At 34.1% G+C, this 66,081-nt stretch overlaps 2 protein-coding genes and 1 pseudogene across 2 annotated transcripts; all 3 read right to left on the reverse strand.

The window, feature by feature from the left end:
- Positions 1-6,243: 6,243 nt before the first annotated feature.
- LOC107930072 (F-box protein PP2-A12) lies at positions 6,244-8,523 on the reverse strand. The gene is made up of 3 exons (XM_016861638.2): positions 7,912-8,523; positions 7,517-7,635; positions 6,244-6,767 (listed from the first exon to the last, which is right to left on the reverse strand). The coding sequence occupies exons 1-3, from the start codon at positions 8,227-8,229 to the stop codon at positions 6,320-6,322; spliced, it is 885 nt and encodes a 294-aa protein (XP_016717127.1). The 5' UTR covers positions 8,230-8,523; the 3' UTR covers positions 6,244-6,319.
- Positions 8,524-39,182: 30,659 nt separating this feature from the next.
- LOC107930011 (uncharacterized) lies at positions 39,183-40,456 on the reverse strand. Its single transcript, XM_016861564.1, has 3 exons — positions 39,763-40,456; positions 39,517-39,681; positions 39,183-39,217 (listed from the first exon to the last, which is right to left on the reverse strand). The coding sequence occupies exons 1-3, from the start codon at positions 40,454-40,456 to the stop codon at positions 39,183-39,185; spliced, it is 894 nt and encodes a 297-aa protein (XP_016717053.1).
- Positions 40,457-42,723: 2,267 nt separating this feature from the next.
- On the reverse strand, positions 42,724-51,457 carry LOC107930012 (scarecrow-like protein 28; annotated as a pseudogene).
- Between the last annotated feature and the right edge of the window lie 14,624 nt (positions 51,458-66,081).

The following is a 66,081-nucleotide window of genomic DNA, read 5'->3' on the forward strand; positions in this document are numbered from 1 at the left end:
GTTGGATAGTGTGATAGATCTTCGACGAACTTCCAACCCGATGAGCTTCTGATAATCTGTAAAGTAAGGGATAAACAACTACGTAAACAATGAATGCTTAGTAAGCTCGTACAAACTTTAAACATAATATTCCAATTCAATAGTAAACTTTATATGATAAATATAAAGCTATACTAATGCCTCAAGATTTATCAACTACATAACCACTAACTCATAAATGAGTAAGTCTATCAACATCATATATATTAATTCCTAACATAATAAGATTTTATAAAACATTTTACACCATCATTAACATTTTCATAAAACTATGAATAACTTCCTTTACTTACTTTCCATTCCATTTACTAAACATAAACTTAAATAACAACATGAATTAACTAATTAATATATTTATTCATAACATAGGTAAGTTCAACCATAACATACGTAATTTCTCATATATAAGTACATTATTCAATTCATCAATCCCTTTTTCATCATATCACATTTCAATTATGAACTTACTGTTTTATTTGTATAATACCAGACATAATCATATACATCAATCATAATCTCAAGCTTGATATAGCCTAATCACCATCACCAATACACAAGTTAGTGCATTTATGTATATAACTCATTTGGGGTCAATCACATGATAAACCATTTTATAAGAATTTACACCTTTTGAATCTTACCACCTTTTCATGAACATAAGCATATTTCTATTTAACCAATTATCATGTCAATGTGTATCATTAATATTCAACATGATATAATGCAACCAAAAGCTTAGCACAAACCTAAGCATTATCCACAATCTCAACTAATGAATTCATTTATGTTTAGGTCAATATTCAATAAATAACAAAACTTTCAAATTCATTAAACAAATTACATTACCGAGATTTTCCATACAAATAACGAATTACGGGTAAGAGTACATCGTCAGCAGAAGCTCATAAGAGCTGGTCCTCCTGAACACGCCAACAGAAGCTTATAAGAGCTTAACAGAAGCTCGTAAGAGCTAAACATAAGCTCATAAGAGCTGATTCACCCGAATCACGCCAAACAGAAAGTAAAGCGCGAGAGTTCTCAAAAATGCTAAACCTCGGTTTACTTGGGTAAAATACTGATATCTCCCTCTAGTACCATCTCCACTCCAAACCCCTGTCATACACCAAATCACGAATGTACTCAAATCTCACGTTCAATCTAAACTGAGTATTAAATTGGATAATATATTTCCAACAATAATTCAATTCCAATAATAGAACATATATATAATACCAATCATCAATTTATAAAAATGTTACATTTTAACCGTACAAACTTACCTGGCTAAATTGCAGAAATGTCAAAGTATAGGGGCATTTTGGTTATTTTCTATTCTCCTCGATTTTTCGCTCGACCTTTATCTAAATTAATAATTTCATTCAATTTATTAATTCAAACAATAAAACAATTTATTTAATGAAATTTAGTATTTTTTACATTTTTACAAAATTCCCCTAACATTTTACTTTTATTCAATTTAGTCTCTTAGCTTAAAACATGCAAATTAACCATTTTTAATGCAAACCCATGCTAGCCGAATATTCAAGGAATTAATTACAGCCCATTTTTGCCATAATTTCACAAAAAACCCTTGTATTTTTACTATTTCAATAATTTAGTCCTTAATCAAAAAATTCATCGAAATTACTTAACAAAATACTTTTAAATATCAACCAAAATACCAAATTCATCATTTAATAACTAAAATAATATAGATTCATCAATAGCAACATTCACAATCTTTAACAATTTCAAAATCGAAGGTACGGGATAGCTGGACCTAGTTGCAAAAATCTCAAAAACATAAAAATTATTGAAAACGTGGCTAAATTGAACTTACATGCAAGAGTATAAAGTAGTCCAACCTCCAGGTTAAGCTCCCATAGTGTTTCGGCAATGAAAAATAGAAAGATGAAGAGAAAATGCCTTTTTCTTCTTTTAATTTTGTTTTAATTTCAACAAATTTACAATTATGTCATTATCATTAAATTTTCTTTCATTTTTAACTCTAATTGTCGTCCCACTCATTATTTATGGCTTAATTATCACTTAATACCTTTCTCATTTATTAATTAAACCATCTAATCACCTAAATGTATTAATTAACAAGTTTTACACCTTTTTCAATTTGGTCCTTTTCTCTTAATTAACTAACTAAACATTAATATTTCTTAACCAAATTTTAATACAACTATAATGACTCTATAAATATTCTAAAAATAATATTTACGAGTTGACACGATAAAATTTGTGGTCCCGAAACCACTATTTTCGTCACCACTGAAAACCGAACTGTTACAATTTTTTATAGAAGGGTTTAATTGATTTTCTTTTTGAAAGTTAAAGGGCTTATTTATTCCTTTTAAAAAAATTTCTAAGCTTTAGCTAAGTCTTGAGATACAAAACTCCAAGTCTTAAAACTTAACAAGTTAACCAAACTTTGCTTCAAGGGACCAAAGTCTCCAGGTTTACTATGAAGATCTTGAGACATTCAGCCACGTCTGAAAACTTAAGCTTGATAGTCTTGAGAGAAGCAAAGTTAGTAACCAAAGTTTTGCTCCACGAGAACAAGATATAATTGTTTAAGAAGTAAATATAATTGGACTTGACATTTACTTTCTGTTTTTCAAAATAAATATTAACTTAATCATAAAAGAATTATGAAAAAATATATTTAATTTTCTTATTCAATGGATTCATAATGACTAATTAATTTAATTTCATTTTCAAGTTTCAATTATTTAATTATAATTGATTAAATAATAATTAAAAAAATTTAAATTAATTCTCAAGTGATTTCTATACTTAGCAAGAAAACACATTCATTTGTGAATGTGATCCATTTCTCTAACTTCATCATTCCCATTCATTTTTGTTCATTTGGTTTTACATACTATTCATTTTTTGTTTCAATGAGTTAGCTGAGGGAACAATTTGACATATATAATTAGGACTCAAATAATTTATTAATAAGTTCTAACTTTTCGCCTATTAATTATAAACTTATTTAGTCACGAAATCATTCCACTATGGTATCGTGGCTGAGCTCTCTCTAATTACATACCATTAGGAAAGATACTTGATAAGTGTTCATCCAATGACCTTGTCATGAGTGTATTACTCTCATAGGATATCCTTAATCTATTTGAGATAAATTTGCTCTCTCAATATGATCTTAGTTTATCTCATGGTAACCATTACATCTTTCTTCATGAAAAGTCAATTACTATCAGATAGTAATCAAGTCATTTATCACAAAGGCAAATGAACCATGGTCATGTTTACTTTTCATCTATCATGTAATGTAGATTAGAGGATATCATTTATCCATTAGTTAGGTTATGAATTCCACTATTATGAATGATGCTACAAACTACAAAAATCGTATATCCAACACACCAGCTTTCGGTTCTTTACTTACATCAAAGTATATGAGTCACACATATTCATCATCCACTCAGGATTAAAGTATGACACACTATAAACGCCACAAGTGAATGAATCCGTAAATGGATCTATGATATATTCTACTTGATTTTTGTCCTATATACTGTCAGTCTAGTAAGTCACATTTATGTATCTATCTTCTACGAGTCATCCGCTCCAATGTTTAAGACAACGCATCTCCCTAATTGGACTTGGTAGGTGACATATTAACCTTTGAATTGATTTGTTCATTTTCGATTAGACTAATGACATGTTTAGGTTTACCTACTAATACAAGTTGTCTTTTTGTATTACGATCCAACACACAATATCGTTTATTATTAGTTAAACATTAGATAACTAGTAAGCTAATATTTGATTTCATTTTACTTTGCATGCAGAAAACGTTGAGGACAATATACAAAGACTATTAATGTAATCAATGGATGTTTTATTAAACCAATTTATTCAAAAAATACAAGTATACAAAACGAATATACTACATATAGGGCACTAAATCCAACACAAACCACTATAAATACTTGTGTCTAATTTTCTTGAGCTTTTTTTTTCTTAAAGTTTTAAACACTGATTCACCCCTCCCCCTTCTTGGTGTATATTGAAGATAACAAAAATGAACACTTTCATAAAACATTCAACTTAATTTCACTATTTGCATATTTGATATTCAATAAGAGAATCTCATTGTTTTGCAATCACATACCAAAACACTAGCTATGAAAACATTATGCACGGACCTTAAACCCTAGTTTCAAGATTAATTAGTCCAATGGTTATTAACATGTCATCACATTTTTTTTTTATAAATCTATGAGTTTGTCAACCCTCCCCGCCTCATCTTCTTTTTTGCACATAATTCTTTGACGGGTTAAAATTACAAATCAATAAGAGACTCATTCACGTTTTTCCCACTTTGTTAATTGGTAATTGCAACTCTCTTTTCTATTCGTTCTTTCCTTTCTTCTCTTAAGTTTTCAACAATCACTTTCAACCAAGGTGCATCCTCGGTCTTTTCAAAATTATATACTTTCCTTGTTTATAATTATATACCCTTATCCTCTTTAATTATTCTTGAGTCAGCCCATCACTATGTGCTCCATTAATTTTGAGATCATTATATCTATTTTCATTTTTTAATGGTTCATGACTTCATTGGTTGCATTGGCCCTCAAAGAATTTGGGCCATGTAAATTAAAGGATTCTTCAATGACTTATCATAGTCCAATGTTGGTGTTCTAATCAACCTTCCAGGCCTTTCTGGACTTCTTTCTTTGATCAATAGAGCCTATTGATTTAGCATCTAATGGCATTGGAGTTATGGATTGGTTAGAATGATTTTTTAGACAAAAACAATCAATTGGTGTCAGTTTATCTTTGCATTCTAAAACTCTAATCACAAACAGAAAGCCACCACAAATGAGTATCAAAACCTCCTCGATACAACTTAAATGATTAGTTGGAATCCTCAGTCATTTTACTATAATTGTAACTTTCCACGAGTGATTCTTTCACCAATACTATCTCTCCTATGGATCAACAATGTTTTGAAAATTTGACATATTCGAAGTGTGAAGAGGGAGTCTCATCACCCTTACCCAAGTAAGACTTGAATTTCATATAGTAGAAGTATGTCCGTGATTCCACCTCTTCAAACCTGCTCATGTTCAAACTCTTCTTCGCGTAAGAGACATTTTTTTCATCCCATCCGTTCGAAACTTAAGAAGTAATCGCTTGCTTGAGGTTCACGATGCCTTCCATCCACTCGGGAAAATTTTGTCTTCTAATGCTAGAAAATCCGACAAAATTGGATTAACAATCCTCGTTTTGTTTTCATAAAACATCTAACACTTTATCATATCTTTGGAAAACATATATGCCATTCAAAACTTTTAATTAACTGTTATATCTTAATTTTTTTATTTAAATCAAATATTAGTTGTTTTCTTTATTTTTATTATCATTAATATTGAAGTCCTTTTTAAAGTAAAGTTCCTTAATTAATTATTAAAATATTTTTTATTTGAATATTTCTAAATTTAATGTCAACTAATTTTTCTATTTTAAAGTAAAATTCTTATTTTATTTTTTTGTTAAATTTAATATTGGAAATTTTTTTGAACCACATATATGTCCTTAATAACTTCTAAAATTAATTATTTGATTCTATTTTTTAATTAAAATAAAATATTAATTATTTTAATTACCATTAACATTAAAGTCTCCTTAATTGATTATTAAAATAAAAATCCTTATTAATAATAATTAATACATATATATTATTTTTTAACATTAATCTCATTATAGGTTTTTATCATATCTACTCTTTTTTATATAATACTTGAGCATTGAAACTACCCATAGCCTCTCCCTAACTCTTAAATAAGAGAATAAAACACGCTAAAACACATTCGAACCCACGTTCTCCTACACTGACAACAAAACTAATACCAATTAAAGTAATACTCAATCAATGCTACATTGTGAACTTCAAAACTAAAAATAAAAATCTAAGGTATATATGTCGTTCATTTCCGAGTTGGTGCTTGCTTTTAAATGCGGAATATAGATTAGACGAGGGTTTTTTTTTTTAATACAATTTTTATTATTACCAACTCTTAAATCGGAGCTTATTAAATATTAATTATTTTAAATTGATTTTTTTAAACAAAATCTATACAAATGTGTCATCTCAAAGTTAAAAGGGGATAATTAAACAAATGCAAACATAATTTATGCACAAAATTGACTCATTTTGAGTATCTAAACCCCTGAGAAGTTGATTACATTCTCATTCCATATGCGTAAACCGCTCTACAAAAACCTTAACTTGTAACTACATGGGTTTAGCACATTTTAAATATCCTCTCTGCTTTAACCTTTCTCTAAATTTACTTGGGTATATAACCACCGAGTCTAAACAAAGACCACCCTTTGTATGTGTGCAGTCAATTTGAGTCATCGATATCTTAATCCTAGTCGATGAATTCGAGTTCTCGACGTTGAAGTCCCCCACATGGTAGTGAAACCATTCCCCCGGATCACTCACTGTACACTGAGATGTGGCGTACTGACCGTCCGATGTCCATAGCTGAAACCTTACGGGTTTTATATCCCAACCATGGACATGCTCGGAGTTGCAGATCCGGCGACCGAACCTCCTCGCGGCACGACCTAGCTGCAGTCTGAAAAATACGCTATATGTCCCTGGAGGAAACGGAAATTCCACCTCTCCATCAACTTCAAACCACCAGATTTGCTGAAGATATGCAATGGAACCGAACCTAAATCACAACGAAATGGTAATTGATATCGATATCCATTTCCCACTAAGTTAAAAGCTTGATCATATCGAATATAGAAGAGGATATATGTATGAACATCAACCAGCAACATTAAACTTGGTCTTATATTCAGCCATAATACAGAAACTTGCAAGTTATTATATTGACATCCTTTTCTTTAATTTTGTACACTAACCAAATCAGGCTGTTTCTGACTGCGTGTGATGAGCTATATTGGGCCACTGTACAAAAGTCATATACTTGAGTTAATTTCTTACAGTTTCCAATCAGTTATATGTAACGCATGTTTCAAAACTTGGGTTAGAATTGTAACTGGTGTTGTGCAAGAAACCTGTGGGTTTATATTAAAAAGTGTTTGTCCCCACGAATTAATATAAAAAGATTTAAATGTCAAACACAGTTGCTTGATCAAACCATAATAACCAGGGAAGAAGTCAAAAGCGGTGAGCACAAAGATATTTTGCTTTTAACATGCAAGGATCCAAGGAGACCAAGTTGCAATTTAGACGATTATTGCAACACATAGCATCAAAATAATACATCAAAAATGGAGATATTTGACAACAAAATAGCCCAAAACAAAAACATACTTTGGATAAATTCGGCCTAGATATGCCCCCAAAACTCTTGATTTTGATCAGCCAATCTAAAAAAGAATTGATGATAAGAAACTACTAATCCTCCCATTCTCCTTAACATAGAAGATAAAGGATTTGTTTGTATCTTACCTAGATTCTTCAGTAGGAATATGATTCCAATATCTTCGATCATCAATCCCTGTTATCTGTAAACCCTTTGAAGATATCGACATACAAACACCGCCTGTGCTCTTATCCAGCCATATTTTCTGCAAAAGGTGCCCAAATCCTCATTCCATCAATATTAAACTAGCTTTTTTACCAAGATTTGCTATTTCCAAATGATTATTGTCTTAATACAACGTTTAAAAGAAATTAAAACTGGAAATCAATCCCCCAAAAAAACAGAGTGGAAAAGTAGAGGAGTGAAATTTCGGGTCTTTATAAGAAAACTTCATCAAAAAACAAATACCCAGAAAGTTTCAAGACCCAAATTTCAAATCCCAGATTTTTTTCTCATTATCAAAACAAAAAAAAAATCATACCTTGGTGCCACCATCAAAGGTATTAACTCTACAGAGTCTCGTATAAATGTCTCTTTTACCCAACTTCTCAGGCACAAAGCTCAAAACTTCACCGACAAGGGTTTCATAATTCGGTGGCAATTTCGATTCCCAAACGAAATCAGCCCAAGAAGCGGCCCTAAACGCTCTGTTCAACTTTGCCAACTTGCATATTTGTGGAGGATCCAAATACCCAATAATCGATGCCACACAGCTCTCTGGTAAATCCCCCAAACTGGGTGACGATGAAGATGAAAAACCATCTTGGTCGGTGAAGGAAAGAGAGAAACTGGCACCCATCAAGAGAAAAGAAAAAGAAAACCCAGGGCACTGAAAAAAAAACAGACTTCCAAGGCAGAGAGTATTGATGATAAATCACAAAAGAAGAAAGGCGAGAGAAGCAGAGAAAGAGAGAGGTGGCAAACAGAGAACAAGCTGGTATTTAAAACAAGGACGCGTACTCGTTTTTAAAGATTTTTCTTCTTCTTTTTTTTTTGGTTACTGTTTTGTCTGGTTGTTTACTGAGAAAAAAAAACCCTCAATTTGGAGGGTAAAAGATGGAAGAAAGAAAAGTTAAAGAACATGTAACAAAGTTAAACAAGAGTTAAGTAGCTTTTGTGTTTGGAATAAGAAAAGTATTGCGAGTGTTTCCATGGTTTCGGACTCTGTAAATCCTGAGGTGAACATAATGGATAACAATTATTTAGAAGATTTTCTTACACTAAACAATGGGAATTTGGGGTTTAACGAGTTGTTGAGGCAGTTCATGTTGATTGATTGCATTCTAAATTATGTGTAATAGCACCAAGTAACTTTATTTTACAATGAAAACAGCTCTATTTTGTTTTCTAAAATATTTTTATTTTCAGTTTTTAATATTTTTGAAAATAAAAAATAAAAATGCTTCTATTTTCCGAAACTAAACCCATTATTTTTTTACATTTTAATTTATTAAATATTATGACTATTTGTTAATAATTACGTATTATAATTTTTTAAATTGAAGAGACATAACTCGATAGCTTTTGATTAATAACCAAATAAATTTTTCATTTAAAATGTTTCAACACAAGATTAGGCTACACTGACAAATAAATTTTTTGTTTTATTTTTACAACATATGACTGGTGTAAAAAAATAACATAAATATAGTTAAAGAAATGGATTATATTATTTTTACGTATAACACTATTGCGATGTATATTATATTATGTTTGAATAAATTTTATGAAATTTTTTAATCTATTTTAAGTATGATATCAATAAAGCTTTGTTGCTCTTCTTTAATGTTTGATATAATTATTGAATAAAATTGTTAAGCCTACACAAAATAAAATTTTTTTGAAAAAAGGTAATATAAAAAATGAGGACACCCATAAATATTGAGGTCTGAAAGGCAAGAATTTTATAGAAAATTTATAAGCAGTCACAAAATGGGTATTCTTAAAGAAAAAGCTTTAACTTACCTAAAACAATAATTAAAATGAAACCATGGAATTGACCTCCGAAAGGCAAAAGAAAGGAAGTAATTGGAGTGCCAAATTAGTAATTTGACAGCTGACTAGTTTTCTTTTTGCTTCAAGAATTCTGAAAAATCAGAAATTGCGTGCTTAAAACCTAATTTCTCTTTCTTATAATCACCATATGTATCATAGACAAAGATAGACCAATAAAACATGTCTTTTAATATTACATAATTTTGTTTTTCACTAAATAAATAAATAAATTGGTTCTTATACATTAAATTTGTTAAAATTTTCATTAATTTCTATTATTAAGTGATGACACAATTGATGAAACAAGTGGACAACGACATATGACGTGCCGCCTGTACTTAATTATGTGAAAAATATTTAAAAATTAAAAAATTCTAAAAATAAATAAAATTTAAGTAATTATTTCCATGCTTAAAATAAACTTTCAAATTGTTTGGATCGACCCGATTAAGCAACAAAAAAATAGCAGAATAAATTAAGAAATTGAACACACAAATTTAACGTGGAAAAAGCCCTTCAAAGAGGATAAAAAAAACTACGGGCAAAGATAATTTTACTATAATGACAAAAGAATGAAGAGTACAAAAGATGGAGATAAAAAAACTAAACCCCAAAAATCCGAAAACAAAGAACCCTCAAAACGTAAACACAAAATTCTCTAAATGTGTTATGAGTTCTAATCTCAAATGGGTGTTTTTTCTAAGGTTGTTTATAGGCTAAATTAGTAGGTCAAATAAACTATACTAATAAATGCTAAATCTTCTAGAAACAAAATATATTTTGTTTAACTTGACTTACAAACAATCTTTTAGAATTTGGGTCATACAACTCTAACACAAATAATTATTAAGAAATAGAATATTATTTAAAAATTATTAAAAACTATAAAAAATATTTAAAAATTAATCTTAATTTAAAATTAATAATCGAAATTAAAATAACTCTCCCAAAACCACAAATCTAAAATAATGAAAATTTATAAATTTTTTTAGTGAATGGTATTTATGTTTTGACCATTTTTCCTTAAATATTTATTGTTTTTTATTCAAATTTATAACCTATTTTATCAAGTTGATACACTTAGCAGTGAACAATATGCGGGGTAAACAACTGCTTAAAACTAAAAGATTTCACTTCTATTATTTTCTAGTTATTTGTCATTTCAAATTTTCTTATACTTAAAATAATTCATCATAATAAATATTAAATATTTAAATCAATTGTAACTCGAATGTTTATGGTAATTTTAAATATATTTCTTTTTGTTCATTTTTATAACTTTTAAATAATTTTTCATACTTTTATATTTTTTTATAATTTTTAGAAAATCGCATTTAAAACAAATCTAGATACATGATAGGCCAAGAACATTTAAACTTAGATAACCATTTATTCAAATATTAATTAAAAAAAATTATTTAAGAACTTTTTAAATATTTTCTATCATAACATAAAATATGTATGGTGTGCTACCTATTTGCACCATTAATCACATAATCAGTTAACAATAAGTTTTTTAATGAAAAATTAATTATAATTTAATGTTTTATTTATTTTAATGACAATATGATTAAAGTATGGAGAGATTTTTAATCGATATACACTTTTTCTTAGGGTCCGCATATTATTAACTATATTTGTGCACTTTTTCCCCAATTAATTTTATGACTTCTTGGGTAAGCACCCACTATTTTTTATTTTACTTTTTAGGTCATTCCTGATTAAACAAATTAAAAAGCAACCGCGTGGGTTTGACGAGAGAAGAGGTTTGAATTATTACTCCAAATCAATAAAATTTCATTCTTAAATCTTATACTTAAAAATTTTAATTAAGTTGAAGAGTGATTAAAAAATTATTCTGTTTTGTTTTTTTTACATTTTTATATAAAATCTCACACGTAATAAGCAGGCCTAAAGCTAAGATATTAACTAAAACTTCATTTAAATTTTATATAAATTTCCTTCCGCATTATAGATATGCTATCGTGTAATATTAATAACGTTCTTATTCAAGTAATATCTATTATTAACTGGCATTCAAATTAGGTAGGTGGTCAGGGCCTTGGGACCAACCAAAATGTGTCTTGTCAGCAATAAAGTAGAAGCCACGTTGATGGGTGTCTGAGTCAGCAGAGGACATGTCAACCACATAAAAAATGAGATATGGCCACCTTGGAAACACGTGTCAATTGGTCAACAAAATGGCCTCTCAATGTGGATAAGGCAAAGAAGAAGAGTAGTAGTTGTAAGGCCAAATTGATGAATTATTTTCTTCCAACAATGGGTTGATAGCGAGCTGGCAAGTTGCAGGATTAGATGGAAATATAAATCTTATATATAATTAGTTTAATGTTGGGATGATGCAAATTGTTTTAACAGCTCAATGAATTTGCACCACTCGTTTTAAAATAATTAAACAAAGCCAAAACAGACTAAGCATAGCATTCATCGTAAGCATGGTATTTAATTGCTTATACTATAAAAATAGAAAACACAACATTAATGGCAGCTAATGAGAATCTTCATGTTCATGGCGGCAAAAGATCCAACAACAAAGTTTGGATAAGGGAGGATGATACCCTTGACATTCGTGACACGGCGAGGGGTCCGCTGAAAACTGTCAGTGCCTTTAGGGACAAGCTTTTGGCAATTCTTTGGATTTTATAGGATTAAAGAGGTTGGTAGGGGATGTTGTGATGGAACTTATCTATGGTATACTTACTATAAGATTTTCATACATAATCCATAATTTGATGGAATAAAACATGTTGAAGTCGGTGATGATTTCTTCCTTGTAGAATAGAATCAATGCCTTGTGGAAGCTGATGCAAGCTTTTCAACTCATGAATCTTGAAATTTGGCCAAGTTTCAGATAAGAGTACTTTCAGCTAGGGTGCTTTCTAAAGGACCATGATTGATCTGTGGGTATTATCTATTTGTTCCACCATGGACAATCTTGTTTTCGACTATGTAAGCTTGCCTTCATTATATTGTTGTTTGGATTCACCTGCCAGCCATATATAAAAAGAATCTCTTTTTGGGCAGTGAGAAGTAACACTGGTAGAGTAATCAAAATTAACTTTAATATAGACAACGCGACAAGGGGGAAGTTAATGGGAATGGTTATATGTGTGGACCTTTGCTCACCTTTAATCTCCAAGATCAAAATTGGAAATATTCAATGGGTGGAGAATGAAGGGTTGTCGAATGTATGCTTTGAGTATAGTAGATATGGCCATGTTAAAGACGTGTCTTATAGTGACTAATTTGAATATTGAGGGTGAATTGAAGTCATCAAAAAATCAACAACCGACGATGAAGGAGGTTAATCAAAAGGTTGAAACTGAGAATTTTGGTTCATGAATGTTGGAGAAGAGGAGGAGCAAGTGAAACTTGTGGAAAGATAAGTAAAGAACAAAAGGGAATCAAGTGTTAAATGCAAAAGGTTTAATATTTTCGTTCATTGCTGACTTTCAAAATGAGATTTGTTGAAACCTTTAGAATGAAGGCGTGATCGGGTCACCTCATAATTTGATCGTTTTAATAAGATTTTGCTTTATTAAAACAAGGCTTTTCGGTCTACAAAAGTTTAGAAAATGGGTTCGGGAGTCGATTACGTACGAGGAAGGATTAACACTCTCGTAACACCTAAAATTGGTACCTAGTTGATTAATTAATGTCTTATTGTCGAAAGTTGAAAACTCGAAAAGAGTTTAAAAATAAGATCCCTCTTTGCCATGTATTTTTTTAGTAAAATCTCTTGAATAAATCAAAACATGTAAAAGGACATCTTATTTCGAAGTAACGAAAAGGTCGTATCCCGTAAGTTAGGATACGACATCTCGAATCCTCGAAAATAAGCTTACCGTTTATTTAATTACTATTTAAATCACATGTGTTTTAACTTTAAAAGGGATGTTCGGTTATCTAGGTTCAATGAGAAAGTCAAACCCCGTAAATTAGGACACGACTTCTCAAATCACCAAATACGGAACCTTGTCTTGTTTCCTTTTTTAAAACTTCATTTTTTGATTAATAACAATGTAATATTTAAAACGATGGGTATTTATCTTATTTGGGATATAGTGTAAAGACAACTAATTATATCTAAATATAAGGCATGATGTAGTGATGATGAATCAATATAAAACAACTATATAGATAGAATATTGGAATGATAAAAATATAAATAAATAAGGGTATACTTTAATAATAATATAATCTAAAGAAATAAATAAAGTGACTTAAAATAAAATAAATGAAAAAAAATACATGATAGACAAGTCACGACTTAAAAGTACCAAAATAATAATAAAAAGAAAAATGAAATAAAATAATAATGGGATAATAATGACAATATAATGATATGTACAAATATGAATAATATAGATTTAAAAAATGAAAAAAAACAAGATAATAATAATAAATAGGTAAATAAACAAATAGTAATAAAAAATCCATGAAAAAGGCTGACATTGAATAAATAAAGGATTTAATTGAAATCTAAATGAAACTCGAGGTATAAGTTGCAAAAAATAAAAATAGGCTAATAAGGACTACAAAGTTATGCGCTAAAAAGAACAGGGATTGAAAAGGGAAATATCCCTTGTCCTTATGCGCGCCTTTTATCAGATGGAACAAAATAAAATAGAAATGAAATTATATGGTAAAATTTAGAAATAAATAAAAGGCGGAAGGGCCGAATCCGCAAATAACCCATTAGATATGAAAACACGCGGATCTTGGTTGCTCTCGGGTTGGATCCCAAGTCAGGTGAAACGGCATCGTTTCAGGGGTTCAACTTTTAAAACGGTCCAAGGACCAAAATGAAACAAAAGTAAAAATAGGTGACAAAATCAAAAAATAAAAAAAGGATAGGCCCAGATTGAAGCAAGTCACAAAAGTGGAAAGACTAAAGGTGCAAATAGCCTCTTTGTCCAAAAACACGCGAATCCTAGGGGTCTTAGGTCGGATCTCGGGTCAAAGGCCAAAACAACATCGTTTTGGGGCTATTGAAGCCACCCCTAAAACGACGTCGTTTAGCAAGTCTATTTAAACCAATTTTTTTAAAAAAAATCATTTTAGCTTATTTCTAAAAAAAATTCTAAAAATTTCTCTCCTCTCTCTGAAGCACGTCCCTATTTTGGCCTAAGGGTCCAGCGAGCCCACAACAGCCACTAGTTGCCAACGACGGGCTCCGCCATTCTCGGTGGCTAGAAAATACCGAAAATACCCTTTTTTGGCCCGCTTTAAGCCTAGGTTTAAGATCTAGAAGGAAAATGCCTAAAAAATAGAAAAAAAAATGAAAAATATTCGACCTTTGCCCTTCTCTATCGATTTTGACACTGGAAAAAGTTTCCGACGATGAGTATGCGAAGCGACTCAGGTGAGTTTCTTTCTTTTCTTTTTATTATTTTATATGTAAAATAAAAGAGATTTTAAGAGTAAAAAAAATAAAGGAATCACCTTTTAATATTATTTTGTATTCGATCTTTGTTTTGTATTTTTTTGTCCTCTCCATTACATTGATGGTTGTTGTGGCTTTTATAGCTAGTTTTACAGTTTTTTTCTTTTTCTGCCATAAACTATTTGTTTCATGTTTCTTGTGTTGTTTCTATCCTTTTTTTGCTTTGTTTGCAGGTGTTGGGGAGGTCAACGGAGGCGGGAAAGGCGATCCTCTTACTTCTTTGGTGAAACAGTGGCAGTAAGGGTGCCAAGCCTTGGGATAAGGCGTGGACAGTGCAATTGAGAAGGAGCGGCGTAAGGCTTAGGGTTTTTTTTTGCTTCTACTCAAATTGTTTAGGCTGTGGGCCTGTTAATTGGGCTTAGGGTTTTTTTTTACTTTGGGGTTGTAATAATTTTTCTTTTGGGTTTGTAATAATTATTTTTTTATTTTATTTCTTGGTTTATTTTTTGATGGGCTCAAGCAAAAATGGCCCATTACAAGATTAATAGGAGAAATACTAATGTGCAACGCATTGCGTCGGGTAGTGGTACCAATCCTCACCAAATACTTAATAGGCTCTGTAATAACCTAGGCAAATTGGTAGGCAAGGTGCTAAAGAAAAGGCAAAAGTAGGGTAGGGTCATGAGCCTCAATAACTTGATCCTTTAATTCCTAATCAGTCAGGCTCAAACCTGATAATGTCAACTCAGGTTTCTTCTAACAAAACCAAAGGCTAGTGCTCTATAAAAAAAAATTCAACCAAAGCATGGATATTTCCTAAACGAGAATGGTGACCTAAATATCCAAGCTACCATGGTGACCTTTATGTACTTGTCATAACGATTTGTCATAATTTGATATGTCAACTTGGACTCTCTATTACACTAGAGGAACTTATTCTCAACCAATTTAGATGTATTTTTTTTTACTTTTGTCAATTTTTAGTTTTTGTTATAAATAAATAGTTTTTATTAGTTTTATGCCCTTATAAGACCCAAATTGGCCAAATGGAGCCATGAGAGACCTAACGATGTGATTGAGTTGGTGTAGGAAGTCAATAATGGCCTAAGCTCGAGGAAATCATCATTCAGAGTGGGTATCGTGACATTGAGGCCATGGATGTCGTGATAGCCTTGAAGGTGCTGAAATGAAGAAAGTTGAGGTCAACTCCAATGATATTGCGACACCGAGACCCCAAGAACCCTAATTTTGATATTGTTTTGGGTGTTGCGACACCGAAGCCTTGCGATACCACTGCTGGACAAAGAGAAAATTGACTGCAAGTGTAGTTTTTGTCCAGCACCAACCCCAATCAAAATTCAGCATCTTGGGACACTTTTGTTGTAACGCCCCAAATTTTCTAATTTCGTTATTGTAAAAAAATTATGACACAAATATATGTTTGCTTCAATGGTTAAGTGTTCTAGGTGTGTATATGATGTCCTAAGTTCAAGCCTTGACTTAGGCAAATTTTGGTATTTTAATGAATAAATCCTTATCTCTGGTCAGTAGGCTTATAGTTAAAAGTTGGTAAAAATATATCAAAATGGGTTTGTTAGTCTGGTGGCTAAGGTGTGTTGGTAGGTGGGATGTCTGGAGTTCAAGTCCCTGCGCGAGCAAGGGAATTATTTTTTGTTGCTTGGCCATGTGGCGTGATGGAGTCCTAGTCAAATTGAAATTTCGAGTAGTAGAGTTGTTGTGGGAGGTTAGGGAGAGAATTAAGGAGATGAGTTATCAGATTTTTTAGGCATTATCTTTTTGTTTAGTTTTTTTTCAAATTTTGGACTCTTTTCCACTTTTCTGACGTTTTGTCTCTTCTCCCCCACTCTCAATTTTCAGTTTTCCTCTTTTTTCTAAATAATAAATCATTACTGTTGAATTTCCTTTGAATTCCCCTTCCGTTTTCGTTGCCTTTCTTCATCTTTTCCCCTTTGTGCAAGCATGCAATTGTGTTGTACGGTAAGTTTCCATTTTATTAAACTCGAATGTTACTCTGGATAAGGGATTAAGGAGTGTTTTGTTGACTGTTTAGGAGTCGATTGTGAGGTTGGAATTAACATTCGTCGATTTGACTCAAAGTGGTGATCGTTTGGTAAGCGTATAGGGTATGTGTTTTCTTGTGTTGTTTGGGCGAGTGGTTTTGGCTTTGAATTCATTCTTAACTTTGTTTAACTTTTCGTTAATGAGGAATGGTTATTTTTACAGTAGCGAATCGTTTCAATTGCTATCCCCCTCGTGTTAAGTAGTGGTGGAATTGTGCGAAGTTAAAAGGTGATCATGGGTTAGACTACCCGGCCCGAATTATATATTAAATATATATTTTTATTTTCAATCAAATATACTTTTTAAAATTTAATATGTTATTTTTTTAAAATATGCTATTTTGGTGTTGTAAAATTTAATATGGGTCGAGTCGGGCTGGGCTCGGGCTTAGTAATTTTCTTTTGGGCCGAACTTGGACAAATTTTTAGGCCCATATTTTGGTCTAGACCGGGCCCAGGCCTAGAAAATAAGCCTAAAATTTTGTCTAGGCCCGGCCCGAACCCAGTCCGGCCCATGATCACATCTAATAATAGCATATCGTCTATGGTATGTTGCATTGCATTGGGTTGGAGGTTGTTATTCGGAGGAAGTGTATTGAAAGGCTTTAAGCCTAATTTACTGGCAGCTCAACTGCAAACTACTGTTTTATGCCGTATTCGATACTACTTGGAGTGTAGGGATGGGTGGATTGATTATATCCCTACATAGAGTGTAAGGTTGGACGGAGATGGTGTGTAGAGGCTGGATGGGTAGGATTTCTCTACTGCATAAATGTTACTGCTACTGATACTGTGATGGGCTAAGGCCCTACTGCATTTTTGACATTGTACTAAGATGGGCTAAGGTCCAAACTGTCACTGATACTGAAAAGGGCTTAGGCCCAAGACTGTTCAACTGTGCACTATGAATACTGATTGTTTGTTTGTTTCTGCAGGATTACAAACTGAGTTTACGTAAAGTCGCCCTTTTTGTTTAATGTGCACAGGTAATCCCCAGACTTAGATGGTTCGGTGTGACGGAGGACTCAGCGGTGACTACGGTAATTTTTGGACTACATGGTTTTCAATTTACGATTTATGATTTGATTATTATTGATTATTTGGGTTGTAATTTAAGGACTCTCTGGGACTTTGATTTTAAATTTTGAGTTTTTATTTATTTATTTTACTTTATGGATTTATACCTGCTGGTCGTAGGAAATTCGGTTTTCAAAAAGTTAAAGTATTTTCTAAACGCATGATTACTTAGACTGTTTTATTAAAGTTTCCACAACGAGAGATGTTTCAAAACAAATGTTTTAAATGAATAAAGACAAATCCCTAAGTTCTAACAAAGGTTTACTAAAGATAATAACATAGAATGTTTTCATCGTAACAACGAGGTTTCAAAAACACTATCGTATGACATTGTCAAATACGGCCATAACGTCTAGGCTAGGTTTGGGGTGTTACATTTGTCTAAAAATTTTGGGTTGTATTCAGTTGTTGGTTGATAACTTTAAAGGAGCCACATTTAACATTATTCCACACGCTTTTTTATCATATTTTTAGCTAAGTAGCTGCTTCTTCTTCATCCTTTTAGGGTTTTATTTTATCATTTTTCTAGTTTTTAGCTATTAATTAGTTAGTTGTTACTGTAGTTAGGTGTTATTTACAATTTAGTACTCAAACTTTAGCTTGTATTTTCAATTTCATCCAAGGGTTTCAACATAGCTCAGCTTCATTTTCATTTTAAAATCTTAGAAATTTGATCTTTTATGATATTTCGCTCACCTCCATTGTTGCCTACATCTCATCCCTCAAGCATCCATAATGAAACTACTAAGCTTTTTTATCCTTATTTTTTTGTGCTTAATCTAATGTATGATTTGAATGTTTATTGGGTTGCTGTTTGTATGCAAATGATGTTAGGTAACTAAATTTATGATAGTTGGTTGACTGAAATATTACTTAGTAAGTTTTTGGTACAGGGACTAAATTATAAAAATTTCACTAAATTGAATAAACTTTAAAACTTAGATTGACACCTCTAAGGGAACATATAGATAAGTGAGATCGAGAGGAGATCCTATTGAACATCAATTCGTTTATCCCGAGTTAGTCTGGTGAGGTCAAGAGATAAACTGGACTAAATAATCTAATTTGGTAAAATAGTGACCAAAAAGCAAAATTGAGCCAATTAGAAGTTTAGGCTTCTTAGATCTCTAGTCCAAAGATTAATCAGCAACATAGAAGTCAACAAACCATTGTCGTTTATTGGATTGTTAATTTCGTAGTTTTAAGGTTTTACAATTTGATCCTTGTTAGTGTTAGGTAGTTACTTAGTTTAGTTTTACTTAGTTTAATTAACATTCATCATGAATTATCGTAATATAGAACTTAACGGGTAGTTAGCTAGACTTCTTTATTGCATGCTTGTCAATTAAGAGTCAGATAATCCTCGAACTCTCTTGGGTTTGATCATTGGAATACTCGAGTGTTCCCTTGTAACACTAAAAATATTACAACTCGACTTGTCATACTTGTAGTACACCGCTAGATTATTGATTGTTTTTTGTTGATTCTTAGCCCAGTGCACGTACATCGTGGAGCGGTACATAATTGAAAGAACCACTCAACAGAGCTACATCTATTCATTCATCATTTGAGCTAAGGTTTATAATAAATATGTTAGGCATCTTCACCTTTGAGACAAAAGATCCCAACAAGATTGACACAACCTAAATCCAAACGAATAAAACATCATAAGAAAGCCTTTAAAATTACCTCCGCTGGTTGAGTATCATCAAATCCGTCACTAGTGACTCATCCCTTCCTTTTCATTGCTTAACTTATACCTTTTTGCTTCTATATTCCCACTTCTAATAAGGACAATGAGCACACTTCACCAAATGTCAATAGGTTATTCCTTTTTTCCCAACAAAATCTTTCTAATGGAATCATTGGCCCATTGTGGCCAAGCTTCACTATAGGACTTCAAACCTTCACCAACTTGAATACCCATCCCCAGATCACCGCTCCTATACTTATTGAGGCTCTTCTCCTCCAAATAGTATCGCTAAATGTTATGAAGGGTGCTCATACTATTGGTAAGCATACTCCAGTGTCAACATATAGGATTTGTCCTACATGGATCGTTGAAGGGAAGTTTCTTGCCAAAATGATGGTGTATCAAGATATATTTCTCCCTCACAAGTGCATATTGTTTTAGTGTTATATAACATTACTTTGCTACCCTTCCAAGCCACAAAAATACAAACCTCTCTAAAATCTTTCGTTAATATAGGATAATATATAGTTCTTTTGAAACATGTTCACCATCGACTACTCCCTACGTCGACTACAATAAATTAAGCATGCCACAAGTGCCTACCAAGATGTCCCTTCTAACTAACCCGATGCAACTTCATAAGTATTTAACGTTGCCACAAATAAAAGGTGAAAATGAAGAGGAAACCTAAACTCAAATGTATACAAAGGCATAAATTAAGTTGATCCCCCTCACTTCATGGCCACCACACTCAGTACATTATCCCTCATAAAAAAACTCATACTAGTAATCATTCAACTAAAGACCATGGCACACTCCAAGCCCTTCATCTTTTTCCTTCGTCGCCATGCATTTCAAGCCCTCATTGCTCATGAAAAATTCAATTGGCCTTCTCTTTCCTTTCTTCACCATTCTTGTTCCCCCAACAACATGCTTTCATTTACTACCATCCACCTTATCTACATCGTAAGAAAAAAAACCCTTAAAAATTAAAATCAAGACTAAAGAATGAGAAGCTCACCTTGCATACTTAAAAAATCTCAAAAATAAAAGAAGTAAAAAACTATCAAATACAATTTGTCACAGAAATATCGAAGAAAGAGAGTAAAGAAAGACTATAGAAAAAAAATAAACAAAGTAAGAAGTGCAGAGGTAAAGTCTAAAGAGCTTGGAGATAACTACGAGATTTCTAAAGTGCATAAGATTGAAACAAGCCCTTGTTCATAGAAAATCTAGCTCTTTCATGTTTACTACGCATATGAAATCTCACGTACATTTCCCAATCGATCACAATGACAACCAATAAAATGATGCCACGTACCTCGTGTTTCATCATGACCCTAATAAGCCACACAACTTAAGTAACACGTTTCCACAAACCATGCTTATCATAAAATCAACAACCAAGTAATCAATTGTAAAATTCAAATGTTGAAATTTGAAATTCCAAAATTCATTTAGTGTTATGTAAGACACCCTACCACACATCCTACCATTAAAAGGAACTTTACTTAGCATACGCATTGTCTTAAAGTAGGCCACTTTATAACCTCCATTTTGATTAGGGGCAATTGTTACACATACTTCACTAGAGATATCTTCACCGTACAAGATGCCTTGCCAATGGCTTACCTAATCAAGGGAACTACTTTGCCTCACACATGTTCCACCTAGACCTAACGGTATGCTGCTCAACCATTCAGGTAACTCAACCATACTAATAAGATTATCGTCACTTGTCACCCACATACCCTGCAATCTAGTCATATTAAATCATATAGCCAACCTAACAAAGAACACGTGGTATAAAAAAGTCAACCTTATATTTACCACTCCCGGATCTCTAATAGGGGATTCTCTCCTTCCTAATTCTTTAGTAGCTCTCCTTCCAATATCTACTACAGAATCTCAACTACCCTTCTCTTTTTGCCCCTTAAGGAGATTCGTCATCTCCTTTCCATCTACATTTTAGCCATAAACTCATATGTTATATTATGTTCATTTCATTTAATTACATAATTACATATGTTCAAATCTAAAAATTCATCTTGCAACTTGAGACAATCATTTAATTAGAAATTTAGCTAAATGCAACAATTGTTTCGGTAGTTATCAATATAAATAAATACTTTGGTTTAATTTGAGAAAGAATCATTTCATATCACGGGCCAAGTAAGCAACAATTGTACTTATAGCTAATCACAGTACAAAGCAAACAAAAAAAAAGCCTAACGGTCAAAGAAACAAACTGCCCAAACAAGAAAAAAAAATAGGCTTGAAGGCCAAGGACTAATGACAAACCCAACGACCCAATAAGAACCAAGAAAACCAACTTTCGACTGAAGGAACCACTTGCAACAACCATGCACTTTTTCGCTAAAACTATACAAAATGAAGATAAATGATTTATCCGCCATTGATCCCAACTTAAAGTCTTTGCTTGGTAGAGTGGAAATAAATTTGGAAGGATAAAAAGTTGAAGGGGTAGAAAATTAGAAAGATGGAAAACTTAATTTTTTTTCCATAGGTGTACTTGATAGGAAAGATGGAAAATAGAAAGAAAAAAGTAATTTTCTTTCCATCCATTGCTTAGTAGGTTAAAAAATAAAAAGAAAGAAAATAAAACATTTAAATATGCATAATTTTGAATTGGCATACACCTCTCTCTCTCTTTCTCATTTTCTCTCTTCTCATCACCCAAATTTAAAAGGAATGATTTTTATGTACTAGAACAGAAAATGATCATATTTATTATCTTCTTTCCTCACATTTTTCTTCCCTATCAAGCATACTCTAAATTTTTTTCCCATTTTTCTATTCTCCCTTCCCATCCTTCCACTTTTTCACCCAATTAAGCAATTTTTGCTCAACGCACAATAACACTCATCCTCAGTTAATCCTTTTACTTCACATAAGACCAGATATAATTTTTGAGCATTTTTTTAAGAGTCATTTCTGACTTCCCTTGAGTTAGCATTTCGAAGACAATGCTCTTACTTAATTTAAGGCCAACAGTCCATATGTTTTCCCCAATAACGTGACAGCATTAGTAAGTGAAGTAGAAATTTATTCACTTCTATCAAAAATCTTTTTTTCTTCTTTGAAAATGTGGAACCATCTTGGTTAGGCTTTGGCGATTGCAATTGTGTAGCCGAGAAATCCATCTCATCCAAAGAAACATCAAACTTTGCATCCATGGTAATTGTCTCATTCTTTAACATTATTTGCAGTAGCTACATCCTCAGCATCTATTTCTTCAACAATATATGTAGTTTTTTTAGCATATTTCTTAGTGGCTCAATCTTTTGTATATATGGAAATAAGTTGGTCATAATAAGGGAAATCGTGATGTTTGAATTGACCAGTTGCTTTATGACTATAAAAAAAGAAGGAATCCACATTAGATATAAGTTTGATCAAAACAAGATAATAAAGACAGGAAATAATTACTATACTTATATATAGGTTCCACAAAGCATCTTCAACAACAACTATCTGCCTATGATCGTCCCAACCAAAGCCATTATTGTCTTTTCTACTGAGCATGTCGCAAAAGATTGCCCAATCTCTTTTCAATGTGCTAATCCTCAATTCAAGATTAGGTTTAGCCTTCAACATAGCATGAGGTAAAAATTTTTCTAACATTCTTTCTGACTCATTTAAATAACCGCCTTGAATCTCGTATCTATGTTAAAGGTTCCAACATTGTGCAAGTCAACCATATAGGCAACCAACGCAACATCTTCTTCTGGAACCTATTTCCTTTTGATTCCTCAAGTATTTTGAGAAGAAGCACTCGATTGTGAAAAGCCTAACATAACTATCTTAAGAAAAAACTCAAATTAAAATTAGGTTCGATATTATGAATCAGAAGGTCGACACTTTATAAAATTATAACACATGGCGAATCAAAAGAAAATAAATTAAAGTTTTAATTCAACAGGTCCAATGCAATACATAAGGACAATTCAAACAACACAAAAGTTTCGTAAACTAGATACATGAAATAACATAAACAAATTAATCTTCTACTATGTTTTAATAAACTTAACTAATTTCTAGATGCTTGCGATTCATAGAACATTTGATTGGCTAGTTCTATCCTCCAAGTATCCCATGTATTCGATGGATGAATATTTACGATATTCAGTTCATTGTCATCTATCACATTATTAGGTAATCCTTCTCCCAACTTTGCTTCAATAAGATCAATATTCATATAGGTTTGAATAAAGTTATGGAGAAAATAACATGAAATAATGATTCTATTGTGCACCCTCACATGATAGAATGATGGACTCCTAAGTACTCCCCATCTAAGTTTTAATAACCCAAAGCATATTTCAATAACACTACACGTTGAAGCATATTTCATATCGAAAAATTTTTCTGAAGCACTTGGATGGTAACTCTGACGTCACTTATTCAAATGATATATTTATCCTCTAAAATACACAAGAAATCCCTTAAAGTTTGTGTAACCAACATCAACTAGATAATAACAACCTACAAAAAAGGGGAAAAACTATTTATCATGGTTAACTTTCCCAAAAACCTATGATCTTAAAATTAATTCAAATTCCTCCAAATCTGTATTTTACCATGAGGAACTTTTAGTTTATATCTCCTACTAATGACATCTCAAAGAACTCATCCATCAGCAACATAACCTTCCCAACCAGGAAGAATATAAACAAAGTGCATATCAAGTGTACAAACACCTAACATATTTGTTACTATGTCAACTTTTTGCGTTCAATATATAGGTTTATCAACTTTTGGAACCCTAATCTTGATGTGGGTTCCAAAGCACCTAAGCAATTCTACATCACATGTATAAAACCTCGGGTTAGGATACTATATTTAAATCTAAATCAATTGAATTATGTACAAGCTATATATGAAACTCACTCCAATACCTTGAACCATTTCCACCTTAGGTCTGTAGAATTAGTTGTAATTGGCTCTGCCTTTTTAAATAACACATCTTGTAAGCGGATGACAACATTTAAAACATTGTGAAATGATCAGCTAATGGATTCCTCGGACCTATTAAAGTGATGCTTGATAACTCAGCTTTTAAGGTGATAAGAAATGATATGTAAGAACATTGTCACTTGCTCATCAACAACATGTTCCTTGACGACTTCAATCCTCCTAAAGTTTGTAACATCTCACATAGTTAAAAAAAAGTAATTATATTCATCCTAACTTGTTCAATACAGGTCTCATCACTAGCATGTACAAGTCTTTTCAAATAATCTCGTTATGCATAAAAATCTAAAATATATGATCTAATCCTTGTTCTATAAGTATGTAGGCTATAGACGACACCCAATGTAACTAAGGATCAACTCACAGCTATACACATTTGCAACAATATTTTCAATGCAAGACCAATTCTTTTTCGCCTCTCACTTTGTACTATTAAAGGCAAACGAGTCATTATTACAAGATATTAAAGTGTTAAATATCTTTAAATCATAGTATAAATTAATCTCAAAATAGAATGTGATGCATATATCTTCAAAGCACACAACATAAAGCTAAAAAGAATAACTATTTTTTTTTATTTTGATGTACTATATTATGCTTTTTCAATCTAAGTTACAAGCTTATTTACTCAATTATTTATTCTCAAATATAAATTATCAAACTACCTCGTTAATCACTTTATAATTCGACCGATTCTATTTTGGTTAATTCAATCTTATTTTATCTCAATATTTAATAAAAAGGAAAACGATGCAAAAATTTTGGAAAATTCTATACTGTTGTTTTGATTGTTAGTAGCAAAATCAGTTGAAATTCTATTTTGGTTAATTCAATCTTATTTTATCTCAATATTTAATAAAAAGGAAAACGATGCAAAAATGGAAAACGATGCAAAAATTTTGGAAAATTCTATATTGTTGTTTTGATTGTTAGTAGCAAAATCAGTTGAAAAATTTTACATACCAGAAAGTACTAGCCAATACCACTCATATGTATGAGAAAAAGATAATCGAGTTGATGAAATAACTAGAAGTTGAAAGAGCCAAGTCTGAAAGTGCTGAAGAACAGTATGAAATGAGATGGAGAATTATAAATATCAGATGACTCTTATTGACACTACTCAGATGTATGAAATGAAAATCACAGAGTTAACTAAGCAATTAGTAGGACGAGCACACCAGGTTTGAAGCTGCACAAGAACAACTAAGCAAGTAGAGAATGAGCAAACATGCTGCTAGTAGATTATCAGAACTCAACGCAAGTTAAGCTTCTGCCTCAAATGAAATGTGAAATGATCTTTTGTTCCCTCCTAAATATCTCCTTACAATCTAATTGCTTTAATAGTACATGACCTTATTCTCTTCCCTTCTAGCTCTGTTTATATTTTATTTGTTATCATCACTTTTTAACAATCACTGGGGTATTTGACCAAAGATCAGACCTAGAAGTGCCTCAATAACAAATATTCCTAAAAATTGAAATCTTTTAACAAGGGAAAAATGAAATTCCATTATAAAAAAAAACTACTTCAACAAAAATCGAAATTTTAACATAAAACACAAACTTGTATGCTAACACACACACACACACACACAAAAGCAAATATTCAGAGACAAATTTGAGATTTTCAATACCATTAACGCATTCGGTTTCTAGGTTTTACAGTAACCTTCAAACTACTAAAATTCTTGAGCAAAGTTCTATATGTAAGGAAAAAAGCAGTCCTTTGTTAGCATACATGTCTTTTTTTTAGCTAGAATAAAAAAAACATAGTTTCCTTTACAAAACAGTGTTCGAACAATTCAAGAAATGAGAGAAAATTTGGGGCTCAATTAAGATATCAATTCAGGAAAAAAGAACCCTCAACAGAACTCACAGATCAAATATCCTCAAAAGAACTATAAATCAAGATGATACATTTGTTAGGCTTAATTTTAAAAATACAGAAATATAAACCAATACTTTGAAATTAAAAAAAAAAGTCTTGTTCTTTGAATTATTATGGTATGAAGATAGAAAATTTAACAAAAAGAGATAGAAAAATTTTTAGGATAACAAAAATTGGCAGAGAGGAAACAAAAGGAACAACAAAAGAGAGAAAAGGTTTACCTAAAGGACGCTCCGATGAAGGGGAGGAGTGCTAGTGGTCGGAGGCAAAGGAAGCAAACTCTACTTAAATGGGTAACAAAAAGAAGCAGAAAAATTTTTAGGGTAAGAAAAATTAGCAAAGAGGAAAACGAAAAGAACAACGGAAGAGAGAAAATGTTTACCTGAAGGAAGCTACGATGAAGGGTAGGAGTGCTAGTGGTCAGAGTCAAAGGAAGCAAGGGAGTGGTTGTTGGGCTGAGTGACAGCGTTTTTAAGGTGAGAAAGTGGGGAGGGTAAAATGGATTTCTCAAGCACCGAATCAGCCATTCAGTGGAGAGGAGACAAAATAGAAATGACTCATATTCCCTACATAAGCCCGTAATGAAATACACCCGTAATAAGGCATTTCATTGAACTAAATAGCTATTTGTGATGGGCCTGCAAAATAGAGTTGTAATGACATTGAACCAAACATGACCTTATTTTATTTTTAAATCTTTGTCAATCTAGTAGACACTACAACTTAAAATTAATTTTTTCCAAAGAAAGTATGGTCAAGATTCATGAATGACATGATGGGTTGATTTAATAAGACCAAATTTCTAGTTTTAAAAATTTTTAACTACATAATTAAAAGGTTTGATTTGATTAAATATGTATCTCATTAAACAACTTGGTAGTTGGTATGATGTCATGCTTTCTTGACGTATGAACAAAATGCTTTGGCCCATTAATATTTGATCCCAAATTTTCAGACCACTCCTTCCTTGGTTTGGTTTTCTCCCCACAAGTGAATGATGGGTGTTGGATATATTTAGCAACTTGCTTGACTAACACACTAGTGATTATAAAAATCTGTAGTGTTTAACAATTAAGAAGAATTATTATAAAATAACAACTAATTAAAACTATCTTCTATTGCTTAATTTCTGGATTTAAATTTTAGACAATCATTTTCTAATAATAATAAAACCTACCTTTACACAGTAAAGATTAACGGATAATTAAGCCACTATTAAATCAATTTAACAATAAAAAATGTCTTCATTTTAGATTACATTTTAATAGCAAAAATTACAACAATATATCATATCTATCATGTTACTCAAAATCACAGTCAAATTAATGCTTTTAATTGTTTTGAACATTTCATGAATGAGATATTACTGTATGTATAAAACACATGCACCAAATCCCATCCAAATTTGGAATATGAAGAGGACGAAGATTACCAAATCTCATCATTTTATTGGTTTTATTTAGTTTAAGTAAAAAAAAAATATTAAATCTCTCCCAATTGACTTTCATATCATTTTGTTATTATTAAATAATTGTTAAAATATCTCTGTACAATAATAAAGATTGTTTTACTCATAATTTAATTAATTATTAATAGGTTAAATATATTTGAATATTAATTACTTATTAAAAACAGGTTTAAAGTATTTAATATTTTTTAGGGTTATACATATAACCACTCAATTATAAAAATTCTTATTTTTGCAATTTAAGCACTCACATTACATAGTTCGATCATTTTGATTATTCCATTAAAATCTCAAACGACAAACTAACGTGACAGTTAAAAAATTAGTATGATAACAAATTTAACCCTCAACATTTTTTCCTATTATATCAATTTAATCATAATTTTAAAAAAAAACTAACCCTCAAAATTTATAAAATTTCTCAATTTTATCTTGATTCTAAAAATTCATAAAAACATATATATACATAAATTTTTTTTAAAAATATAATAATAAATTTAAATTTTATATTAATATTAAATAAAAAAATTATATTAATACTAAATAAAATAAAAACTCCCCACCCCACCCCAACCCCCATCCCTCTCTCTCCCCCAACCCTTCTTCTTCCTATTGATGTAAAAAGGGGTGTCCAAATTTCAAGTAAAAACAAATTAATTCAGTTAACCAACCAAATTCAGTTAATCGGTTGATTAACCGAATTAATTTGGTTGGGAGTCGGTTAATAATTTTTTGGAAGGTCGGTTAACTGTTAATTCGCTTCAAAATCAGTCGTTAACCGAATTAACTAAATTTAATAAATAATATTATAATATATAAGTATTCGGTCGAGGGTCGGTCGGTTTGTTTAATTTTTTGGAAGTATAAATTAATCGATCGGTTAATTCATTTAATTTTTTATATGTTTTATACTTGTTTTAACAAAAAAATCAGTTTGAATTAACCGAAAAAGTTCGATTCGGTCAATTTTTTTTGAAAAAATTTTGATTCGATTAACGGTTAAAAGTTTAAAAGGGTTGGTTAATTCGGTTAATGGTAGTTCGGGCCGGTTAATCGGTTGGTTAACCAATTGAACACCCCTAGATGCAAATGAATCAATGAATATTGTTGCATCCAACATCACTAACAAGTTTTAATGGATTCACCCAACGATCAATGGGAGAGTTTGGTTTAAGGGTGAGTAAAACTCGATCCAATTTAAAAATAAAAATAAATTCAAATTTCAAGTTAATTGAATCAAGTTATTCGAATTTTTAGTCAACTCGTATAAGTTGAGTTCGAGTCGAGTTTAATTTTACAATTTGAATTATTCAAATAACAGATTGGTGTAAATATTTATTTGGTCCCTTTCAATTTTAAAAATTAGCAAATTGGTCTCTCTCAACAAAAAATTACAAAAAACTTCAAAATAATTTTTAAAATTCAAAATATCTATAAAATTCCAAATTTTATATTTTAAAAAACACATATATAAATTTTAAAAATTTTAAAGAATATATAAAGAAAATTTAAAATTTTATAAAATAATAATTTTGAGGACTTAAATTAATTAATTAATGATTCAACTTTATCATACTAAAGAATCTTATTTTTTTTTTCTTATTTTGCTTTGAAAAGCTTTCAAATATATATAACATAGAATTAGTTAACTATAACAAGATTTTAATTTGACATGTTTAATTTTTTAGTTTAACTTGAACAAATTTACTCGATTCAACCCGACTCAAATTTCATTTCACTTGACTCGACTTAAATTTTATTTCACTCGACTAAATTCAAAAAATTTCAAATTAAGTTAGAATGATATAATAGGACTCATCAACTCAAAATTTTTTCACTTAATTTTATTCAACACTAAACTCTAATTTAATCAATTTAACCATTTAGATTTCATTGATTTGGCCAGGTTTGCCTCACATAATATGAAAATCAAAATTTAATATTTTAGCCTGTCAATCACAAACTCGTAATTTGCTGCAGCAGAGAGGGCGAGGGATGGGTGGAGGATTTTTTATTTTATTTAATATTAATGTAATTATATTTATTTAATATTAATTTAAATTTAAATTTATTATATTGTTTTGAAAATATTTATTTTTATGTATGTTTAAAATTCATTATTTTTTTTGAAAATATTTATGTATTTTTATATATTTCTTTAAAAAAAATTTAGAATTAGGGTTAAATTGAGAATATTTATAAATTTGGAGGGTTAATTTTTTAAAATTGTGACTAAATCGATAAAATATATAAAAGTTGAAGACTAAATTTATTATTATACCGATTTTTTAAGTGTGATGTAAGTAACTTTAGTTGAAAATATTAACAGTTTGGTAATTTCATAATGAAGGCGAAATCCAGTAAAAACTAACTTCAATTTAATCAAAACTTTTAAAATAATAGTATCGCCTCTCGGAAGCACTGTTGAATGCTGCTTTGAAGTGTTTGCTAAACCTGCAGCTTAGAAGGATCCTAGAAATAGATTAATGCTAGCTACCATTCTGGGTGCAGATAGAACTTTTCTTTGATTGTTTGTTATCAATTTACAGTAAATATATAGTACAGCTTGACGCATATTTTTTAGAAATATTTTAATGTCAGTTAGATCAAATCGTTGTTGGATTTTTCCTTCCTTTGCCAGCTTTAAAAACATATATCTTATCAATTCATCTAATCCCACAAAAATCCTATGACAGAAAAGATATATATATCCAATCCCAGGAGAAGGAGAGGTTTGTTCAACATTGTCTGCTTTGATTTTATCAAGAAGCCTATTGAGAATGACAGCTGCTACCTATATACATATGATAGTTTCTGAGAAAGAAGACAATGGAAATAAAATAATTTAGAGGTGGATGTTAGCTCAAACTTTGACGCTGACATTAGCGGCAAAATCTTAGCTTCATGTACTCCATACCCGACTTGCACCTTCTTTGTCTATTTCTATCCCTTTTGCTGTACGGTAACATGTCCGGTTAGAGTGGCGTATCAAACTACTCAATTCACTTCTTTTCATACAAATATCGAATTGAGTTGTTGTTAGATACGTAAACAAGCTTATATAAAAATGCTCCAGATTTGCTATATATAGATATATGTTCTGTCGGTTGTCAAAGTAGTTTTTGAAGTTGGAGTGAAATGAGACTGATTACTTTGCTGTAATTGCGTCCAATTTATACCAAGCCTAGACTTAAATTACTAGCTATTTTTGTAGAATAAGAGTAAAAGAAAACTGCTCAAGTGTATTTGATGCAAAAGGTACGGTTATATACAATAAGAAATGAAATAACAGAAAGAACATAACAGAAATATAACTGCTAACTAACTAACTAAAAATTAAATTAAACTATATGACTAACAACCCCCCTCAAGCTGGAGAGTGTATGGGAAACAATCCCAGCTTGGACAAAATAAGCTGAAAAGGAACAGCAGCAAGAGCTTTAGTAAAGATGTCAGCAAGTTGATCCTTTGAAGAACAAGGAAGCAGTTTAACAACACCGGACAACACCTTCTCACGAACAAGATGACAGTCGATTTTGATATGTTTAGTACGTTCATGAAACGTAGGATTTGCAGCAATTTGAAGAGCGGAATTGTTGTCACAAAACAAGGCAGTAGGACCAGAAATAGACAAATGCAAATCACACAAAAGAAATCGAAGCCACTGAATTTCACAAATAGTAGAGGCAAGGGCACGATATTCTGCCTCTGAAGAAGAACGGGACACAGTGCTTTGCTTCTTGGCTTTCCAACTAACAAGAGAATCTCCATAAAACAGACAATAACCAGTCACAGAACGGCGTGTGAGAGGACAACCAGCCCAGTCAGAGTCTGTTGGAGCTAAGTGCAACAAATAGCAAGGTTCAACAAAAAGCTTGCCGAGCAAGAATCGAGACTTGCGGCAGAAACAAAGAAGAAAAATGAAATAAATTTTAAGCAAAGCTAAAATAGAGAGTATATGGATGAAATCTTGATTGAATTCATTCATATTTTTTTAAAATGGCATAAAGCCTATTTATACAAGCTTACAACTTGACAACTTAGTTGGAATACAACTAAGTTTCATCATTACATCCACTTAAAATAAATCACCACCTACTACACTAACAAACTTAGTTGGAATACAACTAAGTTACATCATTACATCCACTTAAAATAAATCACCACCTACTACACTAACAAACTTAGTTGGAATACAACTAAGTTACATCATTACATCCACTTAAAATAAATCACCACCTACTACACTAACAAACTTAGTTGGAATACAACTAAGTTACATCATTACATCCAAATAATAATAATAATAATAATAATAATAATAATAATAATAATAAAACATGTGATTGCTACATGCTAGCCATTGCTTCAATACTCCTCCTTGGTTTGCATGAAGCAAACACCTAGCTTCCTTCTTAGACATTCGAACCTTGTGACATTAAGGGCTTTAGTCAAAATGTCTGCAAGTTGATCCTCAGAATTACAATGGATCAGCTTCACTTCCTGAGCTTGCTCCATTTCTCGAACAACATGCAACTTGATGCTGAAATGCTTTGTTCTTCCATGGAACACTGGATTTTTAGCAATTGCAACTGAAGATTGGTTGTCACAGAAGATCTCAGTAGCTTCCTTTTGATGCACTTTCAAATCAGCTAAGATTTTCCTTAGCCAAATGGCTTGGTTGACAGCACTTGCAGCTGCCACATATTCTGCTTCAGCAGTAGATTGAGCCACCAGACTTTGCTTCTTCGAGCTCCAGCAAAACATGGCTGAACCAAGGTTGAAAGCATACCCTGAGGTGCTTTTCATGTCATCTATCGAGCCAGCCCAGTCACTATCAGTGTAGCCAACCAGCTTCAGATTTCCTTCCTTGCTGTACTTTAAACCATAGCTCAAAGTGCCTTTGACATATCTAAGCACTCTCTTAGCAGCTTGTAAATGCTTTTTATTGCAACAATGCAAGAACCTTGAGAGCAATCCTACAGCATACATTATGTCTGGTCTAGTGGCAGTTAAATATAACAGACAACCAACTAGACTTCTGTAGGTTGTTTCACAAACCTTCTCAAAATCACCTTGGCTCGATAGTTTTTCTCCAACAGCAACAGGTGTTTTAGTTGCTTTACTGTTTTGCATGGAGAACTTGGTCAGAATCTTTGTGGCAAAGTTTCTCTGACTTAGAAATATCTCATTTTGTGCTTGAGTCACCTCCATTCCAAGGAAATAAGACATTTCCCCTAGATCAGACATTTCAAATACTTCTTGCATCTTGGTCTTGAAATCGACCAGCACTGCTCGATCTCCTCCTGTCACCAGCAGGTCATCAACATATAGGGATACAATGAGCTGTGTTTGTGTCCCTTGCTTCTTGACATACAATGTTGGCTCACTCTTGCTTCGATCGAATCCCAAATTAGTCAAGTAGCCATCGATTCTGCTGTACCAGGCCCTTGGAGCCTGTTTTAAGCCATATAGGGCCTTCTTCAGTTTGTAGACCATATGCTCTCTGCCAGCTATCTCAAACCCTTGTGGTTGTTCAACATAGATCTCTTCATCTAAGAAACCATTCAGAAAGGCTGATTTCACATCGAGTTGATGGATCTTCCACTCGAGCTGTGCTGCTAAGGCAATCAGTAATCTGATGGTGTCTAGCCTGGCCACTGGTGCAAAGGTCTCTAGGTAGTCCAGGCCATACCTCTGACTGAACCCCTTGACAACTAGCCTTGCTTTCAGTTTGTTCAAGGTACCATCAGCATTTTGCTTGGCTTTGTACACCCATTTCACCCCAATTATCTTCCTTTTGACTGGCCTTTCAACTAATTCCCAGGTCTGGTTCTTCTCAATCATGCTAATCTCCTCAGCCATTGCCTGCTTCCACTCTTGCTGAGCTTCAGCCTCTTCAAAATTGCTTGGTTCAGCTATGGCTACATGAGCTCTTTCATAAATCTCAGTCAATGGTCTTGTTCCTCTAACTGGTTCATCATCAATGTCCATTTCAGGAACATTTTGATCTGGCTCAGTTTGATCTGCTGCAAGTCCTTCTGAAACTTCCTCAGGTTCATGTTTTTCCCAGTTCCAACATGACTTTTCATCAAATACCACATCCCTACTGACTGACACTTTCTTTGTTGAAGGATCCAAGATCCTATAGCCCTTCTTAACAGTGCTGTAGCCCACCAAAATACCAGGTCGAGCCCTTTCAGACAATTTGTCCCTTTTGACAGCAGGTACATGAGCATAACAGATGCATCCAAAGACCTTCAGATGAGCCAGTGATGGCTTGAATCCAAACCAGGCTTCGAATGGAGTCTTTTGATCCAAGGCCTTGGTTGGAAGCCTATTTTGAATGTAGTTTGCAGTGTTAACTGCCTCTGCCCATAGTGCTTTAGGCAGATTCTTCTGAATCATCAAGCACCTGGCCATATCCATCAAACTCCTATTCTTCCTTTCACTTACACCATTTTGCTGAGGTGTATATGTGTTGGTAAGTTGATGTTTGATGCCTGCCTTATCACAGAAGGCTTGGAACTGAGCTGAGGTGTACTCAGTCCCATTATCAGACCTTATGGACTTCAGCTTGCAACCTGTTTCAGTCTCAGCAGCAGTCTTGAACTTCCAAAACACTGAGGCCGCCTCTGATTTCTGTTTTAGGAAGTAAAGCCAGCAATATCTTGAAAAATCATCAATGAACAGTATGAAGTACCTGTTTCCACTTAATGACTCAGTCCTCATAGGGCCACACACATCAGTGTGCACCAGTTGGAGTTTTTCAGAGGCACTCCAGGCTTGATTCGAGGGAAATGGGAGTCTGGCCTGCTTTCCTAGCTGACACACTTCACACACATCATCATGATCCACTGAGTTGATGAAGTTTTCAGCCAAGTCCTCTCTGACCATTCGAGCCATCGATCTGAAGTTGGCATGTCCCAGTCTTTGATGCCAAAGCTTGGATTCATCTGATGTAACTGTGTAGGCAATGTTTGACTCCCTGGTCCAGTCAACTACAAAGCTCTTATTAGCCATAGGAACTGCCATCAGCTTGGATCCACTTGGATCATTGATTTGGCATTGGTTGTCTTTGAACACAACAGAATAACCTTTCTCCAGCAACTGAGCTATGCTGAGCAGGTTTCTGTCAATTTCAGGCACCAAAAGCACATTTGAAATCACTTTGGCACCTGTGGGGGTGCATATCAGCACATCACCCTTGCCTTCAGCTTGAATAAAATGTCCATTTCCTATCTTGACTTTAGTTCTGCAGCTTCTGTCTAAAGACTTGAAGATTGCAGCATCAGGTGTCATGTGGTTGGTGCATCCACTGTCTAGAAGCCAACCAGATGAGAACTTTTCTTGAGCAGCTGAGCATAACACAGCAAAGACTTGCTCCTCTTGGTCACTATCCTCCTTAGCTACTCGAGCCTCAGCTTTCATCTGTTGAAACTGACTCTGCCTTGATTTGGCCTTGCTCTTGCAGACTCTCTCAACATGACCCTTCTTTTTACAATGCTGACATACAGCATCTGGATTGAACCAGCATTTTTCTTTTGGATGACCAGCCCTTCTGCAGTGCTTGCAAGTCTGACCCTCTTTTCTTGCAACATCAGTCCTTGGCTTGTCTCTCCAGGCCTTCTTGCCTTTGTAGGCAGTGTTTGTTCTTGCCTGAAAGGCACCTTCTTGATGCTCCTCTAGTCTGCTTGCTCTTCTTTGCTCTTGAGCATATAAAGCATTGATCAACTCTGTCAGGGAGATGGTGTACAGGTCCCTTGAGTCCTCGAGAGATGAGATTTTTGCCTCATACCTCTCGGGCAGAGTTGCAATAACCTTCTCCACTATCCTAGCTTCCTTGAGCTGCTCTCCAAGGAGCCTAATGCTGTTAACCACAGCCATAATCCTGTCAGAGTACTGCTTGATAGTTTCTTCTTCCTTCATCTTCAAATTCTCGAAATCTCTCCTTAAGTTCAGCAACTGTTGCTGCCTTGTCCTCTCTGTCCCTTGAAACTCCTCTTGCAACTTGTCCCAGGCTTGTTTTGGTGATTCACAGGCCATAATCCTTGTGAAAATCACATCTGACACTGAGTTCTGGATGCAAGACATGGCTTTGTGCCTCTTGGTCCTCTCATCAGCATGCTGCCTGATTTGAGCTACTGTTGGATTGCCTCTAAGTGGCTCTGGTTCAACATCTGAGTTGACTACCTCCCACAGATCGAAAGCTTGTAGGTAGGTCTTCATTTTAACCACCCATATGTGGTAGCCTTCTCCATTGAAGACTTGAGGTGCAGCTGGTGAAAAGCTTGATGAAGCCATGAATTTGTATAACAGATCCCTTAAGAAATAGGCTCTGATACCAATTGTTGGAGCTAAGTGCAACAAATAGCAAGGTTCAACAAAAAGCTTGCCGAGCAAGAATCGAGACTTGCGGCAGAAACAAAGAAGAAAAATGAAATAAATTTTAAGCAAAGCTAAAATAGAGAGTATATGGATGAAATCTTGATTGAATTCATTCATATTTTTTTTAAAATGGCATAAAGCCTATTTATACAAGCTTACAACTTGACAACTTAGTTGGAATACAACTAAGTTTCATCATTACATCCACTTAAAATAAATCACCACCTACTACACTAACAAACTTAGTTGGAATACAACTAAGTTACATCATTACATCCACTTAAAATAAATCACCACCTACTACACTAACAAACTTAGTTGGAATACAACTAAGTTACATCATTACATCCACTTAAAATAAATCACCACCTACTACACTAACAAACTTAGTTGGAATACAACTAAGTTACATCATTACATCCAAATAATAATAATAATAATAATAATAATAATAATAATAATAATAATAATAAAACATGTGATTGCTACATGCTAGCCATTGCTTCAATAGAGTCACTAAAAGCCTTCAGTACAGGTGAGGAAGAAGCAGAAAAGAAAAGACCAAAATCAAGGCAGCCTTTCAGGTAGCGAAGAACATGATGAGCAGCTTGAAGATGAGTGATTGTAGGTTGGTCCAAGAATTGACTCAACTGTTGAATTGCGAAAGCAAGATCAGGTCTAGTAGAAACCAAATACAATAGACGACCAATAAGTTTCCTGAAAATAGTGTTGTCAGGAAGCAATTCTGCAGAGGCATCTCGAGGAATTTTGGTGGCCATTGGAGTCGTAATAGGCTTGCAATCTGAGAAACCAAAGTTAGATAGTAGGTCGAGAGCATATTTTCGTTGACAAAGATGAATACCAACAGAACTACGAGCAACTTCAAGGCCAAGAAAATACTTTAGATCACCCAAATCTTTGATGCTAAAGGTAGAATCCAAAAAGGCTTTCACTCTTGCTATTTCATCTAAATGATCACTAGCCAGAATAACATCATAAACATAAACCAATAATGCAGTAAAGGAAATGTCATCCTTTTTAACGAACAAGGAGAAATCAGAACTGGATTGAATATAACCAAGAGAAGTAAGAGCTGCTGTGAGTTTAGCAAACCACTGTCGACTTGCTTGCTTAAGACCATATAAGGATTTTTGCAACTTACAGACCTTATGGGAAGTGGATGAAGCAAAACCAGGAGGCAAAAGCATATAAACCTCTTCAGTCAAATCGCCATGCAAAAATGCATTGTTAACATCAAGCTGATGCAAAAACCAACTTTTAGAAACAGCAATAGCAAGTAACAAGCGAACGGTGGTAAGCTTGGTGACAGGGGAAAAAGTATCAAAATAATCGACACCCTCGATTTGTGTGAACCCATTTGCAACCAAACGAGCCTTGTAACGCTCAATAGAACCATCGACTCGATATTTCACTCGATAGACCCATTTACAACCAATTGTTGTCTTGCCTGGAGGTAAGTCCATAATGATTCAGGTGTTATTTTGTTCAAGAGCAGAAATTTTAGCTTGCATCGCTTCTTGCCAATGGGAAATTTTTCTAGCTTGTAAATAAGTTGTAGGTATAGAAGAGGCATTGATAGCAAGAGTAAAGGGTGTGGAGCATCGAAGATGATTGGTAGCAGCCTTACTTAAAAAATAGTGATATTGGTCTAAATAAGAAGGTGGTTTCCTAAGACGAGGTGGCCTAGAAGGTTGTAAGGGAACGAGAGGTGGAACCTGTGGTTGAGGTGGCAAATCATAAGTAATGGAGGGGTCAAAGATCAATTGTGGGGTAGAGGAAGGAGATGATTGATGAGAAAAAGGAAAAACGGACTCATGAAAGTGGATATTTCGTGAGACAAAAAATGGCATGAGTTGATAGGTCAAAAAGAATATAACCTTTGACATGTGGTGGAAATCCAAGAAAAACACACTCACGTGCTCGAGGATCAAATTTGTGACGATGAACAGTAAGGGTGGTTGCAAAACAAAGACAACCAAAGACACGTAGATGCTAAAAATTAGGCTTAGTTTGGTATAATTTGTCGAACGGAGTAAGGTTAGCCAAAAGAGGAGTTGGGGTGCGATTAATAAGAAAAACATAATGAAGAACAGCATGTCCCCAAAAATGCTTAGGTAGACCAGAATGAAATAAGAGAGCCCTTGAAACATTAAGAATGTGTTGGTGCTTACGTTTAACAAGACCGTTTTGTTGTGGAGTTTCAACATATGAGGTTTGATGGATAATGCCTTTGGAAGCATAAAAAGCTGGAATAGCAAACTCACAGCCATTATCAGTTCGAATGACTTTAATTTTGGATGAAAATTGGGTTTCAACAAGTGTGAAAAATTTTTGAATATGAGTGCGAACTTCAGATTTGGCTTTCAATAAAATAATCCAAGTAAAACGACTGAAATCATCAACAATAGTTAGAAAATAACGATGACCAGTGATAGAAACAACATCAGTCGGGCCCCAAATATCAATATGAACAAGTTCAAATATTTTATTGGAAACAGAAGTGCTTACAGGAAAAGGTATTTTCTTTTGTTTTGCCAAATGACATGCTTTACAATTTGCATTATTTTTCATGGACAAAAAGGGAATGTAAGGGGAAAGTAGCTTCAATCTAGAATCGAAAAGGTGACTGAGACGATGATGCCAAAGGGAACATGAAGTGGTGGTAGCGGACAAGGCAATAGGAATGGTAATGGAGAGGGTTTGAGCTGGTGAGTCCAAAATATAAAGACCATAAAAACTTTAGCTGTACCAATCATCTTCAAAGAGGGAAGGGCCTGTAAGGAGCAATGAGTTTTGTGAAAAGTAAATGAACAAGGTAATGTAGCAGTAAGTTTAGTTACAAATAAAATATTGAAAGTAAATTGAGGAACATAAAGAACATTAGTAATGTAAAGGCTATTACTGAAAATGACTGTACCAGAAATTCGAGCACAGACTTTGGTGCCATTTGGAAGATTTATATACACAGGTTTAATTGAATGAAAAGAGGTAAAAAAAGATAAGAAGTGTGTAATGTGATCAGTTGCACCAGTGTCTATGATCCAATGGTGGGATTGAAAAGAAAAGTGGTTACCTGAGGATGTAGAAGGCATTTGATGTAAGGAAGAGGCAGTATTGGTAACATGATGTGGGGAGGGAGAGGTGGAAGATGGAAGCAATACAAGCAGCTGTTGTAACTGGTCTTGTGTCAAAGTAACAGAAGAATCAGATGGCAAAATAGCAACAGACTGTGAATAGTCTAAAGGTTGTGCAACACCATCATTAAGCACTATGTGTGCATGAGAAGCCCGACCACAAGACTTTTAACCAGGTGGATAACCATGCTTCTCATAGCAGGTATCAACAGTGTGCCTGGATTTACCACAAAAGGTGCACTGCCGTGAGTCAAGAAACGATTTTGCCTGAGATTTCTTTGAAGAAGGGTGTCGGCGCAGTGTGTTACTAACAAACATTTGAGAAGAGCTAGTAGTAAGGTGACGTTCCTGTTGAATAACCAAGGAAAACGCTTTATTGATCGTATGCAACGGATCAATGAGCATGATTTGAGAGCGAACAGCAACAAAGCGATCATGAAGGTCTTTAAGAAATCGAATAACGTAATCATTATCATGATATTTCTGAAGAGTAGCAAAAACACCACAAGAACAAGATGTTGGACAAGAACAAGCGGGAATCGATCGAAAATTCATCAACTCATCCCAGAGTATCTTTAACTCAGTAAAATAATCAGTGACTGAGCGATCATCTTGCTTGAAAGCATTGATCTCTTCTTGGAGATCAAAAATGCAGAAAACATCTCCTTGAGAAAAACATTCACAGAGATAACGCCAAACAACATAAGCAAAATCGAGCCAAAGAACACTGTTCATGATCGAAGGTGAGATGGAATGATGCAACCAAGAAAGCACCATAGTATTACACCGTTCCCAGGTTGAATAAAGAGGATATATTCGAAGCGGAACTGTGATGGTGCCATCAACAAATTGAAGCTTGTTCTTGGATAAAAACGCCATTGTCATTACTCAAGACCAAGAATGATAATTCGAGCTTGATAAGACGAGAGAAACAAGAACTAAAGTTGGATTTTCATTTGGATGAAGATAATACGGACTAGAAGGTAGCGTAGGATCATGGAGTGCCATCGTAGGAAAAGAAAAAAATCAAAGAGACAAAATGTTTGGGAAGCAAGAAAGTACAGGAAAATTATAACAGCAAGAAAATGCAAGAGAATAGAAAAATTTACATCTGATACCATATAGAATAAGAGTAAAAGAAAACTGCTCAAGTATATTTGATGCAAAAGGTACTGTTATATACAGTAAGAAATGAAATAATAGAAAGAACATAACAGAAATATAACTGCTAACTAACTAACTAAAAATTAAATTAAACTATATGACTAACAATTTTATTCCCCTGATCTACGATGATACATTCTATTAGATACTACAATTATATGATTCCATAAAATAACTAAAATATAATACAACATGATATTAATATAATATATTTGTTGGGGAAGAAATGATAAACAAGGTTCAGTTTACGAGAGAAATTGAGCAAACACTAGCATAAGGGGAAGAGGTTAAAGAAGATCTTTCTTAAGGTCAAGAAAGGGTATCTATAAGTGAGGTTAATTGTCCCCTTTGCCCTAAGGCCTCGACATATGCCCATACTAGTTTTATCGTGGATGACCCCTTAGGGAACGTGATAACCTTATTAGTTACGCGGTGATGGGATTAGTGGATTCAATAAACTAACTGCAATTAGACTAATGTGGACTCGATGAAGCTTCATGTGGGATGTACACATGCTTCATGCGAGGAGGAGACTCAACACCTAGCTTCGACAAGGTAGGTAGAAGGCACTCCAAATGTCGAGCATGCATGTGTTAGGGAAGACCATAGTTGGCGAGGTGCTTCTTGTGAGCGAGGTTGTGGTTAGCAAAACAAGGCTAGTGAAGCCCATTCTCATAGCAATTGCCCTTAATCAAGGAAAATGTTATAATGTGGCAATCCCCGAGGCAAAACAATGGCATATTGACTTTCTGATTTTTAAACAACGTAAAAAGCTTGAGAACATGGGCATGAACAGTATGTGTTGTAAAGGAGTTGCGTGTTGCACACACATCTTGTAATTTTGAGAACTCGATTTTGGTAAAAAGGTGCGCCGTTTGAGTTTTCTCCGATTAATGAAGGGTATATGTGTTTGTTGTTGTTGGTAAGATGTTTTAACCAACCAATGATGATAAAAAAAGGAACTTATTTGAGTTTTCTTATGAGACTAATTACATCAGTAATGTAATGAAATACCTCTCTACCTGCCAATATATGTATATTCATTCTTTCGAAGATATTAGAAATCCCTTAATAATATCTTAAAATATGTAAAATAAGAATTCAATTAATATTTAATACATTAATAATCAAAATAAACACAAATATATATTTTCTTTCGGAAAATTGATACAAATTACAACATATCACATGCAAATGTCCAAGGATTGAGAAAATCATGATTCGATAGATCATAAGAAGAAAAATAATTTGAAAAGACAACATTTTAAGTGAAAATTTTTAGCGGACCAAATTGTAAGAAAATATCATCGAAATTAATAAATTGAAAACGATATTAGCGGCTTTCATGTGTAGCTTAAAAATAAAAGATAATGTGATAGGGTTTGAAGGTTTTGATAATAATAATAAAAAACACATCAAAAAGATAGTTGTGTTTGTCTCTATTATTCTAATAGTATAGCCAAAAGGGGAAGAAGCTGAGAAATAAGACAATGGAGGAAATCACACAAGTTGATATAGTGGGTGTCAAGTTTATCAAAGACTGAATCATTTGATTAAGACATTAATGAATTGATTTTCGGGGTTTTAATGTCAGCAGATTTTCCTCATGCAAAGATTCCATTAACTCAAATCAACAAAATCACTTTATATATATATATGTATGATGATGATAAAGATACCAACTACGTTGCTCATGATTCTGATATGCTTGCTATAATGAATTTCATGATACATAAAGAGTCAAAGAATAAAACTCCAACACTACAGACTCTAAAACTTAATCTGCCTTGGAAAACAACTGAGTCAGTATGTTAAGCTACTGTTTTTGTATAAATGGGTTCAACCACCACAAACCAAACCTTATCTGCAAAAAAGAACGAAAAATATAATGCCAGATTTCTCTACCTACTAAGAATTCTAACCCTTTGTGTATGAAAAGAATGGAATCAAATTCAAAAGAGATGGTATGTATGGCAAAGCAATTAACTTGGGTTAGAAAATGAGGTTGAGCTGCCTGCCACATCGATTGGTGTCCAAGCCGAGACCGAATAAAGTGGCTGTTTAAACCAATTTACTGTAATTCTCACAAGAGTACATTTTCAGCAACATTTGGCTCTGTAGAAGTCCCCCGTCTCAATAATCCCCATGCACTTGAACCCACCTTGCTCCATCTACTTCCTCCACTTCTCAAAACTCCCAGGCCTTTCAAACCTGTTACTTCGGTCACAAATAATTAGATTTCTGATTTCCCCTGCAAATATCTCTTCTATTTTGATCCTAACCGGACTATGCAACGGAAGGCTGTAATCAATTGAGTCGAATGTGGCTGAGTAGTATCTCAATGAATTGATAACTCTTGCTTCTAAGCTGAGGACATTATGCTCAGCTTCTTGCTTTGCCATGGTGACTACTGTAGGGTTTGTGCTACGAATAAGTCCCAAAAAGTCCCTCAATGCGCCCCCGTCTCGATCATAAAGTGTCTTTTGCAGTTGAAACATACAATTCATAGCTACACTCTCCTCATTTACACGAAGCATCAACAACCTTATATCTTCTAACCTATCTACAACTGGATGGAATTCAAAAGGAAAATTAATTTCGGAACATTTTCAAATATTTATATTGTTTCAATAATTATAAATGAATTGGTGTAATTAATCAAAAGATAATTTCTTTTGTCATTGGTCAAAAGTCATATCATTTGATTTTTGAAAAAAATTTATAACTATTCAAATAATATTATTTGAATAGTTATAATATTAAATGAATAATTATGTGCATTTTAAAAGATATTATTATTTTGAAAGATGTCTTTATGAAGAGATATGAAATATCCTATAAATAGGAATGAGATTTCATTTGGAAATCACACCAATAGATTCTGAAATTCTTTCTTTCCTTCCTCTATTTTATAATATTATTAGATTATTATTTTATAAAGTATTACTGTAGGAATCCTTTGTAGAAATTGAGTTTCTTATTATACATTACTCAGTGCTCAGTGCAAAACGCAAATAGTCATCGGCTTCATTGTATCCTCAAGGTTAATTTGCTTGAAACTCTCTTGCTCACCGAAGATAGGTGGGGGCGAATATAACTTTAAAGATAGTAGTTTGATACATGCCCGGGAACTTTGTCCTATTTTTTCTTTTTTTGTTCAAATTTCGTTCGTGTGTTCGGAATTTTTCCTCACTGGAGTTTTGTACTAATAATTCAGTGCTCTAGCAAATCCTACGAGCATGTCCCCTGTTTCGTTTAGCTCTTGCTTGCATTCTCCCATACCGGTAACTGTAACATGGCTTGGTGGATTAGTCCTCGAAGCTAAACTCTGGACTGAAGCCCTTGCTTAATGTCGAAACCTATAATGTGAACTCAGTCTTTCCCCTCGAAGGCTCTCAACAATATCTCATTCGATATGAAATGAACAAACTTCGGAATTGAACTCACTTGATTCAAGAGCCTCAATGCGGTACCATTATCGTCATCCACTTGGTCAAGCTCTCTAGGAGTTGTGATAAGAAAAATGAGGCCAAAGCCTTGTGACTCGAAGTGTCAGAGCCAGTAGTGAGGCGGCTTATAGCAATTCCTCTTAGAGAAGCAAGACCTCCCAACTGAGCTATACAATGGTTGATGGCAGTAGTGTTCTTTGTGTTGGAAGTTTTATGTATTTCAAAGACTGACTTAAATCCCACATTGTTAAAGAAATACCTGGAGATGTAATGAGCAAATTTTTATTAGTCAAATAATATATAATGATTTATAAACAAGCAAGTTGAGAATGTAAATCTAAGCAAGTGCTCAGAAGGCAAATGTAATGAGCATTTATGGTTTGTTTTTCCTTGTTTCTTGTTTTCATACTTAGTTAAAAGATTTACTTTTTAAATCATGAAAGATTTGCGACAATGATATGCATGCCCCAAGCAGCAATTCTAGTTTTCTAATCCTCGAACTTCTAACATTTTGATCCAACTGCTTCAATACAAGTTGCAAGTAAGTGCACAAGCGCAAGCCCCTGATGCTCCCCATGGTTGTTCTCCTACTCATAAGGCCCCAAGCCGGCACCTTCATGCGCGTAAGGATTCCCAGAACCATTACCAAACTTCATGTTCCGTTGCTTGCTCGTTTAACTGAAGCCCCAAACTATGACTCTCCGAAGAAGCACTCGATCCCGAAGCTTCCCTTTCCGACCAATGGATTGTCTCAATATTCTTTTCCCTTAAGCCAGTGATCTTTGTTATTATTGATTCGATCCATGGATTGTTAGATAATTACAAAGGCGTCGAAATCACTTCACCGGGTACAAAAACACACCCTTTCTTTTTCGTCCCTGAACAAGTTAGAGAGAAAGGGATTTTGTGCGGTTGTGGTAGTCAACAACGGCAGCCGGATGTTCTGCTTGATAGAGCAACTGTTGATGTTCGATTCAATAGGTTTCTCCACGGAAAGACCAACAGGCCTAATGGCCTGTGATCTTGAAGTGTCCTTACAAAAGAAACTGCATCTGGCAAGTCCAGTATCGATGTGCTCATTGAAGTCTGGAAATGCCAAGCTTGAAACTCTGCAGGTGCTCACTCCTCAATCTATGCCTTAGTGATAGCAATATAGAGCTTGAAAAGGAGAGAGTTGGTGGGAGAGAGAAAAAGACTAACGGTAACCAACTTAAAACTTATCACGTCCGTGAACAAAACAAAAGAAAAGAAGCAAACCACTTAGGATTTATTGAAGCAATGGCTAGCATGTAGCAATCACATGTTTTATTATTATTATTATTATTATTATTATTATTATTATTATTATTATTATTATTTGGATGTAATGATGTAACTTAGTTGTATTCCAACTAAGTTTGTTAGTGTAGTAGGTGGTGATTTATTTTAAGTGGATGTAATGATGTAACTTAGTTGTATTCCAACTAAGTTTGTTAGTGTAGTAGGTGGTGATTTATTTTAAGTGGATGTAATGATGTAACTTTGTTGTATTCCAACTAAGTTTGTTAGTGTAGTAGGTGGTGATTTATTTTAAGTGGATGTAATGATGAAACTTAGTTGTATTCCAACTAAGTTGTCAAGTTGTAAGCTTGTATAAATAGGCTTTATGCCATTTTAAAAAAAATATGAATGAATTCAATCAAGATTTCATCCATATACTCTCTATTTTAGCTTTGCTTAAAATTTATTTCATTTTTCTTCTTTGTTTCTGCCGCAAGTCTCGATTCTTGCTCGGCAAGCTTTTTGTTGAACCTTGCTATTTGTTGCACTTAGCTCCAACAATTGGTATCAGAGCCTATTTCTTAAGGGATCTGTTATACAAATTCATGGCTTCATCAAGCTTTTCACCAGCTGCACCTCAAGTCTTCAATGGAGAAGGCTACCACATATGGGTGGTTAAAATGAAGACCTACCTACAAGCTTTCGATCTGTGGGAGGTAGTCAACTCAGATGTTGAACCAGAGCCACTTAGAGGCAATCCAACAGTAGCTCAAATCAGGCAGCATGCTGATGAGAGGACCAAGAGGCACAAAGCCATGTCTTGCATCCAGAACTCAGTGTCAGATGTGATTTTCACAAGGATTATGGCCTGTGAATCACCAAAACAAGCCTGGGACAAGTTGCAAGAGGAGTTTCAAGGGACAGAGAGGACAAGGCAGCAACAGTTGCTGAACTTAAGGAGAGATTTCGAGAATTTGAAGATGAAGGAAGAAGAAACTATCAAGCAGTACTCTGACAGGATTATGGCTGTGGTTAACAGCATTAGGCTCCTTGGAGAGCAGCTCAAGGAAGCTAGGATAGTGGAGAAGGTTATTGCAACTCTGCCCGAGAGGTATGAGGCAAAAATCTCATCTCTCGAGGACTCAAGGGACCTGTACACCATCTCCCTGACAGAGTTGATCAATGCTTTATATGCTCAAGAGCAAAGAAGAGCAAGCAGACTGGAGGAGCATCAAGAAGGTGCCTTTCAGGCAAGAACAAACACTGCCTACAAAGGCAAGAAGGCCTGGAGAGACAAGCCAAGGACTGATGTTGCAAGAAAAGAGGGTCAGACTTGCAAGCACTGCAGAAGGGCTGGTCATCCAAAAGAAAAATGCTGGTTCAATCCAGATGCTGTATGTCAGCATTGTAAAAAGAAGGGTCATGTTGAGAGAGTCTGCAAGAGCAAGGCCAAATCAAGGCAGAGTCAGTTTCAACAGATGAAAGCTGAGGCTCGAGTAGCTAAGGAGGATAGTGACCAAGAGGAGCAAGTCTTTGCTGTGTTATGCTCAGCTGCTCAAGAAAAGTTCTCATCTGGTTGGCTTCTAGACAGTGGATGCACCAACCACATGACACCTGATGCTGCAATCTTCAAGTCTTTAGACAGAAGCTGCAGAACTAAAGTCAAGATAGGAAATGGACATTTTATTCAAGCTGAAGGCAAGGGTGATGTGCTGATATGCACCCCCACAAGTGCCAAAGTGATTTCAAATGTGCTTTTGGTGCCTGAAATTGACAGAAACCTGCTCAGCATAGCTCAGTTGCTGGAGAAAGGTTATTCTGTTGTGTTCAAAGACAACCAATGCCAAATCAATGATCCAAGTGGATCCAAGCTGATGGCAGTTCCTATGGCTAATAAGAGCTTTGTAGTTGACTGGACCAGGGAGTCAAACATTGCCTACACAGTTACATCAGATGAATCCAAGCTTTGGCATCAAAGACTGGGACATGCCAACTTCAGATCGATGGCTCGAATGGTCAGAGAGGACTTGGCTGAAAACTTCATCAACTCAGTGGATCATGATGATGTGTGTGAAGTGTGTCAGCTAGGAAAGCAGGCCAGACTCCCATTTCCCTCGAATCAAGCCTGGAGTGCCTCTGAAAAACTCCAACTGGTGCACACTGATGTGTGTGGCCGTATGAGGACTGAGTCATTAAGTGGAAACAGGTACTTCATACTGTTCATTGATGATTTTTCAAGATATTGCTGGCTTTACTTCCTAAAACAGAAATCAGAGGCGGCCTCAGTGTTTTGGAAGTTCAAGACTGCTGCTGAGACTGAAACAGGTTGCAAGCTGAAGTCCATAAGGTCTGATAATGGGACTGAGTACACCTCAGCTCAGTTCCAAGCCTTCTGTGATAAGGCAGGCATCAAACATCAACTTACCAACACATATACACCTCAGCAAAATGGTGTAAGTGAAAGGAAGAATAGGAGTTTGATGGATATGGCCAGGTGCTTGATGATTCAGAAGAATCTGCCTAAAGCACTATGGGCAGAGGCAGTTAACACTGCAAACTACATTCAAAATAGGCTTCCAACCAAGGCCTTGAATCAAAAGACTCCATTCGAAGCCTGGTTTGGATTCAAGCCATCACTGGCTCATCTGAAGGTCTTTGGATGCATCTGTTATGCTCATGTACCTGCTGTCAAAAGGGACAAATTGTCTGAAAGGGCTCGACCTGGTATTTTGGTGGGCTACAGCACTGTTAAGAAGGGCTATAGGATCTTGGATCCTTCAACAAAGAAAGTGTCAGTCAGTAGGGATGTGGTATTTGATGAAAAGTCATGTTGGAACTGGGAAAAACATGAACCTGAGGAAGTTTCAGAAGGACTTGCAGCAGATCAAACTGAGCCAGATCAAAATGTTCCTGAAATGGACATTGATGATGAACCAGTTAGAGGAACAAGACCATTGACTGAGATTTATGAAAGAGCTCATGTAGCCATAGCTGAACCAAGCAATTTTGAAGAGGCTGAAGCTCAGCAAGAGTGGAAGCAGGCAATGGCTGAGGAGATTAGCATGATTGAGAAGAACCAGACCTGGGAATTAGTTGAAAGGCCAGTCAAAAGGAAGATAATTGGGGTGAAATGGGTGTACAAAGCCAAGCAAAATGCTGATGGTACCTTGAACAAACTGAAAGCAAGGCTAGTTGTCAAGGGGTTCAGTCAGAGGTATGGCCTGGACTACCTGGAGACCTTTGCACCAGTGGCCAGGCTAGACACCATCAGATTACTGATTGCCTTAGCAGCACAGCTCGAGTGGAAGATCCATCAACTCGATGTGAAATCAGCCTTTCTGAATGGTTTCTTAGATGAAGAGATCTATGTTGAACAACCACAAGGGTTTGAGATAGCTGGCAGAGAGCATATGGTCTACAAACTGAAGAAGGCCCTATATGGCTTAAAACAGGCTCCAAGGGCCTGGTACAGCAGAATCGATGGCTACTTGACTAATTTGGGATTCGATCGAAGCAAGAGTGAGCCAACATTGTATGTCAAGAAGCAAGGGACACAAACACAGCTCATTGTATCCCTATATGTTGATGACCTGCTGGTGACAGGAGGAGATCGAGCAGTGCTGGTCGATTTCAAGACCAAGATGCAAGAAGTATTTGAAATGTCTGATCTAGGGGAAATGTCTTATTTCCTTGGAATGGAGGTGACTCAAGCACAAAATGAGATATTTCTAAGTCAGAGAAACTTTGCCACAAAGATTCTGACCAAGTTCTCCATGCAAAACAGTAAAGCAACTAAAACACCTGTTGCTGTTGGAGAAAAACTATCGAGCCAAGGTGATTTTGAGAAGGTTTGTGAAACAACCTACAGAAGTCTAGTTGGTTGTCTGTTATATTTAACTGCCACTAGACCAGACATAATGTATGCTGTAGGATTGCTCTCAAGGTTCTTGCATTGTTGCAATAAAAAGCATTTACAAGCTGCTAAGAGAGTGCTTAGATATGTCAAAGGCACTTTGAGCTATGGTTTAAAGTACAGCAAGGAAGGAAATCTGAAGCTGGTTGGCTACACTGATAGTGACTGGGCTGGCTCGATAGATGACATGAAAAGCACCTCAGGGTATGCTTTCAACCTTGGTTCAGCCATGTTTTGCTGGAGCTCGAAGAAGCAAAGTCTGGTGGCTCAATCTACTGCTGAAGCAGAATATGTGGCAGCTGCAAGTGCTGTCAACCAAGCCATTTGGCTAAGGAAAATCTTAGCTGATTTGAAAGTGCATCAAAAGGAAGCTACTGAGATCTTCTGTGACAACCAATCTTCAGTTGCAATTGCTAAAAATCCAGTGTTCCATGGAAGAACAAAGCATTTCAGCATCAAGTTGCATGTTGTTCGAGAAATGGAGCAAGCTCAGGAAGTGAAGCTGATCCATTGTAATTCTGAGGATCAACTTGCAGACATTTTGACTAAAGCCCTTAATGTCACAAGGTTCGAATGTCTAAGAAGGAAGCTAGGTGTTTGCTCCATGCAAACCAAGGAGGAGTATTGAAGCAATGGCTAGCATGTAGCAATCACATGTTTTATTATTATTATTATTATTATTATTATTATTATTATTATTTGGATGTAATGATGTAACTTAGTTGTATTCCAACTAAGTTTGTTAGTGTAGTAGGTGGTGATTTATTTTAAGTGGATGTAATGATGTAACTTAGTTGTATTCCAACTAAGTTTGTTAGTGTAGTAGGTGGTGATTTATTTTAAGTGGATGTAATGATGTAACTTAGTTGTATTCCAACTAAGTTTGTTAGTGTAGTAGGTGGTGATTTATTTTAAGTGGATGTAATGATGAAACTTAGTTGTATTCCAACTAAGTTGTCAAGTTGTAAGCTTGTATAAATAGGCTTTATGCCATTTTAAAAAAAATATGAATGAATTCAATCAAGATTTCATCCATATACTCTCTATTTTAGCTTTGCTTAAAATTTATTTCATTTTTCTTCTTTGTTTCTGCCGCAAGTCTCGATTCTTGCTCGGCAAGCTTTTTGTTGAACCTTGCTATTTGTTGCACTTAGCTCCAACAGGATTTTATCATGTGAAACTTTGCACGTGTAGATGGAAAAATAAAGTCTAAGCAAGTGTATGAATTTTTCAAGAAGCCTAAAGGAAATAAAATGAAAAGAAAAAAATACAGAAACAAATGAAAGAAGATTGAAAATGGAATCTTTTTTAACAGGAGTTCCTATGAACTTGCATGCAATTACACTGTTGGTCACTCGATCGCTTAGTCTGGAGGAGCCGACAACGGCAGGTACCTTTATTTTTACGTTTGTTCGGTAAAGAGTACAGACCCAAAAATAACTACTCAAGGAATGACTGGGAAAGTAGAGACAGACAGCTGAAAAACTGGAATACATCACCCGAGGCTAGGCCAGTGCTGAAAATGTGTGAGTTTCCAACCACAGGTAATAATGAAAGTATATTTGCACTAGAGTCCAACAAAAAATAAACTCTAAAAAGCTCCATCTTCCATAACCAAGATATTGAATCTATATTCTGTGTGTTCTTATTACACACACATATATATATATACATTTCACAACTTAAATTTTTTTTAAGTGTATGAATGTTTAAATTTGAACTTCAAGCTATAAGCTGAAAGTCGCTGATTGAACCAAACACACGTCTTTTTATTACGTTGGTCAGGAGAGGTGTCATTCTACTAACTTGACGGCAGAGCTACGGTAGAGCTACTGACATAACTCAATATTACCTTTTTTATCACTTTATTTTCTTATTTTGCTATATCAAGGATATTATCTTATTTTTTTACTGTAGTACTTTTCGAGGTATTACAGTTAGATCCTCATCTACTTCATCAACTATAACAGCCTCATTGGCATTTGAGCCATGAGCTTGCGCAGTTCCACAGACACCCTCAATAGTAGGAGCATGACCAGCACGTCCTGATGGCTCATTGCTATCCTTCACGAGTTGTAGAATTGGAAGCACCATCGAAGAAAATTCTAAGGAAGTTCAGATCAAGCAATGAGAATGGGTTCATTCTAGATGCTGGAAGAAGTGGAGGGACTGGCCTGTTTAGTACATCTTCTATCGGATCATCTATATCCATGTAAATTAGACTATATATACGTGTGAAGTTGTATTTTTCTAATTTGAGAAGTTAGGTAATAAGAGTTGGTAGTGTTTTTTTGGTCATTAAGAGTAGTACTTTAAGTGAGTAGTTCCAGAGGAGTGGATTGGGTGAATTTAAAAAATATTTTTTTATAAAAAAATTAAATGATATGCCTTTTTTCGTCTTTCATACAAAATTATCCAAAATAATATAAATTATTATATAATATTAAAATACAAATACAAATAATCTTTTAAAAATTAATTTTTACTTTTATCAAACAACTAATATAAATTCAGCATTTATAAAATTTAATAGTAAAATTTCAATTTATTAAATACACTTAGATATTGCAAATAAACTTTCTCTATAGTTTCTTAATAAAATAGGTGATGATATATTATTTTATAGCATCATGTCATCACCTCTTAATGGTGTAACAAAAATAAATTAGATTGTTTGACGGAATCCAAATTCGATTACCAATATGAATAAAAAAAATTCAATGACTAGGTTGAATTTCTTTTATTAAGTTTAGGAACTAAATGTTGCTTCATTCCTTGTTTTTTTCAAAGTCAAATAGTGTCTATTCTCCTTGTTTTTTTCAAAGTCAAATAGTGTCTATTCTCATTAAGTTAGTCAATATCGTATCGGTGGACGTATCGATTTTATATTAGTATTGATAGATGCTAGCATGTTTTAGTGTATAGTTTTAAATTTTTCGATGTTTTAAAATATTTTTCACATATATAGTCTAATTTTTAATTTCTTAATAAATTATATATACAGTTAAATATTTTTACATATATATTTATAGTCTAGTTTTTAGTTTATTAAAAAATATATATTATTTTAGTAAAAAAATAAATTTTATATTATATATAAATATAAATATATCTCAAGTGCATCTATATAAATATATTTATATGTAAATATAAGTTTAAAAATATTATCTAAGGGTTCAAAAAATTATTAATTAGGTTGAATATTTTAATTTAATAACTAATAATTTTAATTGTAATTATAGAAAAATTAAAATAATTAAAATAAAAAATTTTAAAAGTTAATTTAAAATATCTGAAGTTTATATTAATTGGCTCGTAGTGGTACACACCGGTACAAGTTGGTATTCATTTAAATGGGTTGAAAAACATTGAAATAGCTAAAATGCATCGAAATTTTGACAAGAACAAAATATAGACTATTTGATACTGATTTAAAATCGGATCAGTACATACCAATCAATACAATTAATACCAAAATGATATTGACTACCATGATTCACATCCAACCGAATTACTTAAAGAAAAAATTAAAAATACATGATGTTTTAGTACATTTAAGTATGTGTTCCCTGTGAAATTATAAGAAGAAAACTCTGAAGAGAAACATCTTATTCAAAGACTTGCTTAATACATGCAGGTTGCACGTATTTATACATGCATGAGAGCTGAAGCTGACAGACGTTACAGCAACCTTTCTAACTGCTATCATCTTTAACTGCTAACAGACTAACTGCTAACAGACTTACAACGGTACAACGGTTTTGACTATATTACAACTGCTTTGACTATATTAACTCTAACATTCCCTTAACATTTCTTTGGACTTTTGATCACTAATTTCACTTACTGACAGCACTTGAAGAGCACGTCGAAAAGAGACAAACAGTTTAGGAGGTATTGGTTTAGTGAGACCATCAGCAATCTGTTGAGCAGATGGAACAAAATTCACTTGCAACATTCCAGCATGAACTTTTTCTCGAATAAAATGATGATCTATTTCCACATGCTTCATCCTAGCATGATGTGTGGGATTTTCAGTAATTGAAACTGCAGAAGAATTATCACACCATACAATTGGCAGCTTAGTCAAAGAAATCCGGACTTCATCCAGTAGTTGTTTGATCCATAGTAACTCAGATACGCAATTGGCAAGGCTACGGTATTCTGCTTCAGCAGATGACCTGGATACCACAGGCTGTTTCTTTGAGCACCAGGTAATTGGATTTGATCCTAAGTACACCACATACCCCGACGTAGACCGTCGATCTTCAATTGAGGAGGCCCAGTCAGCATCTGAATAACACACCAGTTCCAACGATCCTGCTTCAAAATACAAACCATGATCCATAGTGCCAGCCAAGTACCGTAAGACCCGTTTTACAGCTTTCCAATGAGTGACAGTAGGAGAGCTCATGTACTGACTCAGTTTGTTCACACAAAATGATAAATCTGGTCTAGTAATGCAGACATATTGAAGCATGCCCACTATACTACAATACAAATGCACATCTGTAAAGGGAGAGCTTCCATCTGAAACCGCCAACTTAGAAGTGACGACCATGGGCGTTGGTGTAGAGGCTGCACCAAGCATGCCAGTCTTGAGTAGCGGTTCAGTAATGTACTTCTTCTGACTGAGTAACATTCCTTGGGACGTATGTTGAACATCAATTCCCAAAAAATAACTAAGATTTCCCATATCCTTAAGGGCAAACTTATAATGTAAACGACGAACCATTGCATCTATATCTTGACTACTACTACCAGTGATCACGATGTCATTTACATACACCATTAGTAGCATGTAATTCTCAGTAGACACCCGAATGAACAAAGATGAATCTGCTTTTGATGCATGGAAGCCAAGCTCAGTGACAAGGTACTGTTTGAGCGTTTGAAACCATGCTCGAGGAGCTTGACGCAAGCCATAAAGTGCCTTATTTAACTTACACACAAGTGACTGACCAGAGGCATTCAGAACTTCAAAACCAGGTGGTTGCTCCATATATATTTCCTCAGTAAGCTCGCCATTGAGAAAAGCATTGTTGATATCAACTTGACGCACAACTCACCCCTGCATAACTGCTAATGCAAGAATGGTCCGAATGGTAGAAGCTCGAACAACAGGACTAAAGGTATCATGAAAATCAAACCCTGCATGCTGAGAAAAACCTTTTGCAACTAATCTTGCTTTGTACCTGTCAATAGAACCATCAGCCTTCTTTTTAATTTTAAACAACCACTTACACCCGATTGCCCGTCTATTCTCAAGAAGGGAGCAGAGAGTCCATGTATTATTACGACTCAAGGCTTGTAACTCACTGTGTACTGCCGTTTGCCAGCATTCAAACTTCATTGCAGCATGTATGTCAGAAGGAACATCACTTGAAGAAGTAGACACCTCGCTCAGATAAGCTTTTGGTTTGAAAATGCCAACTTTACTCCTTGTGATCATGGAATGAGTATTTGTTGGGACAGAATGAGTGGTTTGTATTGGAATAGGTGGTGAGGCTGAAGGTGATATGGATGGAGTGGACGGTAATTGGACTAACGTGGAAGAAGAAGGTTGTGTTGGTATATGTGATAAAGCCGTAGGTAATATGGGTGAGGTGGATGGTGAGTGAGCTAATGTTGAATAAGTGGGCTGTGAAATAGGCATTGTAGTTGTTGGAGTAGATGAGACAGGTGTTGAAGAAATATTAGTAGAAATGATATTAGGTGAGGTGTTATGATGAGCTACAGGACTAGGCTTTATGACAAACAATTTTGAATCTATTTGTGAAGTGTTAGATATGGACGGCTTGACTATTGAGGTATGAGTTTTATAGGGAAAAATAGCTTCATTAAATATGACATGACGGCTAATGTAAATTTTGCCTGTAGGGTCTCTACATTTGTAACCTTTGTGCAAGGGAGAATAGCCAAGAAAAACACAGGGAGTGGATCGAAATTGTAATTTTGTTTTGTTGAAAGGTCTCAGATTAGGAAAGCATAGACAACCAAACGTTCGAAGGAAAGAATAATTTGGCTTTGTTTTAAAAAGTTTTTCATATGGGGATATATCACCTAAGGGTTGAGAGGGTAATCTATTAATCAAGAATATTGCACTGCAAAATGCTTCATTCCAGAATAACAAGGGCATAGTGGCATGAGCTAGCATAGACAGACCGATTTCAACTACCTGGCGATGTTTCCGTTCGACAAGCCCATTTTGAGCTGATATGTATGGACATGTGAGCCTCTGTAGAATCCCATGTTGACTCAAATAGTTCTTCAAAGTCTGAAACTCCCCTCCCCCATCAGTTTGTAGAACTTTGAGCTTAGTACCAAGCATCCTCTCAGCTTGAAGGTGAAACTGTGGAAATACAGTAGCAATATCAGACTTATTCTTCAAAAAATAGAACCATGTGTAGCGTGAATAAGCATCAGTGAATGCAACATAGTAGCGAAAACCGTTGGATACAACAGGAGCGGGTCCCCAGACATCAGCCACTACTAATTGCAAAGGTGAGGAATACTCAGTGCATGACTTTGAAAACGGAAGCTTGCGTTCTTTACCCAAGTGACAGGCAACACAGTCAACAAATTTATTACTGTCTATAAACTGTATATTACACTGAAGAAGAGCTTTTGTAAGTGTTGCTTTACATGGATGGCCTAATCTAGCATGCCAAACACTAATAGGAAGCTTTGTGCTTGTTATAAGACATTGAGCAGCATGAGACAGAGTTGTAGGTGCAGGAGACTTGTTGAGTTGAAGCTTATATAACCCATGATGCACCAACCCTCGAAGAAGCACTTCTCTGGTCCTTAAATCACGCACCCGGCACTCAGTAGGCAAGAACTCAAACATTACCTGATTATCTTTAGCAAACTTTGACACAGATAATAGATTTTTAGTAATTCCAGGAACAAGCAGTAAAGATCGCATGTACAATGGTCGAGATCTCGTGATTAATGAGGACTGCCCAGTAGATAAAACAGGTAATGCAGAACCATTACCAACAAAAACCTTACCTGGTCCGTTACATGACCCACCGTCACCAACCAAAGTAGCTGAATTGGTGAGGTGGTGTGTTGCACCAGAGTCTGGATACCATGCATTGTCAGCTACTGTTTCAGGAGTTGCAACATAAGCTTGAGGTGGTGTGACACCAGCAGATGGCATACTGACTTGTTGGGGCATACTAACCTGTTGTGGAGAGCTACCAACAAACGGGTTAGGCCAGACAGATGAAGGAGGAGGAAAACACCAACCTGGAGAACCCCACGGAGGACTTTGCTGAGGATAAGAAAACCAAGGTGTAGACGGACTCCAAGGTGCGGATGAACTAAAACCAGTCATGCACATATTTGCTTGTGGAGGGGGTCTATTGTTGCTACTCTTGTATGATGAGTCAAAACGATGGTAGCAGCGGTCAACAAGATGACCAGCCTTCCCACAAAGCTGACATTGAATTCTTGAGCTAGACGAACGCCCTCGCCCACGTCCTCGAACTGAAGATGATGGCTGATAAGCAGGTAGTGAACCAGGATCATCAGAAGACTCATTCAACACCAAGTTTGCCGAGCTGGATACTTCAGTACTTACGACCTGCTGACGAGCCTCAGCATCAAGAAGCATAGAGGTTACTCCTTGTACCGTGTAGGGAATCTGACTCGCCGTAATAATTGTGATAATCGATTCATAATCTGGAGGTAGGCCATTAATGATTGCAGTAATGTGTTCATGCTCTCCAATGATTTCTCCACAACTAGCAAGATTGTCACAACAACCCTTAACCTTCATCAAGAACTCCTTCATGCCAAGGTCACCTTTGCGTTGAGAGTGTAACGCTCGACGATATGCCATCAGTTTAGAGGTTGTTTTACTACCAAACAACCCAACAACCGCATTCCAAATCTTGGCGCTAGTATCCATGCCAATGAGATGAGGAAGCACCGTCTGACTAATAGAAGAGAGTAACCACGAAGCAAGGGCACTATCCTGCTGTTCAAACAATGCAAAATCTGGATTTTCATACGAACCACCATTATCATCGACAAGTAACGAGGGTGGCGGAGTTTCTTGAGAATCCAAGAAGCGTTATAATTTATGCGCTTTCACAGCCAAGAGAACTTGCTGGCGCCAGAGTAGATATGTATTATCATCAAGAAGAACCCTAATACGCTTTGTTGAAAAGAAACGACTGTCAAGAACTCCATCAGAAGCACTGGATGTCATCTTGCCCAATACAAAACTGCATAGCGAAAGAGAAAAAAGAAAAAAAACCAGGAAATACTTACATCTGATACCATGTGAAATTATAAGAAGAAAACTCTGAAGAGAAACATCTTATTCAAAGACTTGCTTAATACATGCAGGTTGCACGTATTTATACATGCATGAGAGCTGAAGCTGACAGACGTTACAGCAACCTTTCTAACTGCTATCATCTTTAACTGCTAACAGACTAACTGCTAACAGACTTACAATGGTACAACGGTTTTGACTATATTACAACTGCTTTGACTATATTAACTCTAACATTCCCTTCTGCTAATGAAGCATATATACACTATGTTGGAAAAGGTTGGTGTGTTGGAATTTTAAGAAATCGAATTCAAGTCTCATCTATATCCTTCAATAGCCATCCTTCCCTTCCCTTTTAAGGCAGACAACATCGAAAGAGTGAAAAAGAATTTTTGAAAAAAAGAGAAAGAAAAAAGGTAAAAGAGAAGAAGAGGTCAAAAATAGACAATGCCTTGCCACTCGCTAGTTTGCTTCTTCAAACAAACAAGTCTTTGTAGACAAACCTTGCTTGAAACGAATTTATTCTCACTATTTTTCTTATATAGTCTGGTACTGTTTCTTTTATAGAATTAACTAAACTTAAATTACTACAAAATAAGGAAAGTCTCACCATCATCTCAACTCTTTACTCTACTGAGAAAGCACCACTACCTCACGTTTGCTCTATAGGAGGTTTCAGCGGTCCAAGGAAACACTCTCCAATACAGCCCATAAGAGAATGTATGTGGGAAGCGAGCTGTCAAACACCTATTTCGTGTTACCCCGACTTTCACTCCATGCCAACAAAATCCTACCCCCCAACTTCTCCTCCATAGCAACAAAAGATTTTGGTTTAATGCAAAACCCTTGGGAGATACACAAAATCCTCGGAATGATACAACCATGCCAACAATTTAGTTTCCACATTAGAGATCCTAGCCACCAACAAACTGGCTTCCACAGAAAAAGTTGTGAGTTACAAAGCCTGGTAGAACAAAAAAAATCCTTCAAGGGATATAATAAAATTGGGTTACACAGAAAAACTCCCGACTATAATTCTTAGTAGAGTAAAATTTGTTTAGGGGATACAATTGCACCGACAAAGTTTGGTAAAGCACAAATCCTTTTGGGGGTTATAATTATGCCAACCATTTGGCCTCCACAGAAAAGCTCCCAATTAACCACAAAACCTAATAAAGCAACAAATTTTAAGAGATACAATTTATGTCAATTAAATTGGCTTTTGCAGAAATGCTCTTAGCACAATGCATGGTTAAGTGAAAATCCCTCGGAAGATACAATTGTCAGCTATGCTAATTAAATTGCCTTCTAAACAAACGCTTCCAACACAAAAATCCTTAGATGATACAGTTATACTCATTAAATTGGCTTCTACAGATATGCTTTTAGTCCAAAGCCTAGTTGAGCCAAATTCACTTAAAAGATACAACTATGAAAATCAAACTCGCATATACAAAACATCCTCAATTCCTCCAACAAATATCGGTCAAGTACATTCATACGTGTCCAACCAATGGATTAGTTCAAATCTCTACTCGTAGCAATAAAATCCCCCAACATTCTCCCTTAGACCAAGAATTCACTAAGCTGCTTTATAACCTACTTCATACCTAAAGGTAATGGTTTTTTAATTGGTTCAATCAGTTCAATTAAAAATTTTAATATAATCATTTCATACTGTTTCAATATCTCTCTTCAAACAACTATTCTAACTGATTCTTAATTTAATTAACCTGTCCAAACTTCATTACCAGAAAAATGACAGTTGTTATATCAAAGTACTAACAAAGCTAGTTGTAGCTGGCTTTAAAAAGTCTGGAACAGTACATTAAGAGCTCATTTTTCAATGTTGTTAGAATGCTAAAAGCACTTTTTCAAGGTACAAGTAAACATTTTGCTTTTGGAATTAAAAGTGGTATCAAAAAAGTGATTTTTCACCAAAATGCAAAACTTAGAATTTAGAGGCTTTTGACTCTTTGAAGTGAAATTATTAAAATTAAATATAATTTGTCATTATATTTATATTTTTTTTGAATTATTAACTTTACAAATAATTTTTATTAATTACTTAAATTGTATTTAAAATTTATATTAACATCTCATTATATTAAATTAATTAAATATCATTTAAATTAACTAAATTTTTTTACTTTCTAACATCATGTATAAAAAAGATATTTTTATTTGATATAATTTGATTCTCTATTTTTACAATAACATTAGTTTTAACCATTACAATTAGAATGATGCACTGAATTGGAATGAAATTTTTTAATTAAAAAATTGGTTAATAAAAATAATTAAAGGTGCTGGATATGATGACTAATTAATAATATTATAATTATATTGAATTAAATTATAAATTTTAAATCTTAAATTTAAACTGGAGGATAATTATATCATAACACATTCATGATTTGATTTAATAAAAAATTAAATTAAATGAAGTAATTATGTATTTACCCGAGAAGTGTGCATAAAAGAAACTAGTACTAATAAATAGTGCAACAGCCTTAGAACTCCATATAAATACACACATCTACTCCAAAATAAAAGGTCCTTTCCTTTATCTCAACTCTTCACTCCTTTTTTCTTTTATGCACTTCAACAACAAACTCCAATCTTGGATAAAAGAATTAGGAAGGTTATTGTATTAAAAATTAAATTTTATTTACTTAAAAAATAATTAATTAATTATTGTATTTTAAATTAAAGAGCGGGTTGATTTTTTTAAAAAAAATTATTTATTTTTACTATTACAATAGTACTACTGATGAAATTATCAAATAATCATATTTGGTGTGCCACTGACATAAAGATATTAATTTTTAACAGTAAAAATTAATGAAATTTTTAACAAATAATTCAGTCTATGTTTTGATCTAACAGACTAATTTACTCACTCCTCAATTGATATTTTCCTTTTAAAAAGAAGAACTATTTTAAATTATTTATTTTTTAATCTAATAGAAAAGAGGAAAAATACAATTTATTTTATGATTTAATATTATTACATTTAAGAAAAGTTAAAAATGAAAATGAAAATTGTAATAAAAAGCTAAAATGAAGTTTTCAAGCCCCAAGACTCGTGGTTAAAACTATAAAACGGAAATTATAGTCCACAAATACATATTAGAACCCTTGACCTAATCAACTTAATAATCACGTCCAATTTTGTAAAACTAAAATTAAAATTTGATATAATCCAAAACCATTCCTCTCTCCATTTCCATTCCTTCTCACTGCCAACACCCATTTCTTTTTTCTTTTTTCCATTTTGTTTTCTGCATTAAACTTAGTGTAAAAGAACAAAACTGTAAACCAAAATGGACAAAGCCTCCAAGTGGTTCCGCAGTATCCTCGGTCTCAAAAGAAGAGACTCCCACAAACAACCACCTTCTTCCAAACGTCGTTGGTGTTAGTACAAAACTCCGGTAAGGAAAAAACTCGAACACACGATCGGAAATCGAAAAGAAAAAGAAGAAATAGGACAGGCTCCAAGGCGTGTATCAAGCCACTATCTTTAAGGTTATATTCGCCCCCACTTATCTTCAGTGTGCAAACGAGTTCCAAGCAAATTAACCTCGAGGATACAATGAAGCCAATGACTATTTGCGTTTTGCACTGACGAGAATAGTCCACTATGCACTGAGTAATGTATAACAAAAACTCAATTTCTACAAAGGATTTCTGCAGCAATACTTTATAGAATAATCTAATAATATTAGAAAATGAAGGAAGAGAAGAAATAATATTAGAATTTGTTGATATGATTTCCAAATGAAATCTCATTCCTATTTATTGGAATTTTCATGTCTCTTCATAGAGACATCTTTCAATAGGTGTCTTTATGAATAAATAAATAATAATTATTCATTTAATTTTGTAACTATTCAAATAATATTTTTTGAATAGTTATAATTCTTTTTTTTTAAAAATCAAATGATATAACTTTTGACCAATGACCAAAAGTTTTATCTTTTGATTAATTACACCCATTCATTTATAGTTATTGGGATACTATAAATATTTGAAAATATTCCAACAATCTCCCCCCATTTTCAAAATATTTAGATTTTGATATTCTTGGAAATCAATTTGCATAAATAAAGGTGTCTTACGATTGAACCTTCACTTAGTGAAAACATGTTAAAGTTAATCGAAATTGTATGGTAGACTAAACTTTGAACCAACTATTCCATTTGATTAACTGAACACATCTCACACAATGATTTCAACATCAGTCAATGCATAGTATCTAGGGACACTATTATAGCCATGTGTCTATGTCCTCTTTTCATGAGTGCTGTCAGAGCCAAGCCCTTAAGCTCCTAGAAGCGGCCACACTTCCACTCACATAGGTAGATCCCATCAAAAGTGTTCCCGTAATTATAACACTCTAACATATTTATGTTATGGGTCCATTAAGAGTACATTACTCATCCTTCCCTTATCATTACGGGTACCTAGCACTTTAATCTTAGGATGGATTTATTTATAGTGCTAACAGTCACATACTAATGATGTACTTTGTCTCATTGAACTCAAGACTTGACGTTATACCAAGCGTTGAGTCGAGTTTCCATCATGGGTGACTCTAATTAATAGGCTTGAGTCCCATCCCTTTTGAGGTCCTTTTTACTGCATCTCTAGCAAGACTTTTTGTCAAAGGATCTGCCAAATTTTCACTTGACCTCACATAATTAATAGTGATCACTCCATCAGAGATTCATTGTCGGACATAACTATGTCTTAATCCAATGTGTCTAGAGTTTCCATTATATACTTGGCTATATGCCTTTGCTAGAGTAGCCTCACTATCACAACGGATAGAAATAGGTGAAATTGGCTTAAGCCATAAAGGTACATCATAAAGCAAATTTCTTAACCATTCTGCTTCTTTAGATGCAGCGGCTAATCAATAAATTCTGCTGCCATGGTGGAATCAGTAATACATTTTTGTTTCTTGGAACCCCAAGAAATGACTCCTCCACCAAGAATGAAGATCCACCCACTAGTAGATGCATGATCTTCCAAACTTGTAATCCAACTAGCATCCGAATACCCTTCTAAAACTGGAGGATATCCATTATAACACAATCCATAGTTAATAGTTTTCTTTAAGTACCTAAGTACTCTATTTAAAGCTTGCCAATGCAAACTACTTGGATTACTTGTGTATCTACTCAATTTTCCAATAGCATATGCAATATCTGGTCTTGTACAAGTCATTATGTACATAAGACAACCAATTAGACTTGCATATTTCAATTGATCAATTTTCCTACCAGCATTAGATACTAATTTTAATTGAGGATCCATGGGTGTAGATGCTGATATACAGTTGAAAACATCAAACTTTTTAAGCACATTTTCAATGTAATGTGATTGTGATAAAGCTATAGTGCTTTCATCTCGGGTTATTTTAATCCCAAGAATAACATCTGCTACACCCATATCCTTCATAGCAAAGTTGTTTAACAAGAATTTCTTTGTCTTTTCTATTTGTTCCAAATCCGTGCCAAAAATGAGCATGTCATCTACATATAAGCAAATTATAACACCCTTTCCATTATCAAATTTACTATATATGCACTTATCGGATTCATTTATTTTATAGCCATTAGCTAAAACAACCTTGTCAAACTTTTGGTGCCATTGTTTTCGTGCTTGTTTAAGCCCATATAAAGATTTAACAAGCTTACATACCTTATGCTCTTGTCCTGGAACAACAAATCCTTCCGGTTGCTCCATGTACACTTCCTCTTCCAATTCACCATTTAAAATGCAGTTTTAACATCCATTTGGTGAACAACCAAATTATATATAGAGGTAAGTGATATTAATAGTCTAATTGTAGCAATTCTTGCTACTGGAGCATAGGTATCAAAGTAATCAATACCTTGTCTTTGTGTAAAACCTTTTGCTACCAACCTTGCTTTAAATTTATCAATGGTTCCATCGACCTTCATTTTCTTTTTGAAAATCCATTTACAACCTATTGGTTTGGAACCTGGTGGAAGATCAACTAAGATCCAAGTTTGATTTCCCATTATTGAATCCATTTCATCATTTATTGCTTCTTTCCAAAAAGCAGAGTCTTGAGATTTCACTGCTTCTTCAAATGTAATAGGATCAGATTCGGTATTATAACAATAAGGTATCTTATTGCATATACTTTCACTTTTTCCTTCTACAAGAAACATAATGAAATCTGGTCCAAAATCTTTGACCTTTTTAATCCTCTTACTTCTTCTTAATTCTTGACAAAATTCATCATTATTATCAATTTGTTTCAATGGAATCTCATTCTCATTTGAAGAATGAATCAATTGTTGTGGTTGTAATTGTCTTGATATAGAATTAAATCTATTTTCATCAAAAATAGCATCTCTTGATTCAATAACCGTATTAATTGAAATTGAATCATTTGGTTCAATTACTATGAACCTATATGCCTTGCTATTATGTGCATAACCTATAAATATGCATTCAATTCCTCTTTCACCTAACTTTTTACGTTTAGGTGTTGGAACTTTTACAATAGCTCTACAACCCCAAACCTTTAAATAATTAAGGTTTGGTTTCCTTTTCTTCCATTGTTCATAGGGGATTATTTTAGTTTCCTTATTAGGAACTCTATTCAATATATGACAAGCTGTTAGAACAGCTTCTCCCAAAAACCCTGTCCAAGACCTGAATATGATAACATTGAATTTACCATTTCAATCAAGACTCTATTTTCCTTTCAGCTACATCATTTTGTTGTGGTGTGTAAGGGGCTGAAACTTGATGGACAATTCCAGTGAGTTCAAAATAACTTGGATTATAGTATTCTCCACCTCTATCCGATCTTAAGCACTTGATAAATGATTCACACTGAAGTTCAACTTCAGATTTATAAACTTTAAATTTATCAAGCGCTTCATCTTTTGAATGAAATAAATATACATAACAATATCTAGAACAATCATCAATAAAAGTAACAAAATATTTCTTTCCACCTAATGTAGGAGTATTATGCAAGTCACATAAATCACTATGTATCAAATCAAGCAATTTTGTTTTCCTTTTAACCTTAGGGAAAGGATTTCTTGTAATTTTAGTCAACATACAGGTATTGCATTTTTCAATATTATTATTAAAAACAGGAATTAAATCTAATTTATACATGTCACTCAATTTTCTATAATTCAAATGACCTAATCTATAATGCCACAAACAAAATGATTCAACCATATAAGCAGAAATAGTATTTTATTCTTATTAATAATATTAAGTTTGAACATGCTTTCATACATATACCCTTTTCCCACAAAAATTCCTCCCTTAGACAAAATAAACTTATCTGCCTCAAAAACAAGTTTGAAACCAAACTTATTCAACAGACTTCCAGACACTAAATTTTTCCTAACTTCTGGTACATAATATACATCATTTAAGGTTAAAACCTTTCCAGAAGTGAATTGTAGTTCAACAGACCCTTTGCCTTTAATTGTTGCGGTGGAAGAATTTCCCATGTACAAGACATTGTCATTTTCACATTGTGTGAACTTTGTGAACATGCTTTTGTCTTTGCACACATGTTTGGTTGCTCCGGTATCAATCCACCATGTATTATCATCTTGTGCCATATTAATTTCAGATATCATTGCAACGAACTTTTCGTTATTATCAGCCTTAGAAGATGATTTCTTCTTTAAAAATCGACATTCATTCTTGAAATGTCCCGGCTTTCCACAATGATAGCATGAGCCCTTTTGTTTCTTTTGAACTTAGGTGCTCTATCAGTCTGATTGAACTTTCTCTTGAATGGTTTAGTAGTCTGTACTTCCTCCGTAACATGTACTTTGGCATTTTCAGAATTTAGGTTCTGATCTTGTTTTCGATACTCTTCTTTAATACGAAGATGATTTGCCAAAGCCTCAAGAGATATTTTCTCTTTCTTATGTTTTAGACTTCTTTTAAAGTCTTTCCAAGATGGAGGAAGTTTGTCTATTATGGAGGATACCACAATCATTTCATCCATTTTCATATCATATTGCTTAAATTGATTCAGCATCTTTTCAATATCACGAAATTGTTCCATAACAGAACGACCATCAACCATTTGATAATTATTGAAACGACTGACAAGAAATTCTTACTTGTAACATCTTCGGTCATGTATCTTGCCTCCAATTTGTCCCATAATTCTTTAGCGGTGACGTCGTTTTGGTAGGTGTCGAACAAACCATCAGATAAACCATTAATATGTGGCCCATGCACATGTAATCAGCATTGTCCCATTTTGTCTTTCTCGGGTTGCAGCAACAGATTCATTTCATTCTCTTCAGGTCTTGGAGTATCCAAAACATAAGCAATATTCAAAGTTGATAACAAAAAAAATGCATCTTTTTCTGCCATCGTCGAAAATTGCCACCATCAA

The sequence above is a fragment of the Gossypium hirsutum genome, chromosome D08 (genome assembly GCF_007990345.1).
Source record: "Gossypium hirsutum isolate 1008001.06 chromosome D08, Gossypium_hirsutum_v2.1, whole genome shotgun sequence".
Classification (NCBI taxonomy): domain Eukaryota; kingdom Viridiplantae; phylum Streptophyta; class Magnoliopsida; order Malvales; family Malvaceae; genus Gossypium; species Gossypium hirsutum.

Excerpts from the sequence above, each read along its gene's own strand:
- LOC107930072 (XM_016861638.2), bottom strand. The coding sequence starts at position 8,229 with ATGGGTGCCAGTTTCTCTCTTTCCTTCACCGACCAAGATGGTTTTTCA. Across the intron at positions 7,636-7,911 it reads CCTTTGATGGTGGCACCAAG|AAAATATGGCTGGATAAGAG; the intron begins GTATGATTTTTT and ends CACCTTTTGCAG. Across the intron at positions 6,768-7,516 it reads ATTCCTACTGAAGAATCTAG|GTTCGGTTCCATTGCATATC; the intron begins GTAAGATACAAA and ends GTTGTGATTTAG.
- LOC107930011 (XM_016861564.1), bottom strand. The coding sequence starts at position 40,456 with ATGGCGTTTTTATCCAAGAACAAGCTTCAATTTGTTGATGGCACCATC. Across the intron at positions 39,682-39,762 it reads TACCTGCTATGAGAAGCATG|ACTATTCACAGTCTGTTGCT; the intron begins GTTATCCACCTG and ends CACAACCTTTAG. Across the intron at positions 39,218-39,516 it reads AATGCCTTCTACATCCTCAG|GCCCTTCCCTCTTTGAAGAT; the intron begins GTAACCACTTTT and ends TGCTCCTTACAG.